Consider the following 72,089-nt stretch of genomic DNA (forward strand, 5'->3'; position numbering starts at 1 on the left):
GCCACATTATCCCAAACCCGCTGTATTAATTATTCATTCCTGGGAAATGTGCCATTTCACTGGCTGGCGGCCCTTGGTTCACCACTTCCTCACGCTGGGTGATATATGTAAAGTGCAGCCATGTGCACCTCTCAGTGATTCCAGACCAGAACTACAACACAGAAGACATGGTCCCGAAAGGCAAGAAGACTGCAGATACCCCCCCCCACCCCAATTCAGTGACACATCCCTGGGACACATTCTGGACGCTGTTGGGGCCTCCCACAATGTCCTCTAACCCCACGCTGGCCACAGGAGGCCCGTCAGGGTCACCACTCCAGCTTGGGAGGCAGTGGCTGTGGTGCTCAGCACCAACACTGCACAGAATAGGTCAGCCGCCCAGTGCAGAAAGGGGATGAATGATCTCATCTATGCCGACAGGTTAAGGCAACCTTCTCATCACTCTAAACTCACACACTCACACATTCATTGGCATCTCACTCACTGTCGGCTCAAGGGACATCACCACTCAGTCTCTCACACACAAACCCTCACATCTCTATCTGGCCTCATCTCCTCTGGAAGCTGCCTCCTCAGCCCTCACCATCTTGAGGCCACTTGCACAGATCAACATGTGCCCCTCACACACATCCTGGCTATCCTCCTTCCCCATACAGCCCTCATCCTGCAGCCTCTTCCCTTGCCTGAGGTCCCTCTCCCCCTTCCCCAAGCAAACCCTAGCCCTGCAGCCATTGAAAAGCCTTATGGCTGGTCTGGTAGGTGGAGGCCTGAACGTAAGCCCCCCTAAAAGTGACGTGGTGCTGTCTGTGAAGCCTGGCGTTGATGACTGCGAGTGCTACCCGAAGCAAGGGAGGCAAACAAACCTCAAAGTCCCAAGTGAAGTGCAGCGAGCTGGGCTTATACTGATGTACAAGTGTATTAAAATGAAGGTCCCAATGAGCGACGATGAGAAATGCAGCCCGCTGATGGGCAGACAGGACAATTGCAAACTGGATCCAATACAGTGTGAAACTGGCTTTTCGCCTTCCCACCATATTGTCCACTCACGCCCGCCATGACACCAGTGGGCATGGAAAATTCCGCCCGTTACGGGATATGGGGAATGGGCAGGAAAATGGAATTGAGGTCAAAGATCAGCCACGATCGTGCTGAATGATGGTGCAGGCTCGAGTTGCTGCACAACCGACTGCTGCCTTTATTATTTACATTTTTACATTGTTATGTAAGTTGGTTGGAACCTGGGGCATGATTTTAGGGCTTAAGAGTAATCCCGGATATGATTCAGAGCATCACTTCACAGCAATATAGGAAATTATTGACTGGTTTGAACAGAGACGTGAATATAGGCGAGCTGGCCATTTTCTAAATTATTTTGGTTCAATGGCCAAGTTGGTGTTTGCAGAGAGAAAAAAAAAGAGGGGAATAAGAAACTGTTTATTTTAAAATAATCACTATTTTTGAAGACAAAGGGGAGCAGTGAAGCTGAATAACAGTAGCACTGATGAACAATCCCACCCACTCCTCACTCACACACCTTCACATTTTACCCCAGCTGCCAACATCGAGCACTCTGCGTCCAGGTACAGAATTGTTATGTGGAATTTACACCACAGAACACAGGCTATTCGGCCCAATTGGTCCAAGGCAGTGCTTATGTTCACAACCTTCTGTAATCTTCTACTCCTTTCTCCCTCTTGTTCTGATCTAGCTGCCCCTTAAGTCATATGTTAGGTACCTATTAAGGACCTTTCAATTCTGCTCCTTCACCTGGAACGAGCACCATGCCCACCATCACTGCCAAGTTCCACATCAGCCATCTTTGTGACTAATGGCACATGAGTTCTCCTTCTCTCATATGCCGGAGGATCGACAGAGAGAGAATTTCAGGTGCGCGGGCTATATTTTAGCAATATATATTTCCAGAATGTATCTGGGGGCACAGAGCAAAATGTTTACCTCATGATTACTAATTGAGTTGCTTTTTTATGCAATACAGCAGTCACTACACTTCAGAAGAAGCTCATGAGCTGTAAAGTGTTTTGGGACATCCGGTGGTTGTGAAAGGCACTGTACAAATGTGAGTCCTTTTTTATTTTTAATTATTAGTCATCTATGAGTATCTTTATGCTGCCCAGAACTGACTTGTGTGAGCCATGGATCCAATTGGTAATCCTCTCATGTTTGCTTCTCACCAATGACATCATCGTTAACCTCAAATTCTTCATCCAGGACATTCATAGAATCTGCATCTTTCCCTATCTCCAGTTCTCATGAAAGAAGGGAAAAAGATCAGAAAAGAAAGAAAGACTTGTTTTGATCTTTACATGACCTCAGAGCGTCCCAGTCAATTAATTAATTTTAAAGTCCATTTACCATTGTAATGTAGCAAACGTGGCACTTAATTGGCACACAGCAAGCTCCCACAAACAGCAATGTGATAATGATGAGACTAACTGTTTATTATGATATTCAAAATAATGCCACAGGATCTTTTCTGGACACCCGAGAGGCAGACAGGGCCTCAGTTTAATGTCTCATCTGAAAGATGGCAACTCCCTTAGCACCGGCACTGGAAATATCAGCCTAGGGTTTGGGATCACATCCCTGGAATGGGACTATGAACCCCTCACCTACTGGCTTGCAGGCAAGAACGTTAAAGTTGTAACATCTGTCACAAAGGTCAAGATAACAGAATATGTAGAGCAATTGAAATGGAAATCTTGCATTAAATGTAGTTTGGTTTTGATTCCAAAGGGATCCTGTGTCTCTGTGCTCCTGACATCACCTCCGTAGTATTTTTGACAGCTCAAGCTTTCGGAACAGTCAGTGTTCAGATTACATCCCTGGGGTGGGTGGGGGGGGGGTGTGCTGTTCAAATTGATTCCTGCCTCCCAAACGATGCTTTGGTTAAGGCTAAGGCCTGCTCCAAAGCTGTTTGTTTTAGCACAAGCTGACTCTGACACTTGCAGCAGCAAGCAGGAGATCATTCCGATCTGCTGTCTTTATACTTAAGAGGTAATAGCTTTGACTTCTTGTCTTTTTTGGTTAATGAAATGTTGGCATATTTGAGCGTATTTTATTTTTCAAACATGATATATTTCCTCTGTTATTGTACACCAAAGTGTGACGTTATTTTGAATGTACAGCAGATTGGGGAGTGGAATTAATTGGATAGCTCTTTCTCAAAGAGCCAGCACAGGCATGATGGGCTGAATGGCCTCCTTAGTGCAGTCGGATTCTTTAGAGTGTTTCAAGGTATTTGTCTCTTTCTCCCTTCCTCCTGTACATATGCAGATAAGAAAAGGTACTGCTTACTCTCACTCTTACTGTTCTGTGTTGTCCTTGGTTCATCTACAATGAGCGATACAGACCTGACCTTCTCACTGACCCCTGGCAATGCCGCTCTGTAACCAGGCGCTAAGGCATAGAGCAAGCAAAGGCCAGTGACATCAAGGAATGTGGTCATGACGTGTCACTTCCAAATGAGGACACTGTACCATAGGAAGAATGTCAAGGCCTTGAGAGGGTGCAGGGGAGATTTATTAGGATGCTATCAGCGATGAGAGACTTCAGTCATGTGGAGAGACCAGAGAAGTTGGGGCTCTTCTCTTTGGAGCAGAGAGGATGAAGGGGAGATGTAGGAGTGCCGATTAAAATGATGAATAGCTTTGGTAGGGTAAATACGGAGAAATTATTTAGGTGGCAGGTGGTCAGTAACCAGGGGACACAGAGTTAAAATAATTGGCAGAAGATCCAGGGGGAAAGAAGAGAAGAATGATTTTATGTAGAAAGTTATGCTCTGGCAAACCTTGGAAAGGAAGGGGAAAGCTGAAGGGAGCTGAATTGAAAGGGAAAACTTGAAGAGCTCTGAAGAAAGAGCAAAGGAGTGGGACTAATTCCATAGAGACTTCCAAGGGCAGCATGGGCACGATGGGCTGAATGGTCTTTATCTGCGGTATATGATGAAGGCAGTTCAAGAAGTGTGTTGCTGTCTCTCCTTTGCCTGTCCTTCACTGAGTTTAGCCTCTACATCCCCAACTCTTCACGCTGTTTATCCCTCATTATAAGCCCTTTAGTACAACTCCTCCTCTAATTCCAATCCTGCAGTTTGTTCATCTCTTTATGTACAATCAGTTATTGGGGATGGTCCCTATCATTGGGTGGTCAGTGAGGATGGTCCCTATCATTGGGTGGTCAGTGAGGATGGTCCCCATCATTGGGTGGACAGTGGGGATGGTCACTATTATTGGGTGGTCAGTGAGGATGGTCCCTATCATTGGGTGGACAGTGGGGATGGTCCCCATCATTGGGTGGTCAGTGGGGATAGTCCCTATCATTGGGTGGTCAGTGAGGATGGTCTCTATCATTGGGTGGTCAGTGAGGATGGTCCCCATCATTGGGTGGACAGTGGGGATGGTCACTGTTATTGGGTGGTCAGTGAGGATGGTCCCTATCATTGGGTGGACAGTGGGGATGGTCCCCAACATTGGGTGGACAGTGGGGATGGTCCCTATCCTTGGGTGGTCAGTGAGGAGATTTCCTTCTATTGGATGGCCAGTGGGTGAAGTGATCAACTATCCAGTTGATTGAAAACCAGAATAATTTTCATGGTTAAGTTCTCATTCGAGTGGACAAGTTGCCCACACTAAACAAGAGTGGATAGGCAGCTTCCAAACAGGAATGTGTGGAGGGGTGGCACAGGGGAGGGTTAAGACTAGGAGAGATACCCAGTTGTCTATCCACCCCACTGAGTGCAAGAGTTCGCCCTTAAAGAGGAGGGTCAGGATGATTTGAGAAGTTCAGGACCTTCAGTTTAAATAGTTTGGAATCCTCCTTGGAATAGACTGGATTCTAAATAAATTTGCATCATTCCATTGAATCGAAACAGTGGAAACTGTCATTTCTATCTCAACAGGTTTAACAAAAAAAAATTCTGGAAGAAAAATGACACTTCTTGCAGCCAAAACGCTTTTGAAAGCAGCTGATGTCACCTTTACTCATCAGACTAGTATTTCCCCTTGATTGAGGCTTTGCATATCTCAACAGGCCACATTATCAATGGCTTTATTGAGTGGAGCATCAGCTTTGTTATTCCAGATATTCTAGATGGTATCACAAAGGCTTCTGAAGCTCAGTCATGCAAAAACTACAGGCAGCTGCCTACCTGATTTTTCTGCTTCTCCTGTGGTTTGTGAATTAATTATACTCTTTTTCAGTGACATGTTGTTCTTATCAATGTGAAAGGAGATGGGACACTTTTCTGCTGCAGTTTGCAGAGTCAGAGTAAAGCAGGATTGAGTTCATGTCAACCTCCCTCTACTCTGCCCAGTGACCTGCCTGGACAGTTGAGACCAAACGTTACACCCTTCTGTTATGCTCATTCCCTAGACTTAGCTACCTTTGAGCAAGATTTCCACTTTGAGGCAATTTCTCACTGTGGCCCATCCTAGAACCCTTGTATTCAATCAAGCAGAAATCATGTTTTATTCTCAGGATGTGGGCGTCAGTAGCGTTTATTGCCCATCCCAAATTGCCCTTGAGAAGGTGGTGGTGAGCTGCCTTCTTGAACCGCTGCAGTCCATGTGATGTAGGTGCACCCACAGGGCTGTTAGGAAGGGGGTTTCAGGAATCTTGACCCAGTGACAGTGAAGGAATGGTGAAATAGAGAGGATAACTTGAAGGGGACCTTGGAGTTGATATTGTTCCCCACAGCCCTTCACCTTCAAGGTGAGGCTTGGCCTAAATAGCCAAGTGGTTATGGTACTGGGTTTGTAACCCCAAGATCAAGAGTTCAAGGTGGTGGAGGTGGTGAGCGAGAGATGTGCTGCTGAAAAAGCTTTGCTGAGTTGCTGTAGTTGGTTCACCATTGGTGGTCGTGCCTTCAGCTACCTGGACACATGAGCTCTGGAATTTCCTTCCTAAATCTCTCAGTCCTTCCACTTCTCACACCTGCTTCACGACACTCCTTAAAACCTAACTCTTTGGCCAAGGTATTGATGGCTTGTCCTGGTATCTCCTTATGTAGCTTCATCAAATTTTGTTTGTTAATGTTCCTGTGAAATGCCTTGGGATTAAAGGTTCTATGTAAATGCAAGTTGTTGTTTGTGTTGTTGTTGATGTCTCAGGGTACATTAAAAAAACAGTCAGCCTGTTTTAGATTCAAACCTAGTCCCCAGAAGTGAAAACATAGTTATTTTAATAAATGACGCCATCATTCCCTCAATTTGTGAAAGCTGATGTTAACAGAAAGTATTATTCATAGAAGGGTCATCGACCATAATTTGATTCAGTGATGCCTTTAATTAAATTTAGGTTTAAAAAGACATATTTACACAGCTCCTTTCATAACTTCAGGATGTCCAAAGCAATTTGCAGCCATTTATGTCATTCTGAAGTGAAGTTGCTATTTTAGGATGCGCAACAGCCAATTTGAACACAAAAAGCTCCCACAAACAGCGACGAGAGAGACGATTGGATAATCTGCCCTAGCGATAGAAGGAAAATACCCTGGACGCTGGAAATCTGAAATACAAACAGAAAGTGCTGGAAAGAGCCCACAGGCCTGTGACAGGGTCTGTGGAGAGGGAAACGCCGGGCAGAATTCTATGTGCCGCGGGCGGACACGTGCCCAACACAATCGGGAGTAAAATCGCCCAAGATGCCGTCGGGCGAGCATCCCCATGTCATCGCGCACGAGGCGGGATGAAACCTCCATTATGAAATAGAATTAAAGCAAATAGCTGCGGACAGCATTTTTACGAGGTTTCCGTTCAGGTGCTGGATTGTGACGCGTTGACATTTTTTTCAGCTTTTTGAACCTTTATTTGATCACTCGCAGGCCTGCAGCTCCTCGAGGCAGCTGTCCGCCTTCAGGGAGCTCACCCGCACCCGCGGTGACATCATCGCCCGCCCTCTTCCCGCCCGCGCCCCGGCCGCGCTGAGCTTTGCAACGCGCATTTCACGCCGGCTGCCCGTTAATTGGCCGGCCAACTTGAAATCGCAGTTGCGGGGGTCGGGGGGGGGCCGATCCTGGTGGGCGGTCCAGTTCCCGGCCGATCCCGGTGGGTGGTCCATTTCCCGGCCGATCCCGGTGGGCGGTCCATTTCCCGGCCGATCCCGGTGGGCGGTCCATTTCCCGGCCACTCCCACCCGCCTGCGAAAGGTCAAATTCAGGCCAGAGTTGGTGTTTCACGTCCAATATGACTCTTTTTCGGAATTTGCCCTAGTGATGTTGGTTGGGGGATATCAGTTGGCCAGGATACTGGGGGAACTTCCCTGACTTCCTGTGTAATAGTGGGGTCGATTGGGTGTTTTATGCCCCCACCAGAGTGGGCACATGGGACCTCGCTCTCTAACATCTCGCCTGAGAGGCGGCAGTGCGGTATTCCCTAAGCACTGCCCCTGGAGTGCCAGCTTCGGTTTTGCACCCTTGACTCTAGAATGGGGCTTGAACCCACAACTCGCTGCCTGAGGCACAAGATTATTTCACTGTTTGTTCAACAGTCCAGAGTTTCACTTTGTAGTTATATTATTACTGCAGCACGCACTGCTTAGAAATAAAGACACATTTATGTCGGTATCGCATAATATATGTGTTTATATGTTTGCGTGTACACTGCTCTGTACAAAGATTGGAATGGGGATCTATCAGAGGATATCAAGTGGCCCATTTGGATCGAGGCCATTAGGTTCGAGCATAGCCCTGATTCAACTAAGTCCTTCTCTCCTCCCCATCTCCTTCCACATCCTCCTCCGCACTGGCTCTTCCGTATTCCGCATGTGGTATTCAGTAAGCCCTAGAAAAGCTTCCATGTTGATAGCTGTGTGATGGACATCCGTCTGTGGGTTTCATTAGCTCACCCACCCACACAGACCCACCACAGTGTCATGCCCTCTGTGCTCCTGCCCATCGTTGAGTCATGTGTCTTTGACTCATGGCCGAGTTTACCTCGTTCTGGCTTCAAAGGGCCATCTGGTCTAGAAGGCAGTGTTTAGACGATGCTGGTGTTTGCCAACACACACCCAGGCTGCCAAGTCTCCACTTCTAGTTCTTTACCCCGTTAACCCATCTCAAATTGGAACGAGACTCCTGGGCCAGGATGTGTTTCCCATTACGTGTTCCAGGCTATAATGATATTGAGGGATAAAGGCATAATTGTGAATCTCACGGACCGCAAGGAGAAAAATCACAGACATGTGGAACCGATCTAGGTTTACATTACAGCCTTAGAGAAACGGGAAATCTAATATTGTACAATAAAAAGCTCTTAAACAAAACATCCTTTGGTGAACCAAATACCCCAGTTTAACAGTCACTTCCAATAACAGAGCCTGGTGGAATATATGAACAGTGTTTTTACCCTAGAATGAGTGGGGGCAATTTTAACCCTGCTGACAAGTGGGAAGCAGCAGTTAAAATCCACCCACCACCCCCCCCCCCCACCCCCCACAACCCCCACCCACCCCAACCTGACCTAATCTCCAAGGTCACACACCTGTCTCCTGGGATCTGGTCTGCATCGACATTGAGCTGACCTACAGGCAGTCCATTTTTGCATTGTGCCTGCCAGTTCTTGGGGATGTCATCGAGAGCCGACTGTAGGCAAGTGTAGTGCACAGCCAGATCCCACAATCGACAACGGGTAGATCAGTTGGAGGGAACACAAGAGCAGTGAAGAGATCCTTAGGATGGTGGAGGAGGGAAGGTTGTTAGTGAATATCATCTAGAAAAGATAACAAGGTTGTATTGGCCATAGTACAAGGCATGAGAACATACTGAAGGAGGTGATTGAAGGAAGATTAGAGGGATGTAGATCAAGAAGGAGAAAGGGAATGATGATGTTAGACAACTTGAAATTCAAAATGGGAGAATCCTGTTAACAACTGCAAAAGAAAGTGAAGACTGCGAGGCATGGGGAAATGAGCGGAGGAGCTACCCTACTGCTACTATTAGCGTTTTGTGTCCAGACTGTCCTCTTTTCACCTTCGTTTATGCTTTCAATATGCTGCTGAGTGTAAGGCAGGTGTTCTCTCATGATGTCATTTCCTCTAGTGACATCATAAGGGGCTTACTCATCATATCACAAGGGGAATTTCACAATGTTACATGAAGGGGAGTTTCACATAGCATCGTAGAGGTTGACAGCACAGAAAGAGGCAGTTCAAGTCCATTGTGTCCAGGTCAGTTGAAAACAAGCAACCCAGCCTAATCCCACCTCCCAGGTCTTTGTAGCTTTGTACATTATGGCACTTCAGGTGCATATTTCAAGTATATTTTAAATGCACAGTGGGTTTCTGCCTATACCACCCTTCCAGGCAGTGAGTTCCAGACATCCACCACCCTCAATGGCCCTCAAATCTGTTTATCAATTACTTTGAATCTATCACCCCTTGTAATTGACCCCTCCAGTCAGGGAATTAGGTCCTTCCTATCCACCCTACCTAGGCCCCTCATTCTTTCATACAGCTCAGTTAAATCTCCCCTCAACCTTCCCTATACCAAAGCAAACAAACCAAAATAAAACATGAGATTTCTAACTAACTCAACCTGTGGTTCACCCAACATACCTGTACATCACCAGGCTCTCAGAATACCTGGGTACCTGCCTCAGCTCGGCTGCTTCTTGAACCCTCATAAATGTTTTTATCACCACTAGATTTGACAATTCCACTGGCTGGCCTAACATCTTCCAATTTTCATAAACTTAAGCTCATCCAAAACTCTGCTGTCCATGCCCTAACTCACGACAAGTTCCGTTCACCCAACACCCGGGGCTCACTGACCTGGATTGGCTCTCGGTTAAGCAACAACTCGATCCTGAAATTCTCATCTTTGCTTTCAAATCCTTCCATGGCCTCACCCCTCCCTATCTCTCTACCTCTAGGCCTCCAAACTCCAAGATCTCTGAGCTCTTCTAGCCTCTTGCACATCTCCAAGTTTAATTCCTCTAACCGAGGTGGTTGTACAATTAGCTGACTTGGTCCTAAGCTTTGAAGTTCCCTCCTTAAGTATCTTTGCCTCGCTACCTTGCTTTCCTCCATTAAGACACACTGACCTCTTTGACCAACCTTTTGATAAGCTGTCCTAGTATCTCCTTATGTGACTCAGCGTGTAATTTTGACTGAGAACACTCCTGTGATGTCCCTTTGTACATTTTACAATCAGGGTCAAGCTGCCTGGCAGTTAACTGTCAGTCACCATTAGTGGTCCATTCTCCATGGCAACACCGCTTGCCAACCAATCAGCACTCTCTTCACATACAGCATAAGTTGTTTTCCCCTTATATTGGTATTCTTGCGAGTGCCCTGATGAGTGCAAGACGAAAACCTTAGACATGTCTCTTTTTTCAGCAATACTCAAGTTCTGTACTACCGAATGACATTTTACAATATTAAAGGCGCTATATAAATGCAGGTTGCTGTTGATGTAAGTGCACAGCTATTTGTATTTGGGATATTTCAGTACAATCATTTTCTTCTCTCACCTCCCCAACCCACTATCACCCTGGTGGCAATATCTGTGCTAATGGTACTTGACCATCTACACAGAAGATGAAGCAGAAAGGCTGTAGAGAGCCACACCATCTCCCAAAAAGCTGTTGTGGCAGGATTTCAAATGAAAATGTTAAAGATCGATAGATCTTTGCTAGGCAAGGCTGTTAAGGTTATGGAGCCAAGGTGGATAGATGGAGTTAAGATACAGATCAGCCATGATCTAAATGAATGGTGGAACAGGCTCGAGAGGCTGAATGGCCTCCTCTGTTCCACTGTTCTTCAATCAAGCAGTAAAAATTGACGGAATCGCTAAATTATTAATATTATTAAATGCCAAATATTTTTGCAGTCCAAATTCACATATGAATGCGGATATAAATTTGTTTTTCTATATATATATATGAAAGGATCTGAATAGTGCCTGCTGTCGCTGGTAATGGGAACACAGGAATTAACCCATGGTGCTAAACGTTGGGTTTTCTGCCCTCCAGAACAAAAGTTTTGACACTGACACCTTTAATCTTTCTCCATCAATTGTGAAGACCAGGATCTTATACTATGAGCCATTGTTGCTACTCAAGAAGCTGGAGTCTTGCCAAAAGGACCCCCTTTTAATGAGGAGAGTCTCTTAAGCAATTGCATTTTCAAAATCAATTATAATTATATTTTTTAATTCTTTCAGGGGATGTGGGCATCGGTGACTCAGCCATCATTTATTGCCCATCCCTAATTGCTCTAGAGAAGGTGGTGGTGAGCTGCCTTCTTGAACCACTGCAGTCCATGTGGTGTAGGTACACCCACAGTGCTGTTAGGGAGGGAGTTCCAGGATATTGACCCAGCGACAGTGAAGGAACGGTGATATATTTCCAAGTCAGGATGGTAAGTGATTTGGAGGGGAACTTGCAGTTGGTGATGTTCCCATGCGTCTGCTGCCCTTGTCCTTCTAGATGGTAGTGGTCATGGGTTTGGGAGGTGTCGTCAAAGTAGCCTTGCTGAATTCCTACAATTCATCTTGTAGATGGTATACACTGCTGTAACTGTGCATCGGTGGTGGAGGGAGTGAATGTTTGTGGATCGGGTGCCAATCAAGCGGGCTGCTTTGTCCTGGATGGTGTTGAACTCCTTGAGCTTGTTGGAGCTGCACTCATCCAGGCAAGAGGAGAGTATTCCATCACACTCCCGACTTGTGCCTGGTGGATGGAGGTTAGGACATGAGTTACCCTCCACAGGATTCCCAGCCTCTGACCTGCTCTTGTAGCCACAGTATTTATATGGCTAGTCCAGTTCAGTTTCTGGTCAATGGTCACCCCCAGCATGTTGATAGTGCAAGATTCAACAATGGTAATGCAATTGAATGTCAAGGGGAGATGGTTAGATTCTCTTTTGTTGGAGATGGTCATTGCCTGGCACTTCTGTGATGTGAATTTTATATGCCATCTATCTGCCCAAGCATGAATATGTCCAAGTCTTGCTGCCTATAGACACTAACTGCTTCAGTATCTGAAACGCGAACGTACTGAACATTGTGCAATCGTCCCTGAGTGTTCCCGCTGCTGACATTATGATGGAGGGAAGGTCATTCAGTAGCCCACATCCTGACTCTCCAAAGCCTGTCCACCATCAACAAGGCATAGGTTGGGACTGTGATAGAATATTCTCCACTTGCCTGCATGATTGCAACTCCAACAACACTCAAGAAACTAGGGTCTGTGACACTACCCTGAGGAACTCCTGCAGTGATGTCACCTTCCTTTATGCTAGGTATAACTCCAACTAGTGGAGAGTTTTCCCTGATATTCATTGACTCTAGTTTTTCTAGGGCTCCTTGATGCCATGCTTGGTCAAATGAATCATTAATTATCATTAACTTGTAACTTCTTTTTATTTCTAAACATTGATTTTTGGCTGAGTGGTGTTTGATGATGTGAAGAGACTCAATTTATATTCGGAGAGATTTACTCATGGGGTGTTCCTTTTCACCTCTCAATGTGTATCTGTGGGAATGTGTGTAACTGTGGGTGAGTACGGACTTGGGTTAATTCAGCTTCCAAATAGTGTTGCTTCTAATCTTGATCCCAGCCTGATCCCCTAGTGATTCCAACTCAATCATTACGATATTATTAAAATGTCATTAAGATCTGGAAATCACTAGGTGAAAGGGTGGTGGAAGCTGATTTGTTAATGACATTCAAAAAAGAATTGGATAAATGCTCAAAGGAGGGAAATTTTCAGGACTATGAGGAAAGAGCAAGGTGAAGTGATTAATTGGATAACTCTTTCAAAGAGACAATAATGGCACAATGGGCCAAATGGCCTCCTTCGATGCTGTATTATTTCATGGATCAATGTTCCCCTGCCCCTATTCTCTCCCCACCTGTCCTGAAGGGCACAGATCCTCCAAAGCTTCAGCCAAGTAACCACCTATTTTGAACAGACCTGGGCTCCAGGCTATTCAACTTTGGAAATCCTCATGGTTTTGCCCTAATCCAATGCCCAGGCTTCTGCTCTGAGTGGATTTTGGTCAGCGGCAGGAACCCTGACTGATTTTCTCCTTACAACATTACGGGTGTGATAGTCAATTGTTGTGGCCTCAACATCTGCTCCTCTGCAGAGATGGATCAACAAAGCACAGACCAGGAACCCAACCTGAGACCTTTTGGCTAATATTATTTCATGCAGGACCAGGCAGCAATTTCTATTTCAAGAAAGATAGTGCACTCAAGACAAAAGTAGGGTGCAGAAGTATTAATCTTTAAAAAATGAGCTGATAGAGGTCTTATGAAAGGGTTTGAGAGAGTAGAAATAGAGGAGATGGCTCCACTAATGGGCGAATTCAAAATTGGGGCTCATAAATATTAAATAGTTTAATAAACTAATAAATCCATGAGGGAAATCAGGAGAAACTTCCAGAGAGTGGTGAGAATGTGGAACTCATGACTATGAGGAGTAGTTGACATGAATAGCATGGACACGTTAAAGGGGAAGCAAGATAAACACATGAGGGAGAAAGGTATAGAAGGATATGTTGATGGGGTGAGATGAAGAGGGGGTAGGAGGTGGGTTCATTGAAACATAAACACCAGATAGGCACATTAGGTTGAATGGCCTGTTTTTGTACAGTAAAATACTTTGTGCTACCTTAATTCGTTGCGGCCAATTGCGAGCCTTAATGTGGGCCTGCTCCTTTAAGGATGGGAAGCATCATTCTGAAGCAATCATATTTGGTTTGTCACTTTAAGGGGTAAATCCTTCACGCAGCATCTTTTGATATTATTCCTGGCTGCTTCAACTCTTTCCTCCACTCCCCAACTGCAAATAGTGTTACTTCCTCTCCAGCTACTTTGCGGTATTTTTAATGAGTATTTTTAATGTTTTCTCACATGGAGGAATGCAAAAGTGAAACAAAAAATTGGCTAAAATAACTACACCGATTTCAGTTAAGAAGCAATGCTTTTACATGGAGAGAGGAGGGGAGTAATTAAAATGAAGCTTTATATTCTAAAGTGTACCTGTGAGCTGGGGAAGATTAACACCATTTTTGCTGTGGTTATTAACAATATTCCTTTTGGAGAAAAAAAAATACTGGCCAATGAGGTTTAATATTTTTGGCCAACTTTGCACAGTCTTTCCTCTTGTGGTTGTGTAGTGTGATTTTTGAACTGGAAAAACACACTCTAGATGGGAGCAGGTTGTCCAGATAAGGTCCACATTGTTACAGATGCTGACCAACCTGCCATGCAAGCCCAGCAATTTTTCTGTTTGAGCTGGTCGGGCTAACCACTCAGGTCTACCGAGAAACCAAGAGTTTTTTTTCCAACCTCTAGAACTGTTTATGCCAAACTCCAGTCCCCACTCAGCAAATGGCACCACACACAATGAACACACTAAATGGTGCTGTTTGTCACTGTACATCAGGCTGCGCCAGAGATCACTGGATCTGTGTCTAAAGATTTTCCGACAGGTACATTCTATTTGTGTTGGGTTTTCCAGCCAACCCTTCTGCGGACGAACAGGAGATACCCAGCTCCATGGATGCCCCTTTCGCTTGGGACTGGGTGTTGGTTTGGGATAGGAAGTAGAGAGGAAATGTAAAGGGGGAGCGAGACACAGGAAGTTACATTTATATAGTGCCCTCAGACATAAACATCTCAGAGTGCTTTCCAAAGAGGAGGGGGGAATGGGACATGGACTGGGGGAAAGGGAACATTGTGACCTAGTGGTAACACTCTCCTCCGGGTTGGAAGGCTGTGAGTTCAGGCCACACGCCAGAGGCTTGATCACAAGATCTAGGCTGGCCCACCCAGTGCAGTAGAGAGGAAGTGTTGCAGTCAGAGATGCCGTCTTTTGGAGGCAGTGTTAAACCAAGGCTCTGCATGCCCTCACCAGCTCATGTAAAAGATCCTATGGCAGCATTTCAAAGAATTGCAGGATGTTCTCCCACTGTTTTGAACAATTATTATCCCTCCACCAACATCACAAAAGCAGATTACCTGGTCATTGTCACATTGCTGTTCATGTGACCTAGCTGTGTGCAAAATTGGCTGCCTGTAGTAACTTAAGCTATAGCCTCTCCTGCTATCTATCAGGGGTCACATGATGTTCTTGGAGGCTAGGCGCGGGTTGGAGCTTCCTGACGAGAGTCCTGATCGAGCGTGTAGCACCTGAAAAGCTCCCTGTAATAAAGTTTAGCTGTTTCTTGTTGAAACCTGTCCGCTCCTCCAAGTCATTACACTGCCCCATTTCTTACAATGGAAATCGCACTTCACGAAGTATTTCATTGGCTGCGAAATGCTTTGGGACATTCTGAGATTGTGAAAGCTGCTACATAAATTCAAGTCTTTTTTTCTTTTAAACAGAGCTGAATGGGCATGTTTTGTAAGAGGTTTTTGAGGGATTTTGGAGAGAAGATCAAATCCAATGTTGAGACCAAAAGATCAGCCTTTGGTGGCAAATCAGGGAGCAGGGAGCTATTAAGAAAAGCAAGCTGGGAGGACTGTGTCTTATATCTAGAGAAGATCACTCAGATATTGTTCTGTGCAACTGTGGAAAGAGGGGCTTTGAACTAAATCTACTTGGGGATAGTGGAGATTGATGACAGGTGATACCTGGGTGGAGCTGGGGGGGGAGGGGGAGGGTAGATGAGAGAGAAAAGTGTACATGGGCCTTTCTTTGGTGCCAGTGGTTCACATCCCACCTCCGTCCTCCAAGGCTTATTATGTGTGACACTTGCATATTGTTAACTTAACACCAGATAACCCTCTGAAGGCAGCAACTACACTACAAGCTCTCTCCTGTGTAGCTTTCCTTATTCTCTGATGGAAGATTCTAGAGGGTCTGGAAATAAAAGCAGCTACTTATTACCATACCAATATGAATGTTTATTTGGACCTCTTCTTCTCTGGACTACTTTTACCCACTTTCCTAATTCACTTGTTTCTTTCTGGCAATAAAATAATGTAAATAAAGTGAAAAAAATTAGACCTTCCAAAAAGCCCGTGAAAGAGTTTCTCTTCCTTATACCCCAACCCCACCCTGCACAAATATGCTTTTGACTCAGGATGATGCCTCCAAATATGATCTCTCGAACCTGAAAATCCCAAACCTGGAATTTGCCCAATGCTGACAGGTCTAGTTAGGAATGATCCACGTGGAGTTACAGCAAAAACAATACCAGCAACTTGCACTTATATGGCACCTTTAAGGTAGTTGACTCCAAACTGCATAGGGGGATATTAGGGCAAGTGACCAAAGGGATAAGTTTTAAAGGGCGAATTAAAAGAGGAGAGAGAGGTGGAGAGAATTAGGGGGAATTCCAGCGCTCAGGGTTGAGGCAGCTGAAGGCACGGCCGCCAATGGCGGTGTGATTAAAACATCAGCTTCTCTTTTCTCCTTCCAAAGCTGAGAGAATGTGCTTTGTGCATCGAATTCCACTAGGGGCCATAAATGTCAAAAAGGTCACTCATAAATCCAGTAGGGAACTCAGGAGAAACATCTTTACCCAGAGGTTAATGTGTGGAACCTGCTCCCACATGAAGCAGTCGAGATAAATAGTATTGATGCATTTAAGCAGAAGCTAATTAAGTCTATGACGGAGAAAGGAGTAGAACGATATGTTGTTAGGGTGAGGTGACGAGGGGTAGGAGGAGGCTCGTGTGGAGCATAAACGTTGATACAGACCAGTTGATGGCCTGTTCCTGTGCTGTTAATTTGATGTAATTCTATTCATTTCCAATATTTTCTGTTTTTATTTCAGAATTTCAGCATTCAAGGTTCTTTTTACCTCAAGCACATCTCATTTGTTCATATTCTTCTATGTTACATGCGTTCGGAAAAATTGCAACAATGGCTAATTTACAGTAACATTTATAAACTGATAGCAAGTTCCTCTTCATACACGTTAAAGAGTTCACATATCTGATTTCATTCCAACATGCAGTGATTATATCCACGGCTGTTGCTGAAAGTTATAGTGAATTTCCCCTCCCTCCCCTAGAAAATTCTGTACAGTATTAGGTTCATCCTTACAGGGCAGACTGGCATATTGAGCCTTCTGATAGGTTCATATCCATTGATGTCAATGTGATGAATGCCACTACTAAGTGTAAAGTGTACCATTGTGCACACGTATGACACAGGGTTGAGTAGTGATGCCTTCCCCTGGCCTGCCCCCACCCTCACCCTCCCTCCCCATGCTGATACCTTGGCACCAGCAGAGAGTTGGAAGAGTACCAAGGCTGTAGCAACAGATAATGGGAACAATTTTGTGTTCTTTTGGCTGGCATAGGAAAGGAAATGATGGCCGAACCCTTCAAGATGGGACAACCAAACGATTTCCAATCAACCTACTGGGTTGGGAGTCACCAAGGTTTTCCTTTGTTATCTCTGCATTTCTTTAGTCTGCTTCAGCCTTCCTGACCTTTCGGCAGACTGAAACATCTGGAGAAGGGGCTGAAGGTTTGGGATCAAATTTATCACAAGTGGGATCTTGCTGCACGTCAGCATCAGTTACCAATGTCGCGTCACAGATGCTGATGCCCAACATGACAGTAGGAGTGGAATATGGAAATGAAGGAATGGGAAAACATATTCAGCTTTTCAAGCCTGTTTCATCATTCAATTGCTGATCCTTATCTCAATTCCATTTACCGTATCTTTATTCCGTATCCCTTTTGGTTCTCTACCCTAACAAAAATCTACTGATAACGGTTGTGAAATTCTTAATTCAGCCCCGGTATCTACAGCTTTTTGAGGGAGAGAGTTTAAGATTTCTGTGTGAAGGTGCTCCCTGATCTTACTCCTAGCGTAGCACTAAAGTCAACATTCTGCTCTCCTGTTCTGGACTCTCCCACCATAAGAAATAAATTCTTTGTATCTGCCCTATCAAATCCCTTAACCATTTTAAGTAGCTCAATTGGATCATCCATCAGCCTTCTAAATACCACAGCATATCAACAAAGATGATACGCGCCCTCTTAATTTGACCCCTTAAGCCCCGGTATCACTCTGGTGAATCTCTACTGCACCCCTTCCAAGGCTGAGGTGTACAAAACTGAACACAGTACTCCAACTGGGGTCTGACCAAGTCTCTGTACAACTGAAGTATCACTTTCTCACTTTTCTATTCTAATCCCCTTGGGAAAAAGTCAACATTCCATCAGAGTTGTTAAATTATTTTTGTACTTCTGTGCTAGCTTATAGTGAGTGGTGCACACTGATGCCCAAACCCCTTTGCTCACCCACAGTTCCTAGTTTCTCACCATTAAGGAAGTGTTCCTCAGATCCTCACTGTTCTGCCTCATGCGTCTCACACTAATCAGTGCTTGGATTGAGCCTAATTATAACACTGGGGAAGGGGAAAAGAGGGATATACTTCACATTCTGACAGCTGACTCATTGCTAATGTTTAAAATTTCTAAACACCTTCCTTAACCCTGTGAGAACTAGGAACATCTTAACAACAAATGCAAAAATAGAAGCAAATTAAAGCATTATCTCTTGTTACCCAGAATATTATCGCCATACATTAGTGTGTACCTTTGTACAGTCCTCTAGCTTTACATAGTTCTTCATTATTGACGTCCAGGAAAGTCATTTTGCAGATGTTTTATGAAGAAATATTGGTTTTAAAAGCCAATGAAGTCTTTCATTACTGAGATTTAACCCTTACCCTCATAAAAGGAGTGATTAAGGTTTGCAAATTTACAATTACTAGAAGGGAGAGAGTTCAATTTTAGAGTCCAGTTTGTGCAGCTAATCTGTTCCCAGTTAAAGGGACAGCATTATTGTAAAATGTTTGAGGAGGGCTTGAAGCAGAGAATTGATTGGATAATTGCATTAATCACCATGACAGCGAGTGTAGTGGAAATTTCCAAAGTAGTTGAGCCAAACCAAATCTTTCTTATTAAGGCTGTAACACCCCCTTTTGGATTGCCTACTTGATGATGTCAATAGGTGCAGGATTACAATGTGAGACATGGCTCTGAAATTGAAAGGGACAGATACATAGCTATAACCAAGGGCAAAGCTGTCTCCAACAGGAAATGTACTGGGATGTATTTCTATTTGTTTTGAGTGGGGAGTTTAGGCACAGGTGGGCAGGGCCAAGGCTTAGGAACCTCCAACTCTATACAAGCAGACTGTTAGTTTGCCTCCATGGAGGCCAGTGTCTAGTTGGTTAACCAACGACTGACAAGTGTGATTTGAACCCATTAGATACCAGGAGCCCGTTATGAGTGGCAAAGCGAGCAATTGAAATAGCAATAAGATGTGCGAGGGCACTGCTGCGATTCTGTTGGCCAAGGTGTGGACACATCCCACTGAGTGGTATTTCCCAGTGCTCCTCATCTCCCCATCCCTAAAATTTTAAAGTTTTTTTCAGCTTTTAAGAGACATTAGCCATGATTTTATGGCCCCACAGTGGCGTGTCTCCCCACCCCAGTGGATGCAGCGAGCCATTTAAATCTCCATTCAGCTCAGCAGGACTGTAATATCCCAGCGGGTGGGAGGGGCCATAAAATCCTGGCCATTATAGATTTTCTCCCTGTTTATTTTTTTGAATCACAATGTGCACACAGCTTTGCCGAACCCAGAGCTGGCCTATTATCAGGCCTCTGGTGTTGTCACTTATGGGCTCTGATAGTTAATGAATGGTTTTTGAGTGAGTTAAACGATATAGCATTCTGCAGGGTTGGAGAGGTGGATGTGTGGTCTGCCTGCCTCTGCCTCTGAGTGTTTACCCCTCCCCATTTTTAATCATAGGAGAACATTTTTTTTTTGCTTCTAACAGGACTAAGATTAGAAATCCATTTATTTGGAGTTCAAACCTCTGGACCATGCTGGTTTAAATAAGACTGCTTGTTTCCAGGTTTGAAAGCTGTGTGATTTATAATTTCACTTTAACAGGGGAGCAGCTGTTTAATGCATTGCTATTGACAAGGAGTTGGCGGCAGTTCTGATAGAACCAGCTATTGAGCAGGGCTCGACTGCTACCTGCTCAGCTTGCTCCCTCACAAAACAGAAGGTTAGAATATCAGGCAACAACCCATTGTGATCACAGATTGGAGAGTGCAAGTAGTATGTGAATGGTTTAGGGGTTAATTTTTCCAAACATATCGCTGCTCGCATCAAGCCTTGCACCCATTCACAGCATGGATTTGTGGAACTGACCCCTTAGGGTTACTGCTGATTGCCCTGATAACCTGCAGAAGATTCTCTGCAACATCACATGCCCTCTCACCCCCTGATGGGTCAAGAGAGAATGGTGCCATCAGGTTGGCCATCAACATAACAGAAGATGGTCTCAATTTTTCTCTAAGTATTTGTTCAGTGGTACAGAGGACACCGTGATAACATTCTGGATAATGCCTGTTCGCCTTGATCAGGGGATGATATTTAATGGGATTGCTCTGAAATTAACGAACCAGCAGCTGCAACATCAGCCGCTGAGTGTAGAACAAGGATTACAGTTTGCCCCAAGTTAGTAAAGAGAATCTTTCTGGAGCCAAGCCTCAGTTTAATCTCCCTCCCTTAAATCCCCTCCCCCACCAACCCACGCCCTTCCTCCTAGGATTACTCGTCCCCCAGCACCATCTCTGTCTCAGTTAAGCGGGCAGTGATGGGTGAGCGGATTGTGGTGGTCGTGTGAACTACCAGTAGCATGGACTGTTTACATCATCAGTTGGATTCTTGGCACCAAATCACTGCAGTGAAAGGACATGTCATCCAGAGGAAAACGCTTTGGAACCAATTTGGTTGCTTGAGTTAATTTGGAGCCAATGCTGATGCTTGCTTGGCTTCAGCAACAATTTAGTTTCTGCACCATTGAATATTCATGTTTAGTTATTATCAAAGTTCTGTGGTGTCTTGACAGCAATTGGCACCACCAGAAAACCAACTGTACCTTCAATACTCAATATGGCACAAGTCCCATATTTGTACCTATTACTGATTGCCCAATAATTCAGTCCAATGCTACCTGCACCCACAGGACTCCACTACCATATCCTCATACTGTTTGTAGACCACATTATTAGCAGAGTCTATGTACAAAATACTAATGGGGCTTAGTTTTGTGGGTACACAGCAACTAGGTGGAGTCGATTCTGGGTCCATGGAATTCATCAATGTCTGGATAATGGCATGGTTTGTGGGTTCTAAGTGAGACCGAAGGGGAAAGTCACAAACCCCCTCACAGTGATAAGCTTCATAGTCCAATGGAGCAATGATCCAGTCATCCCAGCCCATCTCCTTAAAGTTCACATGGAGAGGTCTTCTAGTGCACCTTGGCTTGGCCTTCTTGCCTTTTGCCTGGCGGGATGAGTGAGGGGCTCTTCTCTTCCTCCTCTGATTGAACAGGAATTCATAAACAGTCTTATCATCCTGTCCAGATCTGGCTTTGACTTCATTGAAGAACAGGTCCCGTTTTTTGGTCCTACCAGACACCAGCAGAAGAGCTTTCTCTTTGTTTTGGCGACCTGCTCTACTAAAACCCAAGCTTCTTAAATCCACTGTCCTTCCTCTGTCCGAGGCCTCCAGTTCCAAGCAAAGCTGAGTCAACTGCTGCTCCTTTCTGGACATTTTGAAGAGCTTCCAAATGTTGAAGACTTCCCATTTGGGCGCATCCAAAATGTCAACAGAGCGAGAGTCGAGTATGATTGGTTTCTGTTTATCTGTGGGGCACTTGGATATTCTGAGATTGTACATGCTTCCCGGAACTCGTGCCCTCCTCAGGTCTATGGGCTGTGCCCGCAGGATCCGCAGCTCTGCTCCTAATAACCCTTCCTTCTCCATAGCACTGATGTTGAAAATATACTTCTGTTTCCTCACATAAGTGTGATGATCATCTGAGAAAAGAGAAAATGAATCAGACACTAAGAAGGAATTAATAACCAAGTTAATGAAAAGTATCATAAAGATTAACGGATGCAAAAAATATGTAGTGCAGAGGCTATATTACTGGGCTTTTAATCTAGACATATTAATGGTGAACTCAAATTCCACCAGGACATCTTGAGAAGTTGAATCCTTCAGTTCAAAAGCATCTGAAAATAAAAAAAACTATTAACATTCATAGAGGATAAGAGCAGGGAGGTTATGCTGACCTTATATAAGACACTGGTTAGACCTCAGCTGGGGTATTGTGTACAGTTCTGGGTGCCACACTATAGGAAGGATGTGAACACATTGGAGAGAGTGCAGAAGAGGTTTACAGGAATGATTCCAGGGATGAGAAACTTCAGTTATGAAGATAGATTGGAGACTTTGGGACAATTCTCCTTGGAGAGGGGAAGGCTAAAAGGAGATATGATAAAGCTATTCAAAATCATGAGGGGACTAGATAGCGTAGATAGGGAGAAACTGTTCCCGCTTGTAAAAGGACCAAGAATGAGATGAGCTTGAAAGTGATTTGCAAAAGGAGCAAATGTGATGCGAGAAAAAACGTTTTCACTCAGCGAATGGTTCAAGTCTGCAATGCACTACCTGGAAGTGTGGTGGAGGCACGTTCAATTGAGGAATTCAAGATTGTTTGACTAGAAACAATGTGCAAGAGTTACAGGGAAAAGGCAGGGCAATGGCACTAGGTCATAAAGCTCATTTGGAGAGCCGGTGCAGACACAATGGGCTGAATAGCCTCCTTCTGCACTGTAACAATTCTGTGATTCTGCGATTCAAAAGGCAATTGGTTTTGTGGAACGGCAGAGTAGTGGGGCTAACTGGATAGCTTTGTCAAAGAGCTGGTGTCGACTCGAGGGGCTGAGCAGCATCCTTGTGTGCTGTATGATTCAATGATCCATCACAACACAACCACTTATGAAGCCAAAGGAAGGTACTTTAACTGTGCTCGTACCAAAATCCATTTCGTAAGGTAGAGCGGATATATATCCATTGATGGTGTCAGTCTTGGCTCTGTTGGAGGGCTGTCACCTCATAAGTTGGGGGGTTCAAGCCATACTCCTGAAACTTGATAATATAATCTACACTAGCACTTCAGTGCAGTACCTGATAGAGTGCTGCAGTGTCTTTTGGATGGATGTAAAAGTTTCTATGACACTATTTGGAGAGCAGGGAGATCTCTTTGGCCCCCTAGAGGATGATCTGACCATTGTCTCATTGCTGTTTGTGGGACTTTGGTGCATGAAAATTGGTTGCCGTGTCTTCCTAAATTACAACAGAGGCTACATTTCGAAAGTACTTAGTAGCCTGGAAAGTGCTCTGGGACGTGCTGAGCATGTGCCAGCTGCCATGTGAGTCCTTCCTTTCTGAACCTTTTAACATGTAAGAAATAAACATCTAAAAGGGGAAAAAAGTGACATACATAATGCACATGAAAGCTTTTTTGGGCCTGTTCCTATCTTTGACCACCAACACTGGCAGTGCCTTATCAATCAACTCATGAATAAAATATGCAAGAGAGCAAGAAAGCAAAGAGGAACAGCAATGAGGAGGAGCAGAGGAGGAAAGAGGCAGTGAAAAGTCTTGAATAATGATTCAAGCCACATACCCATAAATGTTAGAACACTGAATCTATGTATAGCCCTCCAAATCAATATCTGCAAACTTACCCAGAGTTGCAATGCAAATAAATTAAAACACGAGGGCATGGGGAATGTGGGTGGTGTACAGGAATTGCATCGCGTGTGAATACAAGAACACAATAATTAGGGGCAGGAGTAGGCCATTTCAACACAATCATGGCTGATCTGATTGTAGCCTCAACTCCACTTTCCTGCCTGTCCCCCATAATCCTTGATTCCCTTATCAATCAAAAATCTGTCTAACTCGACCTTGAACATATTCAATGACTCAGCCTCCACTGCTGCCTGAGGAAGAGAATTCCACAGACTAACGACCATCTGAGGGAAAAAAAATTCTCCTTACCTTAGTCTTAAATGGAGACCCCTGATATTTAAACTGTGTCCCCTGGTTCTAATCTCCTGGAAAGGGGAAACACCCCTCTCAGCATCCACCCTGTCAAGTCCAGGGTTACTTACATGTTTCAATCAGATCATCTCACATTCATCTAAATTCTAATGGGTATTGCTGAAGAAAGAGGCAATTTTGTCGAAGCTTTTTGTCTTGCACTCACCAGGACATTTTGCAAGAATGCAAATGCAAGTATGAGAAGAATCTGCTGATTGGTTGGCAAGTGGACTCTAGTTAGTAGAGGTGTTGCCATGGAGAATGCACCAATTGATGGTGACTGATAGTTAATTGCCAAGTATTGTTTGAAATTTAAACCAGGCAGCTTGACTCTGATTGGTCAAGGCATTGCAGTATTGAGCATTTAACACCTAGTGTGAGCTTTATGTTAAGCTTGGACTTAGAGTCATAGAGTTATACAACACAGAAACAGGCCCTTCAGCCCATCGTGTCCATGCCGGCCATCAAGCACCTATCTATTCTAGTCCCATTTTCCAACACTTGGCCTGTAGCCCAGTATACTATGGCATTCAAGTGCTCATCTAAGTGCTTCTTAATTGTTGTGGGGGTTAGTGTGTTCCCTCAGGCAGTGTGTTGCAGATTCCAACCACCCTCTGGGTGAAAAAAATTTTCCTCAAATCCACACTAAACCTCCATCCCTTTAGCTTAAATCTATGCCCTCTTGTTATCGACACCTCCACTAAGGGGAAAAGTTTCTTCCTATCTACCCTATCTATGCCCCTCAGAATTTTGTATCCCTCTATCGGGTCCCCTCTCAGCCTTCTCTGCTCTAAGGAAAACAACCCTAGCCTATCCAGTCTCTCTTCATTGCTGAAACGCTCCAGCCCAGACAGCATCTTGGTGAATCTCCTCTGCACCCTCTCCACTGCACTCACATCCTTCCTATAGTGTGGTGGCCAGAACTGCACACAGTACTCCAGCTGTGGCCTAACTAGCGTTTTATACAGATTGATTAGGATATTTAATTGCATTAATTGGCTAGCCCTTAAATAGTTGCTTTCTGGATGTGGACATTGCTGACAAGGCTAATATTTATTGTCTATCCCTAATTACCCTGAGAGGTAATAGCGGTGGGGCTTTCTCTTAAAGCAAAGAAACAAAAGACTTGCACTAATTTAGTACTTATCACAACCACCAGACATTGCAAAGTGCCTTACAGCTAATGAAGTACTTTTTGAAGTGTTGTAATGTAGACCATGTAACAATGTAGTTCTTATAGCGATGGTGGCAGAATGATAATAATTAAGTACGTGATGTGGGCAATTATTGAATGGAACACCATAAATGATGGATTTATGGTCGGGTGGAGAGGACAGTGCTATTGATGTTGTGTATATGGATTTCAAAAAACATTTGATAAAGGACCACATATTAAGCTTGTTAGCAAAACTTGAAACCTGTGGGATGAAAACAGCAGTAGGAGCGTGGATACAAAATTGGCTAAGGGATGGAAAGCAGAGATTTGTGGTGAATGGCTATTTTTCAAACCAGAGGAAGGTATACAGTGGAGTTCCTCAAGATTCAGTCCCAACACCAATGCTGTCTATAAATTAATTATTTAGACTTGGGGATAAGAATTTCAAAATGATACCGAATTGGGAAACATAGGAAAGAGTGAGGAAGATAGTAATAGACATCAAGAGGACATCTACAGACTGGTGGAAATAAAAATAGTAAATATTGGAAATAATCAGCAGCTCAGGCAGAACATGTGGAGAGAGAAACAGGGTTAACATTTCATTAGAATGGGGAACTGTGCAAAGATAGAAATGTTTTATTTATTCATTCATGGGATGTGGGCATCGTTGGCTAGGCCAGCATTCACTGCCCTTGAGAAGGTGGTGGTGAGCTGCCTTCTTGAACCGCTGCAGTCCATGTGGTGTAGGCGCACCCACAGTGCTCTTAGGGAGGGAGTTCCAGGGTTTTGACCCAGTGACAGTGAAGGAACGATGATATATTTCCAAGTCAGGATGGTGAGTGGCTTGGAGGGGAACTTCCAGTTGGTGGTGTTTCCATGTGTCTCCCACCCTTGTCCTTCTAGATGGTAGCAGTCATGGATTTGGAAGGTGCTGTGTAAGGAGGCTTGGTGGGTTCAGCAGTGCATTTAGTAGATGGACATTGCTGCTACTATGTGTCGGTGGTGGAGGGTGTAATAGGTTTTAAGCAGGTGAAGGGAGGAGAGTTGGAATAAGAACAAAAGGGGCAATTTGTGGTAGGGTTGGGGGCAGGAGAGGTTCAGTGACATGAGAGTTGGTGGTGCAGGGCCAATGGGACTAGTAATGAGGCAAGTAAAGAAAGAAAAAAGTGTGTCTAGAGAAGGTGTGAATGGCAGAATGATGACCCAATGCCTTCGTAAAGCAAAAACAAGAGAAAAATATGAGTAAAAGCGAAACCTGCAAAGCAAAGGAAACAAGATAGGAGCAGAGGTAACTGACTGAAATTGTTGAACACAATGTTGAGTCCAGAAGTGCCCAACTGAAAGAAGAGATACCGTCCATCCTGTTTTTTATTGGAACACAGTGGGAGATCGAAGACAGAGAGGTCAGCGTGAGAGCAAAGTAGACAATTAAAGTGACGGGCAACCAGAAGCTCAGTGTCATGCTTATATACTGAATGGAGCTGTTCCTCAAAGTGGTCACCCATCCTATGTTTGGTCTCCCCAATATAGAGCAGAACACATCGTGAGCGGCCAATAGAGTCTACTAAACTGAAAGCACAAGTAAATCGCTGTTTCACCTGTTTCACCACGGGTCAGTGGAATGGGCAGACACACAGCAGATGAGATTCAGCACAGAAAAGTGTCAGGTGATACATTTTGATAGGAAGAATGAGGAAAGACAATAGGTGCTGAATGATACAATTTTAAAGGGAGTGGAAGAAGAGAGTGGTGTTTGTGACAACATTTTTAAAGGTGGCAGGGCAGGGTAACCAGGAAGTTAGATCCTAGGCTTTATAAAAAGAGGCACATTGTATGAAAGCCGGGAGATTGTGCTAAACAAACATAAAACGTTAGTATGGCCCCAGCTGGAGTATTGTGCCCAATTCTGGCCACTATATTTTTCTAGTACATTTTGTAGGAAGAATGTGAATGCTTTGGAGAGGCAGCAGAAAAGATTTACTAGAATGGTTCCTGAGATGAGGGATATTTTTTAACATTCATTAACGGGATGTGGGCATCACTGGCTGGGCCAGCATTTATTGCTCAACCCTAGCTGCCCTTGAGAAGGTGGAGGTGAGCTGCCTTCTTGAACCGCTGCAGTCCCTGTGGTGTAGGTACATCCACAGCACTGTTAGGAAGGGAATTCCAGGATTTTGACCCCACAACAGTGAAGGAAAGATGATATATTTCCAAGCCAGGATGGTGAGTGGCTTGGAGGGAACAGGTGAAACAGCGATTTACTTGTACTTTCAGTTTAGTAGACTCTATTGGCCGCTCACGATGTGTTCTGCTCTATATTGGGGAGACCAAACATAGGATGGGTGTTCCCATCTATCTGCTGCACTTGTCCTTGTAGGTGTTAGGGGTCCCAGGTTTGGAAGGTGCTGTTGAAGGAACCTTGGTGAATTGCTGCAGAGCATCTTGTAGATGGTACACACTGCTGCTACTGTGCGTTGGTGGTGGAGGGAGTGAACATTTGTGGATAGGGTGCCAATCAAGTGGCTGCTTTGTCCTGGATGGTGTTGAGCTCCTTGAGTGTTGTGGGAGCTGCACTCATCCAGGCAAGTGGAGAGCATTTCGTCGCACTCCTGCCTTGTGCTTTGTGGACAGGCTTTGGGGAGTCAGGAGGTGAGTTACTCTCGGCAGAATTCCCAGCCTCTGACCTGCTCTTGTAGCCACAGTATTTTTGTGGCTGGTCCAGTTCAGTTTCTGGTCAATGGTAACCCCCCAGGATGTTGATAGAAGGGGATTCAGCAATGATAATGCCATTGAATGTCAAGAGGCAATTGTTAGATTCTCTTTTCTTGTAGATGGTCTTTGCCTGCCACTGTGTGGCGTGAATGCTACTTGTCATTTATCAGCCCAAGCCTGGATGTTGTCCAGTTGTGGCTGCATTTGGACATGGACTGGTTCAGTATCTGAGAAGTCACGAATGGTGTTGAACATTGTGCAATCATCAGTGAACATCCCCACTTCTGACCTTATGATGGAGGGAAGGTCGTTGAAGAAGCAGCTGAAGATGGTTGGGCTGAGGACACTACCCTGTGGAACTCCTGCAGTGAAGTCCTGGAACTGAGATGACTGACCTCCAATAACCACAGCCTTTGTGCTGGGTATGATTCCAACCAGTGGAGAGCTTTTCCCCCTGATTCCCATTGACTCCAGTTTTGCTAGGGCTCCTTGATGCCACACTCGGTCAAATGCTGCCTTGATGTCAAGGGCAGTCACTCTCACTTCACCTCTTAGTTCAAATCTTTTTGTACATGTTTGGACAAAGGCTGTAATGAGGTCAGGAGCTGAGTGACCCTGGCAGAACCTAAACTGAGCATCAGTGAGTAGGTTATTGCTGTGTAAGTGCCGCTTGATAGCACTGTCGACAACACTTTCCATTACTTTGCTGATGATCAAGAGTAATCTGATGGGGCGGTAATTTGTCGGGTTGGATTTGTTCTGCTTTTTATGGAAAGGACATACCTGGGCAGTTTTCCACATTGTGGGTAGATGCCAGTGTTGTATCTGCACTGGAACAGCTTGGCTAGGGGCACGGCAAGTTCTGGAGCACAAGTCTTCAGTACTATTGCTGGAATCTTGTCAGTCTCTTTAGCCTTTGCAGTATCCAGTGCCTTCAGCAATTTCTTGATATCACAAGGAGTGATTCGAATTGGCTAAATGCTGGAATGTCTGATGGTGGGGACCTTCGGAGGGGGCTGAGGTGGATCATCCACTCGGCACTTCTGGTTGAAGATTGGTTCCAATGCTTCAGCCTTATCTTTTGCACTGATGTGCTGGGGTCCACCATCATCGAGGATGAGGATATTTGTGGACCCTCCTCCTCCCATTATTACAATACGGAGATAGAGTGGAGAAGCTGGGGTTGTTCTCCTTCAAGCAGGGAAGGCTAAGAGGAAATTTGATTTAAAATCATGAAGGATTTAGATAGAGTAATTGAAGCAAAGTTGTTTCCATTGGCTGAAGAGTTGATAAAAAGATTTAAGGTGATGGGCAAAAAACTAGGGTTGACCTAAGGAAAAATATTTTCGTGTGAGTCATTCAGATTGAGAATATGCTGCCTGATAGGGTGTTGAATATAGATTCAATAATGGGTTTCAGATTGGGAATATGCTGCCTGATAGGGTGTTGGATATAGATTCAATAATGGGTTTCAGAAGATAATTGAACCTGTCATGTTAACTGCCACACACTCAGGTCTAATATCAGGAAACTATCAAAAGACTTCTTCATGCACTGTGTACACTTGAGACTCTAACTTATGAATTCTCAAATAGGTAATGCTTTTCTAAAGCAAAGCAATCGATATATATTGTGTAACAGCCTATATGTGCATTAATATCGTAATTTGTATTACAGGTAATTACACTGGAATTGGAATGTGCTCATGGTCCATTCATTAGTGCACAGCACCAGCATTTCACACTGACTAACTTACTTGAAGGGGAAAGGAAACTTAAATGGTGAAGAAATACCTCTTATTTAAAGTACTGCATTTGCTTTCACACAATCTGGAACTCTCTCTTCCAAAAAGCTGCTGAGGCTGAGAGCCAGCTGAAAATTTCAAGATGGAGATTGATAGGCTTTTGTTAGGCAAGAGTATTAAAGGGTGAGTATCCAAGGCCACTGATGCAGTTTGGCCTTGATCTTATAGAATGGCGGAACAGGTTGGAGGGGATATTCAGTACAAGGGCCCACACATGGGTTGATCCAAGTACTGGCTTTGGAGTTTTCTAGATCCTGTCTAGAAATAGGCCTGAGGGTCAAAAATTCCAGAAGCGCCTGGTAAATTAAAAAAACACCACTTTTGTTTTCTGGTCTTTTATGGCCTCACTGTCTTGCGGCTTCTCCAATCTGAGAGGGCCCAGGCTTCTCAGTAACCCTTCCAAGGGGTGGATAAGCAGAAATTTTAAAACCCCATTTGTCCTGCCTCACATACATGCTTGCATCTACTTGGAATATAACCACTCAGAGAATTCCTAGGATATTCCTGGGCAATGCAAAGGGATTGAAGGCTCAGTGTAATATGTCTCCACTGCTTTTCTTTCTGCTTTGTGCCTGGAAACTCATTGTCCCCTGGGTGTAAGTCATAAAATCATACAATGATACAGCATAGAAGGAGGCCATTCAGCCCATTGTGCCTGTGCCAGCTCTTAGAAAGAGCCATCCAAATAGTCCAACTCGCCTACCCTTAACCATTGCCCTGCAAATTTTTCCCCTTCAAGTATGTATCCAATTCCCACTAGAAATTTATTTCTGGTTCTTTTGCAAATCACTTTAAACCCTTGTCCTGTGGTAAGTGCCCCTCCAAGCACTGGAAACAGTTTCTCCTAATTTAGTATCATAAGGCCTAGCAAGGAAATTTAGCCCTAACTGATGGCCACTGGGGGCGATGCTTCTATTCTGAAAGATACAAAAGGGAAAAGTTTTCCAAGACTTGTTTCCCTTGCGTCATCTCACTCAATGGGAGCGATGAGTGGCGCATCAGGGTGTGGAGTTTAACCCACCCAATTTGTGGCACTTCCAAATTTGCAACGATCAGTATTGATGGCAGCAAGTATGGGCGTGCAGTGAAACAGCTGCCGAGCTATGCCTTTACCACTCTATGATTCCAGGGGTGCCTACACCCTCATTCATTTCATCAGTCAGCACTCCTGTCTAAATAAACATTTAGCCTGGAACACAATCTCTAAACATTTGCCCTAACGGTACAGGATAGGCATTCCTAGATGCTCCTTCCTCAGCATCGGGTTGAAACAGGTCCTTTGAGAGACCTTCCCACAGCAACAATGGTCAGAAACCTGGAGGTTATAAACATGAAGTTGTACAAAAAACTCACGATATCATGTTGTCCTTCCTTGATTTATTCTGCGCTGGGTTATTAGGGAACCCGAGGAAAGTTAGAATTTAAGACCAACACTAAAATGGTTAGCCAAACCCTTACAAACTACAACACTTCTGTACTGTGCATCTGGGTGCCATGATGCCCAGTGGTTTGATTTTACAGGAAGCTAGCCTTCCCTGTGGTGATGTGTTCTATTAGACATGCTGATTGAAGAGACACAGCTCACCAGGAAAACAAATTGAAGCCTGTTTGACACAGTACTGCAATCAGCCCTTGTTAACAAGACTGCAATTCTCCGAGGTGACATCAGCAGTGGTAACTGCTGGCCGAGACCCCTGGCTTGTTTGTTTGTTTCGTAACGTCACGCACATTTTTTCCCCCTTTGGGGAATAGTGGGGAAGAGTTGAAGGGATTAGCGAGCTGTTTGCCAATCTGTTGAACCAGGTCATGAACCCTGCTTCTGTGGCCAACAAGTCCAGGAGTGGGACTTAAAAACAGAGCTTCTGGCTCAGGGGCAGACGCACCACTGACTGAGACACAAGACCTCCAAACCACTGGCTGTAAAAATACTACTGAGGCAATCTGCACACATTCCATCATTCTGGAATAATGCATGACTGTGAGAGAATCAGAAAGGCACTACCACAGTCTGAGGGTGTCACCAACCACAGGAATAAACCCTGGGAACAATATAGAATATATCACATTGTGTGGGCCATTAACTGAGCATTGACTCCAGGCCAGTTCTTGTTTTCTGCTCTTTGGATTTTTCTGCTTCTGGTGCAATCCCCCAAAATTTCCCCATTAAAACATTTCCCACATGTGGTAAACCACAACTCATACAATGATCCGTGACTATGGGAATGCCAGACATTTATCATAGTTTTACAATTACTTTACTTTTCTTCTCTGGTAGCACAGTGTTAATTGTAAACCATGGATTCTGAAACTATTCAAACATTTATCTCCAATATATGGTTCTCCTGTTCAATTCAATGAGTCAACCTCATGCACACTCTACCCCTCTCTTATCCTCACAGTTTTAAGGTTTAATGAGTCATCCTAACCTAACATTCTTTTCCCGAACCTCAAAGTTGTGGATCTCTGCCCTTTCTGTAACTTTTTGCTCTAATGATCCACAGCTTTCGCAGCCACTTAATCATTGCTTTTTGCGTTACCTCAGCTTCTCCCTGACTGTTTTCAGTTCTCATACTGCCCTGTTCTGTGTGTCTTGGCCTTTCACTTCAGTTTCTCAATGCAAAAGTATGATCCTTTGAAATCCTACACAATTTGAAAGGAACACAGGAGTAAGTCATTCAATCCCATGAGCCTTTTCTTCTAGTCAGTTAGATCATGGCTGATCTGTACCTTAACTCCATATACCCGCCTTGGCTCCGTAACCCTTGACACCCTTAACCAAATATATCCATCTCAGTTTTGACATTTTCAGTTGTGCCCCAGCTTCAGCAACGGTTTGGAGGAGACAGTACAGGTTTCCATTAAACTTTGTGTGATGGAAGTGCTCACTGACATTGTCTCTGAATGGCCTAACTTTAATTTTTAAGGTTATTTATATCGCCTTGTTTTGGACTCCCCCACCAGAGAAAATAGGTCCTCTCTTTAATTATTTTAAATGCCTCAATTTTACTGGCTGTTTCTGAATGTGTTAGTGACAGCTACAGGCAGGGTATAAAGTCATGTGTGTTAATTGTACTGATGGTCTGTCTGGATGGACACACTAGATTGGATTTTCCTCTGTGATGGGATTGCTACCAGAATTGCTGCAGGCAATGACTTCTGATTGCTACCGCTGACTATACCATAGTTTCTAGGATCAGTTAAACTTGAATATTGTAGCTGCTGGCATTGTAAATGCTTCTAATTGAAGTTTAACTGTGGCAGCTTCACTGGGTGGGGGATGGGATGGCGCATGAGCATCAGTGGAAGACATTTGGCTGCTAATCGGAAATATATGTTGGATACAATGCCTGGTGGAGAAGCCCTCTTCAACTGACAAAAGTTCCAGATCAGATGAATGAAAGTGAGTAGCCATGGACCCCATGCCAATTCAGTGCAGGGCTCTGTAATGTTTAATGACCTTACCAGGCCAGGCAAGGTAAGAGGAAATAAACATTAAAACCAAGAATGTACTGTACTAAACATGTCTACCACTTGCAACCATCTCCGCTTTCACTGCGTTAAACTGTCAACTTGATTTCTTCCCTCTGAGCTGGAGGACTGTGACTTCAATCCTGATTCAAGGTTTTGAGCACATCATCTGGAGTAACAATTCATTGCAGTTAAAGGGGATGCTGCTTCATTACACAGGTTGTCTTTTGGATGAAATGTTAAACTGAGATCATATCTGATTATTCACCTCCTAGATCCAATAGCACTCTTCAAAGAAGAGCAGGATAGTTTTCCTCCTGCCCTGGTCACCCTCAACCAATGATATCAAGAAAAGATTGACCAATTCTTTATCTCGCTGCTGTTTCTTTTTGCACAAATTGGCACCTTGTTTTCCTACGTAATAATACTGACTACACTTCAGTAGGAACCTGTTGCTGTGAAGTGTTTGATATCCTGAGGGGGTGAAAGGTGCCACATAAGTGCAGGTTCTCTCACGCAGGTGGTTCACTTGCTTACTATCAATACCCATAAAGAAGCATGATGTCCCTTATAGCCCCAATCTCTCATTCACATCCTCATTTACATTCACTCCACATGTGAGATCTCATGAAATGTAATTATTAGTTTCATGCAACTATTGACATACCATCTCAAGGCCTGTACACTGCTACCATTTAAGGCCCACACACTGCTCCCTGGGTTTGACTGCATCTCATAACAACCAACAGCTACTTTCACTTTTTTGCATTCTGTCCAGAGGGGATGAGAGACCTCAGTAGCAGAGAGAGGTGCTGGACCCCCAACATTTCTCCCTCACCCCTACAAGAGGAAGCATTGCAGTGGTTCAAAAAGGCAGCTCACTACCACTCCCTCAAGAGCAATTAAAGGATGGGCAATACCAGTGATGTCCACATCCCATGAAAGAACAATTGAAAGAAAGATCCTGGGGCGTGCTGGGGAGGGAGGCTATGGGCAGAGAAGTAAAGGTTGGATGGCAGGTTCTGCAGGTTCACAATGTCACTTCCCTCATAATTGAAATGACATCACCACTTCACTGTAGCACACTCCGCCCTGTCTCCTTTTCTTCTCTGGATGTATCCAGGGAGGAACAGAGAAGGAAGATGACCCTCTTATCCAACTCTACCTATACATCCCCATTCAGATTCTCCCTTCCAATCAACAGCCCTGAGATATTCTTCCAGGGGGTGGAAGGGAGTGAGATGGCAGGGAGTGCATTTGGTAAAATCTACAGAGCACAGGTCATTGCCCCAAGCAACAGGCAGTTCAGTCAACTGATTCAGTAAAGTTTTTTGAGGTTTTTCGATGTGAAAAGGGGTCAAAATCCTGGAACTCCCTCCCTAACAGCACTGTGGCTGTACCTACACCACATGGACTGCAGCGGCTCAAGAAGGCAGCTCACCACCACCTTCTCAAGGGGCAACTAGGGATTTAAATTGAACACATTGTTTAAAAAATTATGCAAACAAGTTAAAGACTATCACTGCACAAAAATGCAACCTCTTTACATACACGTTTTGGCTGCCAGGTGGTTAGGATCCTCCTCCGGTTTACAAACATGAGCCTTCATGCAGCATTCACTGGCATACTGGGTAGTTCAGGGAGTTGGTGGGCATCATATTGAACACTTACAAGTGGGTTGAGGAGATGCACTGGTTGAGGTCTAGGAAAAGGCCTCCTGTCTGACTGCAGTGTTGGTGGTAAACTGCTGGGCCAGGGAGGGAATTAATAACAGCAACTTTTTGGAGTTATATGGTGCCATTCAGGAGCAGTCAAACAAAAGTTGACACTGATCCACATGAAGAGAGATTAGGACGGGACGACTGAAAGCTTGTTCAAAGAGGTAGGTTTTAATAAGTGTCTCAAAGGAGGAAAGACAGCTGGCCAAGTGGAGGGGTTTATAGAGGAATTCCAGAGCTGAGGGTCTTGGTAGCTGGAAACTCGGCCACCAATGGTGGAGTGATTAAAATCGGGGATGCTCAAGAGGCCAGCATTATTTACATAGCTCTTGTGAAGGGCAGCGAGGACATTACCCAGATAGGGAGGGGGTGAGGCCCATGGTGGGATTTGAAAATAAGGATGAATATTTTAAAATCAAAGCATTGCTAATTCAGGAGTCAGAATTTGTGTGATGGATACCCAAGTTGTTGGCATTGGTGACCGGTGATAATTGTGATGGTCCTGGGCAAGATGCCACAAGTGAGCTTGTATTTCCAATGGGAATCACCACAGTTGTGGACAATGGGTTCTGCTCTGGTTTCTTTCTGTTCCCAAACTCAAGAACATGAAGGCCAGTACAATTCCTCCTCCCAATACTCCACCTGAATTGAGCTAACTCAATACAGACCAATGGCTAAAACTGCAACACTAGTGGTTGGAATGGATCAGTCCCAGACACATCCAAACGTTTGACTCAGACTGTTGAGGGGAAGACCAGAAACGCAAATTACTGCGAGCAAAATCAGTATGCAAACAGGTCAGGATCACATTCCCCTCTCTCCCTGCTATTTTAACACTTATCCATTTATAAGAAACAGTTTAATACCTCCATAAAAATAGCATGGGGAAATGATAACATTGCTCAGTGTAATTTCCAGATTGTTATTAGCAAGCCTACTGCTGTCTTTCCCATGGGGAAATTCCCTATTACATTCACTGCCTAGATCACACATGAAGAATGAGTACTTTAGGACCAGCTTGATAAGTATATAAATCTCTCACTGTAACTTTGACAGACAAATTATTGTGGGAAATCGGGCAAACACCCACAGAAATTCTGCCTCGTTGCTTTGATTTGCTTTCTGAAAGGTGAGATTGAAAAATGGAGAAAAATGAAAAGGGGGAAATGTGAGGCTTCTCAGTCTGTGGAGTAACTGGGAATGTGAAACATGGGATAAGGATGCCATTCATCTGATCAAACCTCTCCATAAATCAGGCGCCACCTGCTCTACTCTGGATTCCACCCAGGAGCCATAATGATTTATACATTGGTGTTCAGTAGTGCTTACAGGGAAATAGTTCCCATCAACATCATCATTTATGTTTTATAAACCTGTTTATGATCTCACTAATAGCGAAAGAAAGCTTTCTCCATTTTATGTGTTTGTGCCAGAATGTAAGCATTGTTGGCAAGGCCACTTATATTGCCCATCCTTGGTTGCTTTGAGAAGGTGGTGGTGAACTGGTGCGGTCCATATGGTGATGGTATTCGGTGGGATAGTCCTGGGCTTTGACCCGGCAATGATGAAGGAACAGCGGGATAGGTCCATAACAGGACCTGGAGGGGAACTTGGGGGGTGATGATCAACAGAGTCAAAGCTAGTGGATTTACAATCAACAGACATGTTACAATTATCCATATGACTGTGCGATTGTGACGATTGCAATGGTTCCTCACTGTTCTCCCTTTCAAGAAACCCTTCGATTTTAAAGTTTTTTTTTAATTGGTTCATAGGATGTGGGCGTCGCTGGCTATTTATCGTCCATCCTTAAATTGCCCTTGTTCAGAGGGCATTTAATAGTCAATCACATCGCTGTGGGGGTCTGGAGTCACATGTACAGGTAAGGATGGCAGATTCCCTTCTCTGAACCAGGTGGGTTTTTCCCACCATGGTTCCATGGTCGTCAGAATTTTAATTCCAGATTTTTATTCCAGATTTTTATTCCAGAACATTACCCTGGGTCTCTGGAATACTAGTCCAGTGACAATACCACTATGCCATCACCCCACTAGTACTCATTCTTGTTTTCAAATCCCTCTATGGCCTCGACCCTCCCTACCTCTGTAAACTGTTCCAGACCCACAACCCTCTGAGGTCGCTAAACGCCTTTGATTCTGGCTTGAGTTTCCCGTATTTTAATTGCTCCAACATTGGTGGATATGCCTCCAGCTGCCCAGGTCCTAAACTCTGGAATTTCCCCCTTAAACCTCTCTGTCTCTCCACCTTTCTCTCTCTCTCTGCTCCTTTAGGATTCTCCTTAAAACCTCCTTCTTTGTGCGAGGCATTCCAGATATTTGGCAATGATGCTGCAACTTGCTCGAATCTTGTTCAGTGAAAGTAATTATAACGAGATATATTCAGCTGGCACTTTCAACGTAATAAAATGTCCCAGTGTGCTTCACAGGCGCATTAAAAAACAAAATCTGTCACCAAGCCAGGTAAGAGGATAGTAAGGTAGGTGACCCAAAGGTGACCTCCTGCCCTATAACCAGTGAATGGAGCCTGCCGTGCAGGACAGCTTGTGCAAAGCATGAACACCAGGATGGACCAGTTGGTCCAAACAGCCTGTTTCTGTGCCGTGACCTTGGTGTAATCACTTGTGGACTATTACTGTTGCATCTTATTCACTGCCAGGTGTACCTCCTCACAACCTCCCAATGCAAACCCTGCACGCTGGCTAGTACAGCCAGCTCGACTCATTTGTGTGTTCTTACAGAAGTCCCCTCAGCATAACACCGCCGCTGTTTGTTGTGTCACTTTGCCTCTGGGGTGGGGGAAGTCCTTGGAAACCCACCCTATGGAGTGGAACTGAGACGCTGCCTTGGTTATACTGCCCCTAGGGGTCAGACTGTCAGGTGAAGAGAGGCCAACACTGTCCTGCAGCCAATACCTGATGATGTTGCACTAAAGGATTAATGATTGGAACCATAATTGCTCCAAGTTTATCGGATGATAAATCCACAGTTGATTGCCAGGAAATAACAGTCAGCATGTAATATAAATAGATATTATACACAAGCTACTAAAATTTCCGGAAATCCACTCTTAAAAAAATAAACCATCCATTCAGCAATCCAACGAGGCCTGGGGTCAGGAAGCCCCCTCCTACATCACTGCCACTATCTACATCTATCAATACCAGGAGGCACACTGTTAGGCAAAGAGCACCACAGGCACGAGTAAGGGCTCCCTCTCGATTAATCCACGGTGCTAGATAAATGTGATCCTCCAACTCTGGCCTCTTGGGCATCTCGATTAGTGTCACCCCACCATTGGAGGCCGTGCCTTCAGCTGCTGAGATGCTAAACTCTGCAATTCCTTCCCTAAAGCTCTGCGCTCCTTGCTCTTCCTTTGACACTCCCTAAACTTTACCTCTTTGACCAAACGCCTGACCTAAAGCTCCCTTATGTGACTCGGTATCAATTAATTTTTACGCTGGGTCTTGTTCCTGGGAAGTGCCTTGGGATATTTCACTACAGCAGAGAGGCTGGACAGGGCAAATTGTCACTGTCATTGCTGAGGTATTCGATTTCATCTTAACCACCTCAATATAATCTGTTAGATCGTGGGCAGAATTTTCACCTTGGCAGGTGGGCCCACGGCCAACCCGCTCGAGCATGAAATGATGGGCGATGAGGTCAGGTGAGCATCCTGAGGTCAACACACAGTGGCGCGATATTTCGGTCGGTGGGGGTTCACGCGAATCGGAAGCGCGCCCACTGACAATGAGACGGCATTAAAGTATTAATTAACTTAAATTTTTCACAGGCGAAAAGGCCAAGCGGCCTTTGCATTTTTTAGGAAACCTCATCCGCAGGTGGGATGAGGTTTCCTACAGCAAAGAAAAATAAAATAAAAAATTTTACATCTTATTCATAACAGAGTCACATGAGAGGGGACATGTTCCTTAACATTTAAAAATTCTTTATTTGTGTTTTTTTGGAACTCTGCATCTCCCTGAGGCGGCTCTGTGCCTTAGGGAGCTTTTCCAGCGCACAGATTACACACTCGACCGCTCTCCTTCCCCGCCCGACACGGGTAGCGCTGAGCACTGTCAGGGTACATTTCACGCTGGGTGGGCCCTAATTGGCCCGCCAGTGTGAAATCGCGGTCCGGTCCCGATTGCGGGCGGCAGTCGGCTTCCCGACTGCCCCCGCCAGACAAGGGGCAAAATTCTGCCCCATGGGAGGATTGAGAATGGAGTAACATTTGCCCTGCAAGAACACCAGAGCAAAAGTTCAATTTGGGGCACTGATTTTTTATCAGACTATGATATTAACTAACACCAATTTAACCTGGAGTCAAACCCACACAGACACATAGACAGATACACACATACACACACACACACATACACACACATACACACACACATACACAAACACACAGACACATAAACACACACGCACACACACACACACACACACACACACATACACACACAGACACATAAACACACACACACACATACACACATACACATACATAGACACATAAACACACAGACACAAACACACACACACACACACACACATAAACACACACACACACACAGACACATAAACACACAGACACATAAACACACACATACACACACACATACACACACACAGACACATAAACACACAGACACATAAACACACACACACAGACACACACAGACACATACACACAGACACACACACACACAGACGCACACAGATACACACACACAGACATACACACTCACACACACATACACACAAACACACTCACACACACACGTACACACAAACACACAGACACACACACACATACACACACACAGACACACACACACACACACACACACATACATACTCACACACACACACACAGACACAGACATACACACAAACACACAGAACACACACACACACACACAGACACACAGACCCACAGACACACACACACACATACACACACACACATACAGACACACACACATAGACACACAGACATACACACACAGGCATACACACACAGACACACACACACACACAAACACACAGACATACACACACAGGCATACACACACACACACAGACACACACAGAGACATACACACACAGACACACACACACATACAAACAGAGACATACACACACAGACAATGTGCCCTCTTTGGGCTTCCAACTGACTCACGGCTGCGTACGATTTCAGGGGTTGCACAGTCCAGCCATTGCCTGCTACAGAGGGGCAAGGCATTGGAGAGGTGGGGTTGAGTATTGGATTTAGCTGTGTTTTCTCCCTCCTCCAGTATAAATAAAAGTGTTTTGGTTAGAGATGTCATGAATGCTAAACCTCTTGAAATCAATCCTGAAACCTACTTAAGCAGGGAAACGTCCAGTTTCTTTCAAACAATTCATCCCCGCTTCCCCTTTAGCTTTACTTACAATATAAGTACGGTTGGTGGTGGCGATATTATTTGTTCTCATTTACGATTTCCATTAAAAGTGTAGTTGGAAACCCCTCACTGCTGCTGCCTTTCAATGTTTTAAAATTAATTCATGGAATGTGAGCTTCGCTGGCTGGGCCAGCATTTATTGCCCATCCCTAATTGCCCTTGACAAGGTAGTGATGAGCTGCTTTCTTGAACCACTGCAGTCCATGTGGTGTAGGTACACCCACAGTGCTGTTAGGGAGGGAGTTCCAGAATTTTGAGCCAGTGACAGTGAAGGAACGGCGACATATTTCCAAGTCAGGATGGTGAGTGGCCTGGAGGGGAACTTCCAGGTGGTGGTGTTCCCATCTATCTGCTGCCCTTGTCCTTCTAGATGGTAGTGGTTGTGGGTTTGGAAGGTGCTGTCGAAGGAGCCTTGGTGAGTTGCTGCAGTGCATCTTGTAGATGGTTGGTGGAGAGAATGAATGTTTGTAGATGGTGTGCCAAGCAAGCAGGCTGCTTTGTCCTGGATGGTGTGAAACCTCTTGAGTGTTGTGGGAGCTGCACTCATCCAGGCAAGTGGGGAGTATTCCATCACACTCATGACTTGTGCCTTGTGGATGGTGGACAGGCTTTGAAGAGTCAGGAGGTGAGTTACTCGCTGCAGGATTCCCAACCTCTGACCTGCTCTTGTAACCACACTATTTATATGGCTAGTCCAGTTCAGTTTCTGGTCAATGGTAACCCCCAGAATGTTGATAGTGGGGGATTCAGTGATGGTAATGCCATTGAATGTCAAGGGGAGATGGTTAAATTCTCTCTTGTTGGAGTTGGTCATTGCCTGGCACTTATGTGGCACAAAGTTACTTGCCACTTGTCAGCCCAAGCCTGGATGCTGTCCAGGTCTCGCTGCATTTGGAGTGGACTGCTTCAGTATGAGGAATCGTAAATGGTGCTGAACATGGTGCATTTATCAGCAAACATCCCCATTCCTGACCTTATGATAGAAGGAAGGTCATTGATGAAGCAGCTGAAGATGGTTGGGCCTCTGACACTACCCTGAGGAACTCCTGCAGTGATGTCCTGGAACTGAGATGATTGACCTCCAACAACCACAACCATCTTACTTTGTGCTAGGTATGACTCCAACCAGTGGAGAGATTTTTTGCCACAATTACCATTGACTCCACATTCAGTCAAATGCTGCCTTGATGTCAAGAGCAGTCACTCTCACCTCACCTCTGGAGTTCAGCTCTTTTGTCTATGTTTGAACCAAGGCTGTAATGAGGTCAGGAGCTGAGTGGCCCTGGCGGAACCCAAACTGGGCGTCAGTGAGCAGGTTATTGCTAAGCAAGTGCCGCTTGATAGCACTGTTGATGACCCCTTCCATCACTTTACTGATGATTGAGAGTAGACTGGTGGGTGGTAATTGGCCAGGTTGGATATGTCCTGCTTTTTTGTGTACAGGACATACCTGGGCAAGTTTCTGCATTGCTGGGTAGATGCCAGTGTTGTAACTGTACTGGAACAGCTTGGCTAGGGGTGTGGCAAGTTCTGGAGCACAAGTCTTCAGTACTATTGCAGGAATATTGTCAGGGCCCATAGCCTATTTTACATTTAATGCCTTCAGCCATTTCTTGATATCATGTGGAGTGAATCAAATTGGCTGAAGACTGGCATCTGTGATGCTGGGGACTTCCGGAGGAGGCCGAGATGGATCATCCACTCGGCACTTCCGGCTGAAGATAGCTGCGAATGTTTCAGCCTTATCTCTTGCACTGATGTGCTGGACTCCTCCATCATTGAAGATGGGGAGATTTGTGGAGCCTCCAGTGAGTTGTTTAATTGTCAGCCACCATTCATGACTGGATGTGACAGGACTGCTGAGCTTAGATTGTGGAATTACTTAACTCTGTCTATCACTTGCTGTTTATGCTGTTTGGCACACAAGTAGTCCTGTGTTAAAGCTTCACCAGGTTGACACCGCGTTGTTAGGTATGCCTGGTGCTGCTCCTGGCATACCCTCCTGCACTCTTCATTGAACCAGGATGGATTCCCTGGCTTGGTGGTAATGGTAGAGTAGGGGATATACCGGGCCATGAGGTTATAGGTTGTATTTGAGTACAATCCTGCTGCTGATGGCTCACAGTGCCTCATGTTGTTAGATCTGTTTGAAATCTATCCCATTTAGCACGGTGGTAGTGCCACACAATATGATGGAGGGTATCCTCAAAGTGAAGACTGGACTTTGTCTCCACAATGACTGTGCAGTGGTCACTCCTACTGATACTGACATGGACAGATGCATCTGCGGCAGGCAGGTTGGTGAGGATGAGTCAAGTATGTTTCTCTCTCTTGTTGGTTCCCTCACCACCTGCCGCAGACCCAGTCTAGCAGCTATGTGCTTCAGGACTTGGCCAGCTCGGTCAGTAGTGATGCTACTGAGCCTCTCTTGGTGATGGACATTGAAGTCCCCCATCCAGAGTACACCTCTGCTGGATGTGTTCTGCCAGTGGGACAGGACATACCCAGGGATAGTGATGGTGATGCCTGTGAGCCAGGTGAGTTTTTGCGACAATCAACAATGGTTTCATGGTCATCATTAAACTTTTAATTCCGGATTTTTTATTGAATTCAAATTCTATTCCCAGAGCATTACCCTTGATCTCTAGATTACGAGCTCAGTGACAATATCACTACGCCACCATCTCCCTCAATGACTTGATTTTTAAAACAATTCTGTTCATGGGCATCGGCTTCACTGTCTGGACCAACATGTTTATTGTAAGTGATGTGGGCAATTATTGAATGGAACACCATAAATGATGGATTTATGGTTGGGTGGAGAGGACAGTGCTATTGATGTTGTGTATATGGATTTCAAAAAACATTTGATAAAGGACCACATATTAAGCTTGTTAGCAAAACTTGAAACCTGTGGGATGAAAACAGCAGTAAGAGCGTGGATACAAAATTGGCTAAGGGATGGAAAGCAGAGATTTGTGGTGAATGGCTATTTTTCAAACCAGAGGAAGGTATACAGTGGAGTTCCTCAAGATTCAGTCCCAACACCAATGCTGTCTATAAATTAATTATTTAGACTTGGGGATAAGAATTTCAAAATGATACAGAATTGGGAAACACAGTAAAGAGTGCGGAAGATAGTAATAGACATCAGGAGGACATCCACAGACTGGGGGAAGTGAAAATAGTAAAAATTGGAAATAATCAGCAGCTCAGGCAGAACATGTGGAGAGAGAAATAGAGTTAACATTTCATTAGAATGGGGAACTGTGCAAAGATAGAAATGTTTTATTTATTCATTCATGGGATGTGGGCATCGTTGGCTAGGCCAGCATTTATTGCCCATCCCTAGTTGCCCTTGAGAAGGTGGTGGTGAGCTGTCTTCTTGAACTGCTGCAGTCCATGTGGTGTAGTAAAGTGCTGTTAGGGAGGCAGTTCCAGGATTTTGACCCAGTGACAGTAAGGAACGACGATATATTTCCAAATCAGGATGGTGTGTGGCTTGGAAGGGAACTTGCCGGTGGCAGTGTTCCCATGTGTCTGCTGCCCTTGCCCTTCTAGGTGGTAGAGGCCATGGGTTTGGAAGGTGTTGTCAAAGAAGCTGCAGTGTGTAGATGGTACACACTGTTGCCCTGTGCTGGATGTTGGAGGTGGTGGATGGGGTGCCAATTGAGTGGGATGCTTTGTCCTGAACGGTGTGATGCTTCTTGAGTGTTGTGGGAGCTGCACTCATCCAGGCAAGTGGAGAGTATTCCACCACACTCCTGACTTGTGCCTTGTAGGTGGTGGACAGGATTTACTAGTGATGTAATAGGAGTTTATTGTGCCTGTTTTATAGAATCTTACATTTCCCTGGAAATCACAAGGTGCAATCCCAAGATATAAATGTTTGATGATTTTAAGGAAGAGGATTATGGCTTCTGCCAAAGTAGTGGATAGAAAAATTTGAAGACATTGCACTTCTAGGCTATCAGCATTTCCCTTCTCCAATTTATCTTTTTGCTGATGTTTGCTACTATACAGATGAATGTTACTACTGAGCAAAGTTAAGATTGAAAGAGTTGCATTTATATAGCGCCGCTCACAGCCTTGGAATTAGGTCACAGTTCAGTGAGCATGTCTTGAATGGCGGGACAGGCTAATTGGCCTCCTCCTCATCCTGTGTTCATCGAGATGTTACAAAGTGCTTTAAAGCCAAAGAAGCACCTTTAGTCATTATTATAATTTAGGAAATATGGCAGCCATTTTGCACAGCAAGATCCCACAAAGCAATAACGTGATAATGACCAGATTGTCTGCTTTTCTGATGATGCTGATTGAGGGATAAACATTGGCCAGGATACCAGGGATAACTATCCTGCTCCTCTCGCAGATAGTCAGATAGAATCTTCCACGTTCCCCCAAGAGGGCAGATGGAGCCTCTGTTTAACATTTCATCTGAAAAAGAGCCTTTCCACCTGAATGTACAGTGTCAGCATCAAATTCTCTCAGGAAGGGAACAGATTATTTCCCGGTTGGTACAGTGGAGAATTAGATAGCAGAGGAGAAGTGGACAGAATCTGTACAAACCACAGAAGCAGAGAGTTAGGTCAGATGCCTGCAAGTTCACATTTCACATCAGTGGTAGCAAGGCCCGGGTGGAGGATAGTTGTGAGGAGTGGGGCTAAAGGGATAGGTTAAATACATAACAGAGCAGGCTTGATGGGTTAGCTGACCCTTTTCTGTCCTTCTTGATATGTCTGCTGGTAACTGTGGATGAGGGGCAAGAAAAATAATTAAAAGATAGGCAAAGGGACCTGGCCGATTAAGCACAAAAAGGAGATCCTCTGGTGGAGATTGAGGGTATAGCTGAGGTCATAGAGTCATAGTGGTCTACAGCACAGAAAAAGGTCCTTTGGCCCATCAAGTCTGCGCTGGTCAAACAAGTACCTAACTATTCTAATCCCATTTTCCAGCACTGGGCCCATAGCCTTGTATGTCATGGCATCGCAAGTGCACATCCAAATTCTTCTTAATGTTATGAGGGTTTCTGCCTCTACCACCCTTTCAGGCAGTGACTTCCAGATCCCCACCACCCTCTGGGTGAAAAAATTCTTCCTCACATCCCCTCTAAACCTCCTGCCCCTTACCTTAGATCTATTATCAGGTACTGAATGCATACTGTCTTCATGTCTTCACCAGAGAAGTGGATGATGCCAATGTAGCAGTGAAAGAATGTAGCAGTAGTGATATAGGAAAGGATAAAAATATGGAGATGTACCGGAAAGGTTGCTACTCGGTCCACTTGGGATCCATCCTAGATCACCGAGGGAAGTGTGGGTGGAAATTGCTGAGACTCCAGCCACAAATCTTCCGATCCTCTGTAAGTACAGGGGGTGGTACCAGAGGACCAGGGGATTGTAAATGTAACAACCCTGCTTAAAAAGGGGGAGAGGGATAAACACAGCAACTACAGGCTTTCAGCCAAACCTTGGTGGTAGGGAAACTTTTACAGACAATAACCCAGAACAAAATTAATTGACATCTGGAAAATTATGGGTTAACAAATGAAAGACAACATGAATTTGGTAAATAGCAAATAATGTTTGACTAATTTGGTCAAGTTCCTTGATGGAGTAATGTAGAGGGTTGAAGACGGTGGTGCAGCTGATGGATTTTCAAAAAGTGCCACATAATAGACTTGTTAACAAAATTAAAGCCCATGGGAATAAAGAGACAGCGGCAGCATGGATACAAAACTGGCCAAGAGACAGGAAGCAGGTGAATGGTTCTTTTCAGGCTTTAAGGGAGTTTGCAGCAATGTTACCCAGGAGTCAGTATCAGGATCACTGCTTTTTTTGATATATGTGACCTGTTCAGAGAGGGCATAATTTCAAAGTTTGCACTTAAGACAAAAATCAGAAATGTATTAACCAGTGAGGGTCATAGTACCAGCCTTCAAAGCAACATAGGCTAGTGAAAGAGACAGACACGTGGCAGATGAAATTTAAGGCAGAAAGGTGTAAAGTGATACCTATTGGTAGGAAGAATGAGAGGCAATGTGAACTAAATGGTATAATTTTAAAAGGGGTGCAGGAACAGAAACCTGGAAATGTATGTACACAAGTCTATGCAGGTGGCAGTTCACCACCTCCATGAACTTCCCAGGAGCTGCCTGCTCAAATTGGCAAGGCAGCGGCAGTCTCCAACATGGCTTCCACCTGTCTTTGCCACTGGTGTCAGGCAGGCAGCTCCTGCCTCCTGAATGCTGAGCTAGCCTCCTGGCCAATTAGGAAATTTACATTTAAAAGTCATGTTGCGAGAACGGCGCAGCCTGGGTACTGGGTTGGGACCAGGAACCCATCCAGGTGTAGATTCCTGACCCAGCACTGAAAATCTGCCCCCCTTGCTTTGTCCTGTCCTTGGGAAATTCCGGTATTTGTTCATGGCAGGCATAAAAGAAATCTTCCAGAATCTCCCATCCCCGCCAGGATTGAATGGCTACTGGAAGCATGGAAGCAGGGAATATCAACTAGGGACACAGGAAAGATGGGTTGTGAAGAGCTCCAGAATCAAGGAGCCCACTGTCAGTCCCTGTCTAATGTGACACACAAGAAATAGTCGCTTGGCCAAAGTAGTGAAGGGGCTATTGGCTGTTGTAATGAGTCTCTGCTGACTAGAGAGAGTGGGAGATGGTTGGAAAGAGCTCTTGTGAGACACTTCATTGTAACAACCCTCCACATTAAAGCAGGCAGGTAAGAGCCAGAGCACTGACTGATGGAGAGGAAGTCTTTCACGAACTGGCTCAAGGGATTCTACAGATCTGGCTCTATTTTACCAGATTCATCATGGATCTATGAGGACTTTTTTGGGGTTTTTTTTTTAGAAAGATAAACGCATTTCCAAAAGAGGAAAATGAGTTTCAGCTCTGTTCCAACATTTAAATATACAAAGCATTCTGGGTAGGGGAAAGTGAGTAATGGAGCTGTCAATTTATCCTTGAGGTTAAATGATGTCATAAACCATAAGGAGGAACCTCAGCGCAGCTGTCTGAACCATGGTAGCCTCATTATTCACTCACCCCATTCAATATTATTCCAATGGACATCCATATGTTTACAAAATAAATTATTGGTCGCAGCAGTTAAAAATACAATCAGTGATAAGTAAAGAGACTGTTCCACACTATCAGGTAAATTCCTTGATCTGCCATCCCAATAATCTAGCTGTGATTGAAAGACACGTGGGTTACAGATCAGAAGAACCACTGTCAGTCTAATTTTCCCACTCAACCCCTCTCTTTGAGCAGCTCAATTTTGGGAGCGCAGTTTCCCATGGGTCATAATCAAATAGCCTCTGGCAAAAACCCCAGCGGCGGTACGAGGAAAAATATTCTTTCATAGTGGTAGGGTGATAGATATAGATTCAACTGTAGCTTTCAAAAGAGAATTGGTAAATACTTGAAAGAAAAAAGATATTGCAGGGACATTGGGAAAGAGAAAGGGAGGGGATCTAACTTGGTTGCTCTTCAAAAGAGCCAGCGCAGACTTGTTGGGCAGAACGGCCTCCTTCTGTAGCAGGTTCAGTCACCAGCTTTACTGAGTTAGCTGCGCTCAGCTGAGTGCTGGGGAAAGTATAGGAAAACTCCAAAAATGTACTAGCACCCTGAAAGGCTAATCCAACAACCAACCTACAAGTGGTTCATGATCCCATTAAATGGCACAGGTTGGAGGTGTTATTCATACTGTTTGATGTCACATTCAGCTGTGCAATGTTAAGTCAGCATGTAGTAGTTAGAGCTAACAGCTACCCAATTCCTAACCACAGCCCCAGTGCATTGCTGCTTAGTGACTGGATATAATGTCAAGCGCAAATGGTCTCTGTTTCCCTCGGCTAGAGATTAGGGGGAGAAAGCAGTCAGCTTTCTGACCCCTGATCATCCGAGCTGGGAAGTATTTTATGTAGGAAAATCCATCTGATGGGCTGTACTCAGCAATATGAAGCAACCTGGCAACTCTCACCCTCTGACTTCACAAATGAAGCACGGACAGCTCTGAGGGAGGCACCTGCAGAACCAGAGCCGGCAACTTGAGAAGAAACAAAGGAGAATTGGGACGATAGCGCTTGGAGACAGAGCAGGATATTGGAGAGCCACTACAACAAGGTGATAATTCAGTGCGGTGGTGGTGTTTACAGTACACTCAGGGAGTCCGGGTTGCTGTGGCAACATCCACTTTTACATGCATGTTGCAGTCTGGAGCTAGGGGTAGTGATGGTAGAGGCTCCAATTTCTTTCCATCACACGGCTGACCAGGAACCTCTCCTGCTCTTACCGCCTGTCATTAGCGTGTGTTGGAAGGATTGGCGGGTTGATACTCAACCTGTTTGACCACGATATGAGCACACCTTCCTTGACAACATGTCCTGGGGTGGGACTTGAACTAGCTTTTGACTCAGGCAGGGGCGCAGCCCACGGCGCCACAAGACCCCCACATAATTCAGCGTGTGATAACATTAGTCTAAAGAACAGCCAGAAGAAACTGAGAGTTTAAAATACATTGTGCATAGAATAATGAAGAGCACTGGGCTAAGCTAATCAAATGATGAAGCAGTGTTCACTCCTGTTCTTTCTGGGGCTATGGAGATATGAGTTATAGAAAGCAAATAGTCAGGTATGGATAATGTCAGTTGGAGTTTCGATAGATATTTAGTGGTGATGCTTGACTATCTCTGGGATCAGGGAGAAATTTTGGAAATAAAATAAATGGCAGAACAAATTGTGTATGAATTGATGGAATGATCTTGATGGATTTATCAGTCGTTCCCTATTCCCTACTTCTTTACTTCTTCATTTACAGGCAAATATCGATGCATCATGCATTTTTCATTATTGCCCTGTGATGAGGTCTCAGCTGTTAAACTTGAGGCCAGTGTTCTGCAGTGCCTGGCTGTGCTCCACGTTCTGAACACTTTCTCAACTGAGCCCCTGGAGGAGGGAGGGTCAATATTGCTTGAGTCGGGCGAAACTTGCTCAGTTTTCCAGAACGCCACGCTTGGAAAACCTTGCTCCTGGATCGCTCCTGGTACAAAGTGAAGAGTGCCCAATGCTAAAGGCTAATCCATGATGGAATTGTCCTACTTATTGCATCATCGCATCCTTGTGTGTCTATGAACCAGGTGAAGGATCTTGGGCTCCTTCTAGTGGCCGTGATGGAGTGCAACAGTGACAGAAGTCTCAGGGCAGGTTTATAGCAAATGCACAGTGTCAACAAGATGAAGAGGAAAATCAATACATGAGAACAGAAGAAGTAGGAGCTGGAGTAGAACATACAGCCTCTCAAGCCTGCTCCCCTATTCAATACCATCATGGCTGGTATTCAACCTCAACTCCGCTTTCCCACCCACTCCCTGTATCTCTTGATTTCAAGAGATCAAAAATCTGTCTCTCTCAGCCTTAAATGTATTCAACGATGGAGCATCCACAACCTGGGGTAGAGAATTCCAAAGATTCATAACCCTTTGTGTGAAGGAATTCCTCCTCATCTCAGTCTTAAATAATCGACCCCTTGTGTGGAGATTGTGTCCCCATGTTCTCACTTCCCCAGCCATGGGAGACACCTTTTCAATGCCTACCCTGTCAAGCCCCTTCACAATCGTTTATGTTTTAATGAGATCACGTCTCATTCTTTGAAACACCAGACAGCACATGCCCAATTTACTCAGCCTCTCGGCATAGGACAACCTTCTCATGCCAGGAACCAATCTAATGAACCATCACTGTACCACCTCTGATGCAGGTCAATCCTTCCTTAAATGTGAAGAACAAAACTGCACACAATACTCTGGCCATAGTCTCACCAAAACATCGTACAATTGTAGTCAGGCTCCTTTATTCTTGTACTCCAATCCCCTTGCAATAAAGACCAACATGCCATTTGCTTTCCTAATTTCTTGCTGCACCTGCATGCTAACATTCTGTGCTCCTTGTACAAATTCACTCAAGCCCTTCTGAACATGAGCATTTACAAATTTCACATCTTTCAAAAAATATTCTGCTTTTCTATTCTTACTACCAAAGTGAATAACCTCACACTTTCCCACATAATACCCCATCTGCCACATTGTTACCCATTCATTCAACCTCTTTGTGTCCCATTCACAGCTTACATTCTCGCCTAACTTTGTATTATCAGCAAACTTGGATATATTACCCTCGATCTCTTCATTTAGGTCATGAATATAGACTGTAAGTAGCTAAGGCCCCAGCCCAGATCCTTGTGGCACTCCACTGCTCACAGCCTGCCAACTTGAAAATGCCCTGTTTATCCCTATTCTTTGCTTCCCGTTTGTTAATCAATCCTCTATTCATGCTGATATTTACCGCAATTTGATGAGCCTTTATCTTGCAAATAAAACTTTTGTGTGGCACCATATCAAACGCGTTTTGGAAATTTAAGTATATTACATCTACTGGCTCCATTACTGGTTACATCCTCAAAAAACTCTAATGCATTTGTCAACCACAATGTCCCTTTCACAAAATTGTTGACTTTGTCTATTCATGCTATGATTTTCTAAGTGCATTGTTAAGAATTCCTTAATAATAGATACCAGCATTTTCTCAAAGACTCATGTCAGGCTAACTGGCCTGTAGTTCCCTGTTTCTCTCTCTGTCCTTTCCTGAATGGCAGTCTTACATTTACTAACTTCCAATCTGTTGGGACCTTTCTTGAATCTAGGGAGTTTTGGAAAATCATAACCAGCACATCCAAAATCTCTGCAGTGACCTCTTTTATAAGCCTAGGATGTAGGCAACAATTGAAATATTACCCCTGTGGAACCCTTTCTTTAATAATGAAAGAGCTACAATTTGGTAATAATTAAAGAAAAGGTCATGATTATATTGATGATTAATTATGCCATCAGCACTCAAGTAGGGAAGTGAATATTGCTAGTATTGAAACAGACTCTGATGTGCTAATATGTATGTGAACTGCCCAGCCTTGAGTTCATTATGAATATGCAGCAAATTAACAGCATCTGTACTGAGAAAAGACAGGTTATGTCTGAGGTCTTGGGTGTCATTATTTGCAGTTGCTTATATTTTCTAGTGTTGTGTTGTAATCTCACTGATCTCATTATCAGCAGCTTAGATGCAAAGAGCTACTCTGTGACTGACATAATGTTGACATAAAGTCCAAGATTTGGAAAGAAGATTGGATGTCACACTAAGAAAGTTACCAGTACATTGGACTAAAAGGATTTAAAATGTTAAAACACTGTACTAACTTGACCGACGTTATGCCTGCTATCTATACTGCAGTGTGATGTGAGCATGCTTGGCTAGGAACGTACCCATGTGTAATAATAAGACATGACACATACTTGATTCTTTAATGAGCCTCCAAGGTTAATTGGGATCTCTTATCTAAATAGCTGAGAATAAGCAAGGTGCAGGAGGGGGCCAAAACTACTGTAAGATTTTAGAATCTTTTTCCCTGCCAAACTTCCTAGCTGCCTTCCCTTTCCCCAGTACAGAACACTGCAGTGGGTAAATACTCTGGGGGAAGTAATAGCAAAGAAATGCAGATCAGAAGATCCAGGTTCCTTTCTGGATCAGAAGCTCAGCATTGATCTTGATCAAGCTGACTCCAACGACATTACAACTGATTTATCTCATAAGACCAAGGAATGAAATAACAACCAAAGACCCTTCCTCCCTCCCTTCTCTCCCCCCCCCCCCCCCCCCCCCCCCCCCCCCCCCCCCCCCCCCATCGCGATGAATGAACCTTCCTGGAAAATGCATGGTGGGCATCGAATGAGAACAGGATTAGGTGGAGCACAGTCACAGGAGACCAGCCCACACACAGAGCTACACACACACACGCACACACACACAAACACACCCACACACACCACACTTGCACACTCACACATACGCTCACGGACAGATACACACACACACTGACTCATACTCACACACAAATACAAACACAGTGTGTGTGTATGTGCTGTGCATGTGTGTGTGTCTGTATATATGTGAGTACTCACACACATACACACACAAAGCCACACACACACATATTCACACACAGATATTCTCATACACATACATATTCAAATGTGCACACATATTCACACACACACACACACAACCACCACACTCACACACACACACAGACACAACCACCACACTCACACACACACACAGACACGCAGTCTCTACTTGTATGTATAGAATGGCCACTTGGTAAATAATGTGCAGCAGTCGCTGGCCATGGAGCTGTGCTCCAAAATGAGTAAGCATGTCCAGGAAAGAAGAGGAGAAAATTGGACAGGAAAAGCCCTGAAGAAAAACTTTTAAATCATTGAGTATATTAGGAATTTACAGCACTCTGGTTGTTAGGATGCTGGCCTCAATGGTGAACAATATGTTGAACATTGAATGAGAATGTGTCCGTTTATCATAATGCACAAAAGTTGAGCTTTGAATGAGAGAAAACCTAGCTGCCCTACAATAGTTCAGATGAAGACACATACCTGACACATTTGGTTTAAAAGTGTGGAATAGGCTAATATTTTTAATTAGCTTTTTCTTAATACTTATCTTAATTACAGTTTGCGAATGTTTTTAATTTTCCCCCTGCTCTCACTGAAGAAGCTGACCTGTGCTGGAGTGCCATATACCAGCAGCTCTCTGCCCTTCACCTGAATGGCCATTCCTCAATGAGTGAGCCAAGCCAGCAAGGGTCAAGGAGCATGCATTGGAATGTGCCCTCACCCACCATCCTTGCTGCTTCCAGCAGTGTCATAGCTCACAATCCCCACTGCCCCCTGCTGTGCCCAGCCTGAATAAAGTAGCTCAAGAAAAATATCCAAATCTTGCTGGCTCACCATCTTCTTTTATTTGACCTATAACCTACACCCTACAAATCGCACACTTTAACTGAGGTTTTCATTACACTAGGTTCAGGATTCTTGCTGGTGTTTCGGAGGCGACATTCCTAAAATGGCCTAGTTCTTTTTCTGTCCGTGAAACCAAAACCCAGAGGTCTTGTCTATGAATGGTCTGGCAATGCCAAAACTGGAGAGCATTACCTCACAGGGCCAAGATAAATCAAATTCCATTCTTATGACATGGATCTCTGGTCCCAGTGTGGGATAAAATTCAACAACAGAAAACAACCGGCATTTCTGTAAATCTTTAATGTAATAGTATGTCCCAAAGCTCTTCAAAGGAGCCTTATCAGACAAAATTAACACTGCAGCCGCATAAAGAGATATTAGGGCAGATGACCTAAAGCTTGGTCAAAGACATAGGTTTTGAGAAGCATCTTAAAACAGGACAGAGAGAGACAGAGTGTTTTCCAGTCAATACTGGGTTTGATCCAGCCCCCATCTCAATTCAAGTCATGTGGTGCCTGGTGACCTGACCTGGCACAGGTACCCATGCCTAAACATGCCAAAGCATTGTCATGGAAATGGACCCCTTCGCACTTTCCCTCTCCTTGCCCATTTTCCTATCTTTTGTTATCAGGAGAAAGCAAGAGTTAGGAAAGGGGGAAACAAGTAAACAGATGGAAGGAGAGTGAGAACGAGAAAGAGAGAGGGAAAGAGAGAAATTCATTACTTAAGGAAACTTTGCATTTTCGACTCATTCCTCCCACACCGTCCTTTCATTCTTCCCGGAACCCACCTGCCCTGTCCTCAACCACCCAGGCCCACCCCATTCCCAATCCTAACTCCTTCTTCCAACCGAGCCACTCTCACCCACAGACCCCATCCTCAGATCACCTGATCTTCTAGCCCCACCCACCCTCACCATGCTCCCATTCTCACCCCAACCCCTTTTCACCCACACCCTCACACTCATCTTCACCCTGACCCTCACTTCCACCCTGATCCCCATCTCTACCCTGACCCCCAACTCCACCCTGACCCCCAATTCCACCCTGACCCTCACCCCACCCTGACCCTCACCTCCACCCTGACCCTCACCCCCACCCTGACCCCCAACTCCATCCTGAACCTCACCCCCACCCTAATCATCAACCCGACCCCCAATTCTACCCTGACCCTCTCTCCCATCCTGACCCTCACCTCCACCCTGACCCTCACCCCTATCCTGATCCTCAACCCGACCCCCATCTCCACCCTGACTCTCACTCCCACCCTGACCCCCATCTCCACTCTGACCCTCACCTCCACCCTGACCCCCTACAGCACCCTGACGTTCACCTCCACCCTGACCCTCACCCCCACCCTGACCCCCAACTCCATCCTGAACCTCACCCCCACCCTGACCCCCAACTCCACCCTGAAACTCACCCCCACCCTAATCATCAACCCGACCCCCAATTCTACCCTGACCCTCTCTCCCATCCTGACCCTCACCTCCACCCTGACCCTCACCCCTACCCTGATCCTCAACCCGACCCCCATCTCCATCCTGACTCTCACTCCCACCCTGACCCCCATCTCCACTCTGACCCTCACCCCTACCCTGACCCCCTACAGCACCCTGATGTTCACCTCCACCCTGACCCTCACCCCCACCCAACCCCCACCTCCACCCTGATCCTTACCCCCACACTGACCCAACCCCACATCTGTTATCACCATCACCATTGTTCTCACTCTCCCCATCCCCTTCCTCCCTCACCCTCTGCCCATCCCTTACCTCCCCTCGCCCCCTGCGCCCTCGCTGACTCTCACCCTCCCCACTACTCCCACACTCTCCCCATCCCCTCCCTCACCCTCCCCTCACCCCCTTCCTTGCCTCCACCCTCAACCCCCTGCTCCTTTACCAACCCTCAATCACAGTCCCCACCCTTTCCTTACATCCAACCTCCCTCCCAACCTCATCACCACTACTCTCACCCCCAGTCTCCCCCTGACCCTGACCCACAGGGTGAGGTACCCCTGCCCCTCACCGCTTCCCAGTGACACCCATCTCCCCCTCCAAAATAACCTCACTGAAATCCAAAGCAAAAACCACATTTAGTTGACCATACCTCTGCAGATATAGCTTTCAGACACGTTTGCTTCAAATATATTTAACATGTACAAATATTTTTTTTTTAATATCAATTCCCAGTTCTTTACAAATTTGGATAGGTGTGGACGGAAAGTGCAACGAGGCAGGTTCAACGGAGGCAGTTAAAAAGGAATTGGATCGCTGTCTGAAGGAGGAACGAGCAGGTTTGAGGGAACGGCACTCGGTGAGTGCTCATTCGAGAGGTTAGCACAGACGCGCGCGATGGGCCAAATGGCCGCTCCGTGCGCTGTGACAGCCCTTCTGAGCCTGTAAGCGCAGCTCGGGCTTTTTGAAAGCTGGTTACCCCTGCGTCTCCTTCCCGTGGAGAGGCTCCGCTTTGGCAGAGTGACACACCTCACTCTGTGGGAGGGGGGGCGGGGGGGGAACAGCCCGTCGAGAATTAGTCCCAGTTTCATTCGAACCCAGTTTAATCGCGGAAGCTGCGAATTCCCCCCACCCCTTCCCTCCCCCCGAGTAACCCCCACCCCTACCCCAGAATCTGGCTGCACTTTGGGCTAAAATTCAAGATCTAAAGAGATTGTGTGAACATGGAGAGGGGTGGGTAGAAGAAAGTGCTGTCTGGAGGGTGGGAAGGCGACATAGTGAGGGGGTTGGGGGGGTGTTGTGTGTGTGTGTTGGGGGGGTGGGGGAGGGAATCAATCAGCTTTTGGAGCAGAAAGAGAGCTTTTGGAAGTGGCTGGAGGGGGGTCAGTCTGAATCCCACATCATTTTCACTAACGCTTGCTGGGCAGGGGCGAGAGCAGTTTCAGCCTTGTTAAAAAAACTCATTTCAGAATAATAAACCCCACTCTATATTGTTTCATATGTTAAGAGACCGCTCTATATTATTGTTCATTCGGGACTGCAACTCAGCTGAAGCGTCCACGGGCACTGAGCTGAGTACGCGCACAGGGGACTTCCCACTGAACTGGTGAGGGGCAGCCAGTTGACAGCGACCTGCACTTGCGGATCTTCCCGTTGAATCGGTCCATGATCAGCTGGAGCGGATTTCAGGACGGCGGTGACAGATTCTGGGGAAGTCAGAGGCAGTCGGGACCCCGGAGTGGCAGCAGGACTGTCTGTGAATCTGTCCATCGCCTGCACACCGACCGACCGGTGGGTTTTGTTCTAGGGGTTGGGGGTGGGTTGTTGTTGTTACACTGAATGAGACACTTGGTGGGTTCAGGGTCGGGGGTGGGGTGGGGTGGGGGGAGGTGGCGAGGGTGGTGGTGGGATAGAAGCAAGTGACCGCTCAGAACATCGGGCACATGCTTTTCAGCTGCATTTACATAGCGCCGTCCGCGCGTTAAAAAAAGCCCCCAAGTTCCTTCACGGAAGCCTTTTCAAATACAATTTTACATCAAACCACATCAGGAGAGCTTCTAGAGCAGCTGAATGAAGGGCTACGAGGTTCTGAGACGCAGCAACAGAGACAGTGTCGCTCCAAAATGACCCAGGATCATCCAGGCGTCCTTACCCCAAGCCAGCAGTGTCATGGTACAAATGTTAATGGATTTCGGTGAGTAATCTCTCTCTCAATGGTGGAAACATGAGGTGTGGAGAGTGCTGGAGGGAGTTGGGAACCAGGGCTCTTAGATCACATTTTATCTCTAATTGGTGCTGCAATTGACACCCCTCCCTCAAAATCCCACCCCCAAGAGATGGAGAATTTAGGCGGCAAACAATAGGAACATCTTATGACGAATGGTGTAAAACAGAAAGTGCTGGGAATATTCAGCAGGTCCGGCAGCATCTGTGGAGAGAGAAACAGAGTGGATGTTTCAAGTCTGATAACCTGGAATTCTGACCAAAGTCCATTGACCTGAAACGTTAACTCTGTTTCTCTGTCCACAGAGGCTGTCAGACCTGCTGAATTTTTCCAGCATTTTCTGTTTTTATTTCAGATTTCCAGCATCCGCAGTATTTTGCTGTTATCACGAATGTGAACTCAATGGGACTACTGGGAGTGCCAAGACAATCCCAATAGTCCCAAGACAATGCTTCTATCTGTTAATGCCCATTCACACAATCACAACTGCAAATCAGTAATGTGGCAAAAAGCAGCCCCGCGCCAGCCCCGATTCACATAAACCACCTCACCGCCACAGACAGTCCTGAACTCAGAGCCTGCCTTTAGGGGTTTCGATGACAGCTCCTGGCAGTCTGGTTAGCTGGTCCAGAGCCAGTAACCTCCGTGTCTGTGTGTCTATGAGTGTGTGTGTGTGTATGTGTGAGTCTGTGTGAGTGCGTGTCTGTGTGTCTATGAGTGTGTGTGTGTGGGTGTGTCTGTCTGTATGTGTATGTGTGTCTCTGTGTGTCTGTCTATGTGTGTCTGTCCGTGTGCGTGCCTATGTGTCTGTGTCTATGAGCGTGTGTCTGAGTGTGTGTGTGTGTCTGTCTGTGTGCCTATGAGTGTGTGTGTGTCTGTATGTGTATGTGTGTGTGTCTGTCTGTGTGTCTGACTGTGTGTATGTGCGTCTATGTGTGTCTGTCGGTGCGTGCCTATGTGTCAGTGTGTCTATCAGTGTGTATGTGGCTGTGTGTCTGTCTGTGTCTGTGTGTCTATCAGTGTGTGTCTGTGTGTGTCCATGTATGTCTGTCTGTGTGTGTCTGTGTCTGAGTGTCTGTGTCTATCAGTGTGTGTCCGTGTATCTGTGTGTGTGTGTGTCTATGTGCGTGTCTATCACTGTGTCTATCTGCATGTGCGTGCGTCTGTCTGTGTCTATAAGTGCGTGTGTGTGTGTGTCTGTCTGTGTTTGTCTCTGTGTGCCTGTAGGTGTGTGTGCCTCTCTGTGTGTCTATAAGTGAGTGAGGGTGCCTGTGTGTCCGTGCCTCTGTGTGTGTGTTTGTGTGTGTGTGTGTGTGTGTGTGTCTGTCTTAATCACAAATCTCCCCCCAAAAAGAAACTTTCACTCGATCCCACAGTGTGAAACCGAGGAGCCGGGATTAAAAAGCGAAAGGGGAAAATTAATGGAGAAATCCGCCAAGGTGGTTTGGAATCGGAAACCCTGCGGCAGCTGATGCGGAGCCTGCGGATTTTGCCCTGATTAACGGGGTGGGGGGCTCTAGGTGCCCTGTCCCTCTCCCCTAGTGCATAAAGTCCAGTGGAACTCTCACCTTCTCCCCTATCCACGAAGCTGGTGATGGTGTTTGCCGCCCCTTGCTGCAGACTGCTGTTGGAGCCTCTCCGCTCTGCCACTGACAGGGTCTTGTACAGGAACAGCATGTAATCGTGAGGGGTCACCTGGGGGTTCCCAGTTTTCTTCGCCCTCCGCAGAGCGCTGGCCGCTCCTCCCTCGGCCTTGCCCTTCTCGGTCCTGAGCGTCCCCTCCCCCGTCCTCCGGTTCCCTCTCCTGAGCCCGGAGCTTCCTGATCTCACGCCCGCCGTCCCGCCTCCCCCGGCCCCGGGACCCCATCTCCCAGCTCCGGGGGGCTGCCGCTTGCCGGCCCCGGCCCCGGCCCCGGTCCCGAGCGGCCGCTGGCGGAGACCGGCCTCCGCTTTGCCGGGGCGGGCGAGCACAGCGGCCGAGTCGGAGCGGGGCAGGTACCAGAGGCAGCCCAGATAGCAGATGAAGAGGGTGAGGTTTCTCAGCGGTTCCATGCTCGCAGCTGGCTGGGGGCGAATTCTTCCAGACTGACACCAAGCTGAGAAGGCACCGACTCCCGAAACTTCCAGACCAGTTTCTCCGAGACTTTTCTCCGCACTTTAGGAATCTGTCCCATAGTGGACTCGGCTGATTGCAGATTAATCCCGGACTCGTTCGACCAGTCAAATAAACCAGAAAAGAGAGACAGAAGGGAGGGAAGGGAGAAAGGTGGTGTGTGGGGGGGTGGTGGGGGGGGGGTGGGGGTGTGGGGAGGGGTGGGTGGGGGGGAGAGAGGAGGAGGAGGAGGAGGGAGGGAAAGGGGGGGTGGGGGGGGGGAAAGGAAAAGAAAAAGAAACAACTTATCCTTTGCTGTGCCTTTTTGTCTTTCTCCTTCTCCCAGTCCAAGGAATGGTTCCAGTCTTGTTTAAATCCCTCATCCAAGGAGTAGAAATGCGTAATCCTGCCCGGCGCCCTCTCTCTTAAAAACTTCCAAATTTTGAACCATTTCCAATAAAAATATTTCACACTCAACAGATTGTGGCCAGGGACAGGTGCCTGCCCCGGTTCCCTCAAACCTGCTCCGAATAGTCGGCGAGAGAATTTCAGCAACACTATCTGAGAGAGAAAGAGAGAGAGAGAGAGAGAGAAATCTCTTTAATTACTTGCTGATGTTGAACAGTCAACCTGCCCAAAGTCGTTTGGGTGCAATATATTTCTCTTAAATTATGTATATATATATATATATATATCTAATGTATATATGAATATAGGCTTAACCTCTACAATCCGAACTGCACCACACCGAAAGCAATGAAAGAGGGAGAGGCTACTTTCAAACATCAGATCACTCCAGCACCGCCTGCGCGAAACTTGGAAGTGGAAATAAAATCCTTAGCCGGTTGGGTTTGTTAGCAAGAAACTGAAATCTTAACCAAACGTAATTTGCTTGTATTTTTAAAAAAAAATAAAAAAGAGCCCTCCCGCCCCATTGCAGTTACAAAGGTAACATTTTGCTTTCAGTTTGGCATCTTTACTATAGGACAGCCCAGGGAATTTAAAGAGGTCAACGACTTCCCTTGACATCTTCCTACAACCCGTCCAAAACTGCACTGGCCACTTGCCCAGTCACCTGGGACCCTTCTGCTTGCTGAGGCCCCACCTGACCTTCCTTGAAACACGGGCACCAAAATCTTTATTGCAGCCACAATTGGGGTTACTGTTAAGTGACTTTTACCAAGGTGGTTTTAGTGCTGTGGGTGGGCAGAAATCATAGGCAGGGCAAGTCGAGACTCGGTATTTTCAGGATGGCAACCTGTAACTAGTGGATGCCACAGGGACCAGTGCTGGGGCCACAATTATTTACACTATATATTAATGACTTGGATGAGGGAAGTGAATGTGCTATCGCCAAGTCTGCAGATGACATAGAAATAGGTGGGAAGGCAAGTGGTGAGGATGATACTGCCTCGACAGAGGGATATAAACAGGTTAAGTGAGTGAGCAAGAACGTGGCAGATGGAATATAATGTGGGAAAGTGTGAGGTTATGCACTTTGGCAGCAACAATAGAAGAGCTGAATATTATTTCAATGGAGAAAGACTGAAGAAAGTTGTAGCAAAGAGGGATTTGGAGTCCTTGTGCATGAATCCCAAAAAGCTGGCATATAAGTTCAGCAGGTAATAGGGAAGGTTGGGAAAAAAGACCTCAAAGGACCTCAAATGAGGTCTTGTGGCACTGTGGGCAGTGTCCCTACCTCTGGCCCAGATCCTCGGAGTTCAAGGCCCACTTCAAGACTTGATGACCACAGGAGCTGTGTTCAGCACATGGCCTAACAGGTTGATTATCAGCCTGTGAATCCTTCCAATATACCTGACAGCAGGTGGTAAGAGTGAGAGAGTTTCCTGATCAGCCATACTGCAGAAGGCAATGGCAAACCACTGCAGTACTTTGTCAAGTGTAATTGTGGATCAAACCAATGGAAGTCCATGGTCGCCAACCCCTCTTAGGGCATGGTACCTGGAGGAGGATGACTGCAGTCAAGAACTTTAAACAGGAGGAAGAGCAGACACTCTACTGTGCTCTCATCATAGGAGGCCATTCAGCCTGTCATTTCTGTGCTGGCTTTCTGCAGCAGCAGTTTGCCTGGTGCCACTCCCCCCTGTACATTTTTTTTCTTCAGGTAATGATCCAATACTCTTTTGAAACCCACAATTGAATCTGCCTCCACTACACTCTCAGGCTGTGCATTCCCGATCCTAACGTAACGTGTTTCAGGTTAGATATTACATTGAGACTCGTCTACCTTCTCAGGTGGATGTCAAAAAAAAATCCCATGCTCACTATTCAAAAAGCAGCAGGGGGGCACTCTCTCTTGTGCCCCTGCCAAAATTCATTATTGAGCCAAAACAGATGGTCTGGCCATTATCATGTTGCTGCTTGTGAGAGTTTTCTGTGTGCAAATTGGCTGTTGCATTTTCTACATTTCAGCAGTGACTGCACTTCAAAAGTGATTCATTGGATATGAATTGCTTTGGGAGGAAGCATGCCTTTGTTAATCAGTCATCAACATTGTTAGTAAGCAGTGTCTGAGAGGAGGCAGAGTGATCAGAGCTGGGTTGAAGAGGGTCAACGTAAGTGGTGGGACTTATGGAAATGGTGACTGACGATTGCTGGAGGAGTGATGAGAGAGAAACAATAAGCATGATAAAGTTTAGAGTTGGGGTTCGGGAGAAAGTTGGGGAGGCCAAAGAGAAGAGAGGCAGGAGGAAGAGGGAGGAGAACACTGAAACAACTTAGCATCAAACCTTGGTTTGGAAACAAAGAACTCCATTGGTTTCTCACAGTTGAAGTTGGAAGTGTAGGGAATGAGATTGATTTGGGTGGAAACTGATTTCAATTATATTGGATGTGGGCACCGAATGTGTTCATGAAACAAAAGTAAACAAGATGTGTATACATTTTACATTTTATAATGTAGCTATACCAAGAATTATCCATGTATTAAATAACCACTGCACCATTTCTGTAGAATGCTAACAATTCAGTGTTGACAAAATCTCTCTTCATTGTATTTTAACCTTTTTGCTTCTTTTTCCAATGATTAATAATGTGAGAGCAACTGAACACTCATTTTGTACGTCAAATTCTTCATTGTTTAACAATTCTTCATATGACACTGTGTATAACAAGGAATAGGACCCAGCTTCAGCTGCAGAGAGGAGAACGCACTGTAAATGTAAGGCAGATTTGATGTGTCACACAATATGTGCAATTAAGCTTTAAGCTTAAAATTTGGATGAGGAAAGATGGGAGGCAACCCGAGTGGAGCATAAACACCAGCACGGACTGGTTAGGCTGAATGGCCTGTTTCTGAGCCGTATATCCTATGTAAAGACTGTAGCCTTCAGATGTGAGGGTGCAAAACTGAGTGTTGCATCATTGGAAACTCCAAAGGTGGAATCCCTTTGGAGATTTGGTGGGAATTGAAAGGGTTGTGAAGGTGGAAGCAAGAAAATGGTTGAGTAGAACATTGAATCATAGAGTCAAAGAAATGGTTCCAGGATAGAAAGAGGCCACTTGTATCATCGTGTTGGGGGAGCCAAAGGTATTTCAGGCAAAGTCCAACAGAGGTGAAGGATTTTGGGGTTAGAAGATGCCTGTGGAACTTCTAAGGATTGGGATTTCCCACTGGGTAAGCGTGAGGAATGGGGTTTGGATGGGCAGAGAAATCTGGATGATGTGGGAGACAAGAAGGTAGTCACGTTGGTGATAAAAGAATAATATAATTGACTGAAACACTAATAAAATCTACCTAGTGGGGATCAGAGTTTAACATCCCACTGAAGAGCAGACGGGATTGTGTAAAAGGTGTTTCTATTCAACTCATGATGGTATTGGCCATGATTTTCCACAGGTATATGAATGGGTGGGGATGGTGGCTACCTCAATCAAAATCCGACAGCGTAATAGGAGGTTATTCGGCCCATTGTGCCTGTGCTGCCTCTTTGAAAAGCTGTCCAATTGGTCCCACTCCCCTGCTCCTTATCTCTTTTCCCCTTCAAGCATTTGTCCAATGATCTTCTTCATCTACATCATCGACAGTCTGAGCATTTGTTCTTTACTTTTTCATTCAGTCATTGGATGTGAGCATTGCTAACAAGGCCAGCATTTATTGTCCATCTCTAATAGCCCTTGAGAAGGTGGTGTGATCCTTCATCTAAACTGCCACTGTCTGGTGCAGGTACATCCACAGAACTGTAAAGGAGGGAGTTCCAGCATTTTGACCCAGTGATATTGAAGGAACATCGATATAGTTCCAAGTCAGGATGGTTTGTGACTAGGAGATGAATTTGGAGGTGGTGGCATTCCCATGCATCTGCTGCCTTGCCCTTAAGGTTTGTACATGTCATGGATTTGAGAGGTGCCACCAAAGGAACCTTGACAAGTTGCTGCAGTGCATCTTGTAGAGGGTACACACTGCTGCCAGTGCGCTGGTGGTGGAGGGAGTGAAGTTTAAGGTGGTGGACTGGGTGCTGATCAAGCAGGTTGTTCTGGATGGTGTCAAGCTTTCTTGAGTGTTGTTGGAGCTGCACTCATCCAGGCAAGTGGAGAGTATTTCATCGAACTCCTGACCTGTGCCTTGCAGATGACGGACAGGCTTTGGGGAGTCAGGAGGTGAATTATTCTCTGCAAAATTCCCAGCCTCTTGTAGCCATCACATTTATATGGCTAGTCCAGTTCAGTTTCTGGTCAATGCTAATCCCAGGATGATGATAGTGGGGGTTTCAGCGATGGTAATGCCATTGAATGTCAGGGGAAGGTGGTTGGGTTCTTTCTTGTTGGAGATATTCAATGCCTGGCACTTCACAGAATCACTGAATTGTTATGGCAGAGAAGGAGGCCATTCGGCCCATCGTGTCTGCACCAGCTCTCTGAGCATCTTAACTTAGTACCAATCTCCTGCCTTTTCTCCGTACCCCTGCACATTGTTTCTATTTAGATAATCACCATGTGCCCACTTGAATGCCTCTATTGAACCTGCCTCCTCCACACTTCCAGGCAGTGCATTCCAAACCCTAACTACTTGCTGTGTGAAAAAGATTTTTTTCATCTCACATTTGCTTCTTTTGCAAAACACTTTAAAACTGTGCCCTCTTGTTCTCAATCCATTTAAAAGCAGGAACAGTTTCTCCCTATCTACTCTGTTCATGTCCCTCATTACTTTGAAAACTTCTATCAAGTCTCCTCTCAACCTTCTCCTCTCCAAGGAAACCAGTCCCAACTTTTCCAGTCTTTCCCCATAACTGAAGTGTCTCATCCCTGGAACCATTCTCATAAGCCTCTTTTGCACTCTCTCCAATGCATTCACATCCTTCCTATAGTGCAGATCCCAGAACTGTACACAATACTCCAGCTGAGGTCTAACCCGTGTCTTACATAAGTTCATCATAACCTTCCTGCTCTTGTACTCTATACCCCTATTAATGAAGCCTAGAATACTGTATGCTTTGGAAACAGCTCTCTCTACCTGTCCTGCCACCTTCAATGATTTATGTACATACACACCCAGGTCTCTCTGCTCCTGTACACCCTTTAGAATAGTATCCTTTATTTTATACTGTGTCTCCATGTTCTTCATACCAAAGTGTATCACCTCACACTTCTCTACTTTGAACTTCATCTGCCACTAGTCTGCCCACTCCACCAATGTGTCAATGTCCTTTTGAAGTTCTACACTGTCCTCCTCACAGTTTATAATTCTCCCAAGCTTTGTGTCATCTGCAAACTTTGAAACTGTCTGCTGCAAACCAAGATCTAGGTCATTTATATATATCAGGAAGAGCAAGGATCCCAATACTGACCCATGGGGAACTCCATTACAAACCTTCTTCCCCATTAACCATTACTCTCTGTTTCCTATTGCTCAGCCAATTTTGTATCCACTTTGCTGCTTTTATTCCATGGCCTATAATTTTCCTCACAAGTCTGTTGTGTGGCACTGTATCAAACGCCTTTTGGAAGTCCAGATACACCACATCAATGGTCATTCCCTCATCAACCATCTCCATTATCTTTCAAAAAACTCCAGCAAGTTAGTTAGATTTCCTTTAACAAATCCATGCCAACTCTTCTGAATTAATCTACAGTTTTCTATGTGACTATTAACTCTATCCTGAATAATTGTTTCTAGAAGTTTCCCCACCACCAGAAGTTAAACTGGCTGGTCTGCAATTGCAGGGCAGATCTTTACAACCTTTTTTGAACAAGGGCGTAATGTTTGCAATTCTCCAGTCCTCTGACACCTCCCCCGAATCCAGGGAACATTGAAAGATTATTGCCAGTGCCTCTGTAATTTCCACTCTCACTTCCTTCAATATTCTTGGGTGCATCTCATCTGGTCCCAGTGCCTTATCAACTTTAAGTACCGACAGCTTATCCAATAGCTCCTCCTTTTCAATTTTAAGTACTTCAAGTGACTGAGTTTCCTCTTTTGTCACCAGGGCCTTGGCAGCATCTACCTCATAGGTAAAGACAGATGCAAATTATTCAGTTAACACTTCAGCCGTGCCTCATGCCTCTATGTGTAAATCCCATTTTTGGTCCCTAATCGGCTCTACTCCTTTTACCACCCTTTTACTATCGATGTGCCTGTCGAACATTCCTTTTATGTTAGCTGACAATCTTTTTCATAATCCCTCTTTGCTTCTCGTATTTGCTTTCTCACATCCCTTCTGAACCTTCTGTATTCAGCTTGGTTCTCAATTGTATTTGCTCCCTGACACCTGTCACAAGGACACTTTTTCTTCTTTAACTTAATTTCTTTCTCCCTTGTCATCCAGAGAGCTCTGGATTTGTTTGTCCTACCCTTCCCTTTTGAGGGAACATACCTTGACTGTACCCAAACCATCTCCTCTTTGAAGGTGGTCCATTGTTCAGCTACTGTTTTTCCCGCCAACCTTTGGCTCCAGTCTATCTGGCCCAGCTCCATTCTTGCCCCATTGAAGTCCGCTCTGTGCCTGTTGATTATTCTTACTCTAGATTGACCAGTGTCATTTTTCACCGTAATCCTAAACCTTATGATACAATGATCACTGTCCCCTAAATATTCCCCCTACTGTCACTTGATCTATTTGGCCCACCTCATTACCAAGAACCAGGTCTAGCAGCGCCTCCTTTCTTGTTGGACTGGACACATACTGCTGTGGGAACTTCTCCTGAACACAATCTAGGAACACCTATCCCTCACTGTCCTTTACATTACCAATATCCCAGTCTATATACGAGTAATTAAAGTCCTCCATTATAATTGCTCTATGATGTTTACACCTCCCTGTAATTTCCTTGCAGATTTGTTCCTCTATGTCCTTCCCACCAGCTGGTGGTCTATATGTTACACTGAGCAATGTTATTGCACCCTTCTTATTCCTTAGCTCTAGCCAGATCAATTCTGTCCTTGAATCCTCTGACACGTCCTCTTTCTCCAGTACTGCAATACTCTCCTTAACCAAAAACAGCCACCCCTCCCCCTTGTTTCCCTTTCCTATCTTTTCTGAACACCTTGTAACCAGGAATATTTAGCTCCCACATCTGCCCTTCCTTAAACCAGGTCTCCATTATCACCACAACATCATAATCCCATAAGGCAATCTCTGCCTGTAACTCCCCAATTTTATTAACTATATACTCCGTGCATTCACATACATGCAATGTAACTCTGAATTAGACTTCATTTCTTGCTCCCTTACCCCAACTCCATCTATTAACTTACTATTCTCTATTTTAGTGCTACCTGCCTCTCTCAACATTCCGTGCACCCTGGTATTACTTTCTAATATTCTCCCCTGGTTCCCATACCCCTACTGAGTTAGTTCAAACTCTCCCCAACAGCACTAGCAAAATGCCCCACAAGGAACTCAGTCCCAGCTCTGTTCAGATGGAACCCATCCAGCTTGTACAGGTCCCATCTCCCCCAGAGCCAGTCCCAGTGTCCCAGGAATCTAAAGCCCTCCCTCCTGCACCATCTTTCCAGCTACACATTCATCTGCCTTATCCTCCTATTTCTGTACTCATTGGCACGTGGCACTAGTAGCAATCCGGAGATTACTACTTTAGAGTTCCTGCTTGCTAATTTTCTACCTAGCTCCCTTCCTCCTTCCTACCTATGTCATTAGTGCCAATGTAGACCACGACCTCTGGCTTTTCACCCTCCTCTACAAGAATGTCCTGCAGCCATTCTGTGACATCCTTAGCCCTAGCATGAGGAAGGCAACAAACCATCCTGGAGTCACATTGACAGCTGCAGAAACCCCTGTCTGTTCCCCTAACTAAAGAATCCCCTATCAGGGCTGCCCTTCCACTCTTCTTCCTCCCCTTCTGTAGAGCTGGGCTGCCCATGGTTCCATGGGCTTGGCTCTTGCCTCACTCCTCCAAGGATCCATTGCCCTGACCGATATCCAGCATGGAAAACCAGTGAATGAGTGGGATTCCTGCACTTACCTGCCTGTTTCTCTTGCACTGCCTGGCGGTCACCCATTCCCTATCTGCCTGCTTGCCCCTAACTTGCGGTGTGACCACCTCTCTGAATGTGCTATCCATGCAGTTCGCTTCCTCACAGATGCACCTCGGTGACTCCAGCCGCTGCTCAATCTCTGAAACGCGGGGCTCAAGCTTGTGCAGCCGGTGACACTTCCTGCACGTGGGCTTGTCTGGATCACGGGAAGTGTCAATGACTCCCCACCTACCACAGGTCGGACATTCCGCTTGGCTGAGCTGTCCTGCCATGCCTTAACCTTAAACTTGTAAATCACTTAAACTTTTAAATAAACCCTACCAAAAAGTACAGTTCCTACTTTATTCCAAACCTTAGGAATAGAATAAATCTTAACCACTTACCAGATACATACCAGATACCCACCAAACAGCTAGTTTCTCCTTCAACCAATCAAATTGCATCTTTCCTGTGATGTCCCAATTTATTTCTTTCACTCTCCTTTTGAACTCAGTGTGGGCTGATCCCAAGCAGCTGACTGCTATTCCCAAAGTTGAGTGATGTAGGCCCGCTCCCCAGGCTGTAATTATTTTCTCCCCGCTCTGTGTATCTCCCACGGGTCTGTCATGATGCATGCAGGCACAGGCTGCTTCAGTATCTGAGGAGCCGTGAATGGTGCTGAACATTGTGCAATCGTCAATGATCATCCCTACTTCTGGCCTTATGATGGAGGGAAGGTCATTGATGAAGCAACTGAAGTTGGTTAGATCCTGGATACTACCCTGAGGTACACCTGCAGTGATGTTTGGGGCTGAGATGACTGATCTCCAACAACCACAACCATTTTCCTTTGTGCTAGGTATGACTCCAACCAGTGAAGATTTTTCCACTGATTAACATTGGCTTCAATTTTGCTAAGGGCTCCTTGGTGCCACACTCAGTCAAGTGATGTGTTGGCATCAAGGGCCATCACACTCATCTCACCTCTTGAGTTCAACTCTTTTCAGTTCTGGTACATGTTTGGACCAAGGCTGTAATGAGATAAGGAGCCATGTAGCTCTGGCGGACCTCAAACTGAGCATCAGTGAGTAGGTTATTGCTGAGTAAGTGCCACATGATATTAGTGTCAATGACCCAGTCCACCACTTTGCTGATGATTGAGATTAGTGTGGCGATAATTGGTCGATTTGGATTTGTTCTGTTTTTTGTGGAAATGGCATACCTGAGCAATTTTCCACTTTATTGAGTAGATGCCAGTGTGGTAGCGGTACTGGAACAGCTTGACTAGGGGTGCGGCAAATTCTGGAGCACAAGTCTTCAGTAATACAGTTGATGATGTTGAGGACTTCAAGAGGAGGCTGAGATGGATTAGCTGCTAGGTACTTCAGGCTGGAGATGGTTGAAAAGCCTTGTCTTTTGCACTGATTTGCTGGGCTCCCCATCATTGAGGATGGGGATATGGGGATATTTGTGATGCCTCCTCCTCTGGTTATTTGTTTAATTGTTCACCACCATCCATGACTGGTTTTGGTCAGAACTTTGGTCTGATCTGTTGGTTGTGGGATCTCTTGGCTCTATTGCATGCTGTTTCCAGTGTTTAGCGTACATAGGAACAGGAGGAGGCCATTTAGCCCCTCAAGTCTGTTCCACCATTCAATGAGATCATGGCTGATCTGCGACTTAACTTCATATTCATAAGGGGAGGAGATGGTGCAGCGGTATTGTCACTGGACTAGTAATCCAGAGACCCAAGGTAATGCTCTGTGGGTCTGGGTTTGAATCCCATCATGGCAGATGATGGAATTTGAATTGAATAAATATCTAGAATTAAAAGTCTGATGATGATCATGAAACCATTGCCAATTGTAGTAAAAATCCATCAGGTTCACCAATGTCTTTCAGAGAAGAAAATCTGCCATCCTTAACTGGTCTGGCCTACTTGAGACTCCAGACCCACAGCAATGTGGTTGACTCTTAACTGCCCTCTGAACAAGGGCAACTAGGGATGGACAATAAATGCTGGTCTTGCCATCAAAGCTCACATCCTGTAAATGAATTTTTAAAAAACTGTCTTTGCCCCATACCCCTTAATACCTTTGATTTTTTTCAAAATTATCACGCGCAGATTTAAAATTGACAATTGAACTAACATCAATTGCCATTAATGGAAGAGCGTTCCAAACTTCTATCAACCTGTGTGTAGAGGTTTTTCCTAATTTCACAAATGAAATGTCTGTCTCTAATTTCTAGACTCTGCCCCCTATTCCCAGGCTCCCCAAGCAGCAGAAATAGTTTCTCTTGATCTATTGTATCTATTCCTTTCTTGAAAACTCCGATCAAATCATCCCTTAACCCTCAACAATGCGAGTTTGTGGAATCCATCCTTGTAATTTAACTGTTGGAGTCCAGGTATCATTCTAGTAAATCTACAATGCACTTCCTCCAAGGCCAACATAACCTTCCTGAGGTGTGGTGCCCAGAACTACTCACAGGATCCAGGTGTGGTCTAACCAAGGCTTTTTTATAGACTGAAACATGACTTTTAACCCCTTGTATTCTGGTCCTCTAGCTATAAAGGCCAGAACTCCATTAGCCTTTTTTGATTATTTTCTGTACCTGTTCATGACATTTTAATAATTTATCTACAAGGACGCCAAATCTCTTTGGACCTCCATTATCTCCAGCTTTTCACCATTTAGACATGACCCTTTTCTATCCTTATTAGGCTAAAGTGATGTCCTCACATTCGTCTGAAATCCATTTCCCACAGTTTTGTCCATTCATTTAATCCGCCAATATCTCATTGTGATTTGATGTTTCCATCTACATTGATTACAATGCCATCTGTGGTTGTCTGGTCAGCAAATTTGGATATGTGGCTTTTTGTTCCATCATCTAAGTCATTAATGAATACAATGAATATCTGAGACCCTAATACCTCATTGCAGGATTCCACTAATCTCATCCTGCCACTTAGAGTGTGTGACATTATTCTGCCTCTCTCCTGGCACTCAGCCGATGTCCTAACCAGATCAATTTGCCTTCAAGCTCACGGGCTTCAACTATAGCTAACTGTCTTTTATAAGGGGCTTTACCAAATTCCTTCTGAACGCCTTTCATAAATATTCTCCTGTCCTCTATGCTAGTCACCCCTTCAGAAAATTCAATCAGATCCATCAGGCATGATCTACCCTTTACAAATCCATACTGGCACACTCTGGTCAGCTGAAAATTTTCCAGGTATTTAGTCACCTTATCTTTAATCATAGACTTCCAGAATTTCCTGACAATAGCTGTTAGACTAACTGGTCTATAATTCCATACTTTTCCTCTCTCACTTAAATAGTGGAGTGGAATTATCTATCCTAAGGAACAGTTCCTGAATCGATTGTGCTTTGGGAAATTATAGTTAAGGCATCTGCAATATTCTGCTTTAAAACTCTGGGCTGGAAACCACCTAGAGATCTGTTACACATTGGTGTGGTCATTTTCTTCATTGCTGTAATTTTGGTTACATTAATTTTGGTGAGTCCCTGTTGCTGATTCAATATTAATTTTCTTGGGATGTCCTGCGTGCTGTCCTCTTCCTCTATTGTAAATACTGAAGCAAAGTCAAAGGCATTCAACATCACCACCATTTCCTTATTTTCATTGGCAATAACACCATCATCAGTTTTTAAGGGGCCCTTAATATAATTATTTTTTAAACTGTGTTTCTTTTGATTTTTCTTGCAAGTTTCTTTTCATAGTCCCTTTTTCTAGCTCTCACTATAAGCATTATCACCCCTTGCTGTTCTTTGTCTCTTTCCCATTCGTCCCAGTAATTTTTGTTTTTTGCATGCTATTTTTCTTTGAGAGTATTATGTCTCTTACCCCTTTAGTTGTCCATGGCTGTATTTTTGGCAAGTAGAGTTCTTGTCCCTTAGGGGTTCAAACTGGTTTTGTATCAGGTTAAATCCTTTTTTAAACACCTCCCACTGATCCACTGTCATTTTACCCATTAACAGATTTGCCCAGTTTACTGTGGACAGTCCCTGTCTCATCCCACTGAAATCAGTCTTCCCTAAATCTAGGCTTTAGGTAGCTGTTTCACGTTTCTCCCTTTCAAACACTTTGTCAAACTCAATCACATTATGACCACTATCCAACAAAGGTTCACACACATTGGGCTGTTAACTAAATATGGCTTATTACTAAATCTAATTTCTGATTGTGTGAGAATTTGTATTGACCATATATTATTGGCAATGTGGATTTGTTTCTTACTGACAATGTGTGTATTAGTCCTCGTTGCAGGTTATGATCAGTGTGAGTGTATGTTCCTAAAGTAAATTACTGACAGTATAAACATTGGTCATTACTGTAGGTTACAGACAGTGTAAATATAAGTCATTACTGTAAATTAACCTCAGTGTGAATATGGGCTCTCAGCATAGGTTGGAACAGTGTGAGTGTTGGTCCTTCAGGTAGATTACTCAGAGTGTGAGTATTGGTATTTGCTGTAAATTACTGACAGCGTGAGTAATGAATCTTCCCCTAAATCTGGAAGCAAGAAATTCATTTCAGTGAATCACTTCCATAAACAGGAAAGAACACGATCCAGGAGAGAAATTGGAAAATTCAAAACATACAAGCAAAACTGTCAGGTACTCCAGAGAGGCCTGTACTGAAATGCATTGGATGGGAATTGCAACAATAACAGCAATAAAACACTGGGTGAAATCTTTAAACTGGAAACCTCACCAACCCAGGAAAAG

The 72,089-nt window shown here is 45.1% G+C and overlaps 1 protein-coding gene across 1 annotated transcript; it reads right to left on the bottom strand.

Annotated features, from left to right (window-relative positions):
* Window positions 1-16,719: 16,719 nt before the first annotated feature.
* gdf5 (growth differentiation factor 5) lies at window positions 16,720-59,072 on the bottom strand. Its single transcript, XM_041205008.1, has 2 exons — window positions 58,375-59,072; window positions 16,720-21,836 (listed from the first exon to the last, which is right to left on the bottom strand). Exons 1-2 carry the CDS (start codon window positions 58,856-58,858, stop codon window positions 20,965-20,967), a joined length of 1,356 nt encoding a protein of 451 aa, XP_041060942.1. The 5' UTR covers window positions 58,859-59,072; the 3' UTR covers window positions 16,720-20,964.
* Window positions 59,073-72,089: the final 13,017 nt, after the last annotated feature.

The sequence above is a fragment of the Carcharodon carcharias genome, chromosome 14 (assembly GCF_017639515.1).
Source record: "Carcharodon carcharias isolate sCarCar2 chromosome 14, sCarCar2.pri, whole genome shotgun sequence".
Lineage (NCBI taxonomy): Eukaryota > Metazoa > Chordata > Chondrichthyes > Lamniformes > Lamnidae > Carcharodon > Carcharodon carcharias.

Excerpts from the sequence above, each read along its gene's own strand:
- gdf5 (XM_041205008.1), bottom strand. The coding sequence starts at position 58,858 with ATGGAACCGCTGAGAAACCTCACCCTCTTCATCTGCTATCTGGGCTGC. Across the intron at positions 21,837-58,374 it reads CTTCGTGGATAGGGGAGAAG|ATGATCATCACACTTATGTG; the intron begins GTGAGAGTTCCA and ends CTCTTTTCTCAG.